The sequence below is a fragment of the Triticum urartu genome, chromosome 7 (assembly GCF_003073215.2).
Source record: "Triticum urartu cultivar G1812 chromosome 7, Tu2.1, whole genome shotgun sequence".
NCBI lineage: Eukaryota > Viridiplantae > Streptophyta > Magnoliopsida > Poales > Poaceae > Triticum > Triticum urartu.
The window spans coordinates 5,099,291-5,170,914 of NC_053028.1; the positions used below are offsets into that span (position 1 = coordinate 5,099,291).

The 71,624-nt window shown below is 44.6% G+C and overlaps 3 protein-coding genes and 2 long non-coding RNA genes across 6 annotated transcripts; 2 read left to right on the forward strand and 3 right to left on the reverse strand.

The window, feature by feature from the left end:
- Positions 1-8,202: 8,202 nt before the first annotated feature.
- Positions 8,203-18,925, reverse strand: LOC125519817. Its single transcript, XM_048684586.1, has 24 exons — positions 18,666-18,925; positions 17,714-17,823; positions 17,226-17,391; positions 17,038-17,138; positions 16,861-16,933; positions 16,640-16,781; positions 15,829-15,989; positions 15,427-15,551; positions 15,245-15,344; positions 14,934-15,030; positions 14,784-14,835; positions 14,320-14,421; positions 14,093-14,239; positions 13,838-14,009; positions 13,497-13,745; positions 13,208-13,362; positions 12,736-12,864; positions 12,489-12,606; positions 12,110-12,305; positions 11,795-11,906; positions 11,562-11,716; positions 9,355-10,768; positions 9,058-9,252; positions 8,203-8,973 (listed from the first exon to the last, which is right to left on the reverse strand). Exons 1-24 carry the CDS (start codon positions 18,814-18,816, stop codon positions 8,497-8,499), a joined length of 4,899 nt encoding a protein of 1,632 aa, XP_048540543.1. The 5' UTR covers positions 18,817-18,925; the 3' UTR covers positions 8,203-8,496.
- A 19,632-nt stretch (positions 18,926-38,557) lies between these two features.
- LOC125523724 lies at positions 38,558-39,859 on the reverse strand. The gene is made up of 3 exons (XR_007290355.1): positions 39,066-39,859; positions 38,836-38,965; positions 38,558-38,665 (listed from the first exon to the last, which is right to left on the reverse strand). It is a non-coding gene; the product is annotated as an uncharacterized LOC125523724 (long non-coding RNA).
- A 6,848-nt stretch (positions 39,860-46,707) lies between these two features.
- Positions 46,708-52,403, forward strand: LOC125523317 (premnaspirodiene oxygenase-like). The gene is made up of 2 exons (XM_048688365.1): positions 46,708-47,170; positions 51,149-52,403. The coding sequence occupies exons 1-2, from the start codon at positions 46,745-46,747 to the stop codon at positions 52,214-52,216; spliced, it is 1,494 nt and encodes a 497-aa protein (XP_048544322.1). The 5' UTR covers positions 46,708-46,744; the 3' UTR covers positions 52,217-52,403.
- A 575-nt stretch (positions 52,404-52,978) lies between these two features.
- LOC125523683 lies at positions 52,979-57,446 on the forward strand. The gene is made up of 3 exons (XR_007290342.1): positions 52,979-53,127; positions 56,043-56,106; positions 57,235-57,446. It is a non-coding gene; the product is annotated as an uncharacterized LOC125523683 (long non-coding RNA).
- A 6,434-nt stretch (positions 57,447-63,880) lies between these two features.
- LOC125523635 (moesin/ezrin/radixin homolog 1-like) lies at positions 63,881-66,731 on the reverse strand. 2 transcript variants are annotated; one of them, XM_048688680.1, is made up of 5 exons: positions 66,587-66,731; positions 65,580-65,794; positions 65,255-65,490; positions 64,930-65,074; positions 63,881-63,995 (listed from the first exon to the last, which is right to left on the reverse strand). In XM_048688680.1, exons 2-4 carry the CDS (start codon positions 65,785-65,787, stop codon positions 64,949-64,951), a joined length of 570 nt encoding a protein of 189 aa, XP_048544637.1. In that variant the 5' UTR covers positions 65,788-65,794; positions 66,587-66,731; the 3' UTR covers positions 63,881-63,995; positions 64,930-64,948. The 2 variants fall into 2 exon arrangements, with proteins under 2 accessions (XP_048544637.1, XP_048544638.1); XM_048688681.1 differs by having other exon boundaries at positions 65,580-65,809; positions 66,587-66,729.
- Between the last annotated feature and the right edge of the window lie 4,893 nt (positions 66,732-71,624).

Sequence of the window (71,624 nt, forward strand, 5' to 3'; positions counted from 1 at the left end):
GGTAGGAACACTGATCATATTAAAGGTTCATTCCATGAAACAGTAGCTGGAGAAAGTAGTTTGGACACTCTCCTGGGAGGTACCGCAACTAACGAAGCAATAGGCTTTGGTGCTGTTTCCTTGGGGATCCAATTGTCCTCCCAAATGTGAGTTGTTTGGCCATTCCCAATCCTTCAGATTATTCCTTGCTGCAGCACGTCCCGACCCTCTAGGATTGCATGCCATATTTGATATGGACGAGATCCCAGCTCTACCTCAAGAATTGTAGAGTTTGGGAAATAAGACGCCTTTAAAATTCTTGCACTTAGAGTTGCCAGTTCCTGTAGAGCCCTCCATGCTTGCCTGGCAAGCAGTGCCAGGTTGAACAATTCAAGATCTCTGAACCCTAGGCCTCTCAAGTATTTTGGCCTCGTCATGACATCCCATGAAACCCAAGCTGGTTTACGCTCACCTTGTTTGCAGCCCCACCAAAATTTTCTGATGATAGTTTTTATGTGATCACATAGACCTCTTGGCAACTTGAAATAAGACATAGAAAATAATGAGATAGCTTGGGCTATGGATTTTATGAGCACCTCCTTTCCTCCTGCCGACAAACACTTGCTCATCCATTCCTTCACATTATTCCATACTCGATCGCTCAAATATTTGAATGTCCCTTTCTTGGAGTGCCCTACATCAGATGGCATTCCTAGATATTTGTCATTAAGTGATTCATTGGGGACTTGCAAAAAACCCTTTGCAGCATTTCGTACTATCTCTGGGCATCCCCTGCTGAAAAAGATGGATGACTTATCCATGTTAATTCTCTGTCTCGATGCCATGCAATATGTATCCAATAGGTTTGAAACCGATTCTGCTTCGTTAATACTTGCCCTGAAAAACAGCAGGTTGTCATCCACGAATAAAAGATGGTTCATCGACGGAGCCGATGGTGCCACCTTGATGCCGCTAAGCTGGGATAACTCGTTCTGAGACTTTAGGAGGCACGAAAGGCCCTCTGCTGCCAACAAGAAAAGATACGGTGAGATCGGATCTCCCTGTCGAATACCACGTGTGGGTTTAAACACCTCTGATTTAACCCCATTGAACACCACCGAGAATGAAACTGAACTAATCATACCCATGATAACTGTGACCCATTGTGGAGCAAAACCAAGTTTCTCCATAATAGCTCGAAGGTAGGACCACTCCACTCTGTCATAAGCCTTCATCATGTCTAATTTTAGAGCACGGTAGCTTTTAGATTTGGATATATTCCTCTTCATAAAATGTAGACACTCATAAGCTGAAATTATATTGTCCGTAATTAGCCTACCCGGCACAAACGCAGACCGCTCTTCGGATATGATGTTAGGAAGCACAGTCTTTAGACGATTCGCAAGCACCTTGGAGGCGATCTTGTAAAATACATTGCACAAACTTATAGGGCGAAACTGTGAAAGTAAGATAGGGATTGTTACCTTCGGGATCAAAACCAATAAAGTATCATTGAGACACTCAAGGCTTTCCTCACCCCTAACAATTCCAAGCACAACCGGAGTGACAACCTCACCACACACGTCCCAGTGTCGTTGAAAAAAGTGTGCCAGAAACCCATCTGGACCCGGACCCTTAGTTGAAAACATTTGAAAGCTGCTTTGACCTCTTTTTCATCATATGGAGCCAACAAGCTTGCATTCATTGCTGCAGTCACTTTAACAGGAACGTGTTCGAGCACTTCCTACAACCCTTGGATGCCCTCTGATGTGTAGAGGTTCTTATAAAATTCAAGAGCAAACTGCTGCATCTCAGTGGGATCATCGGTCAACTGGCCATCGGGTTTCTGAAGTGCTTTTATCGAGTTCTTTCTCCTCCGCATCGAAGCCCTCATATGAAAAAGTGTGTGTTTCGATCCCCTTCTAACAGCCATTGCACGCAAGACCGCTGGCGCCACATTAACGCTTCCCGCATATATAATTCAATCAATCTGTCATTCATCTTAACTTCAACATGCGACGGACCAGTTCTTTGTGGTTGGCTCCGCAACCGCTCTAGCTATTTCTTCAGTTTTCTGATTTCGCCTCGAACACTACCAAAGGTCGTCCTCGACCACTCGCCTAGATTCTGCGCTAGATCATCAAGCTTCCTGCGCACCTTCTCCATCGTTAGATTGTGACCATTGGGCTCCCATGCAGATCACATGGTCGGCTTTAACTCTGCATGCGTATGCCACATAACTTCATAGCGAAACATCTTATCCCCCTGCCTACCCTGCGCTGGTGCTAGGTTCAGCAGTATGGGGCTGTGATCAGATGTGGCTGCTGTAAGATGTTTCACCCCCGCATGGGGGAATTTTTTCACACTAGTGCCATGTCCAGACGGACTCGCGTGTAAGTGCCACCGGTCAGTCTTTTCTCATAAGTCCATCGAGTGCCACTGAAACCCAAGTCTACGAGGCCGCATACATCTACGGCATCTCGAAAACCTTGTATTTGTGATTGGCTTCTAGTGCCCACTCCGTCATGCTCGTCGTGCCGAAGCACCTCATTAAAGTCACCGATGCAAACACAAGGCATATTCTGCAAATTTGCCAAGTTCTTCGTATCCCATGTATGATGACGAAGGTGGGTTTGAGCCTCCCCATAGAAGCAGGAAAGCCTCCATGGGTCTCCTCCTAGATTGCTAACTTTGGCATCAATATGATACCTCGAATAACCCAAAATTTCAATCTTTATTTCATTATTCCCAAACATCACCAAACCTCCACTTCTACCGGAGGAATCAACAGCAAAAGAGTTATGATAACCTAAAGTACTTGCTAATCCTTTAGCTCTAACTCCAGTAATTTGAGTTTCAACTATGCAGAGTACTCTAGGGGCAAACTTTTGCGCCAATTCGCGCAGCTCTTGAATTGTCGGGGCGTTGCCTATCCCACGACAATTCCAGTATAAGAGATTCATTGCGCCCGGCGGTCCTCCGCCGAGGAGGCCGCCGATCTTGCATCCATGCCTTTCCCCCCGTTGGGGGTCTTCTTTTGTCCTCCATTTTCGTTCTTTTCAACCATAGCGGTTGTCTTGGCCCACTTCGGATCCTGCTTAGGAGGGCGGGCTTAGAGGGATTACAGCTCCTCCCGCAGTATTCTTGCCCACCAAGACTAACTCTGATCCCGTGATAGCAGTGGGTTTTGCAAGCCCCACGACTTCATCTGACGTGCGCTTGCGGCTGGGTTCGCCTTCGTCCATGTGAGCATCCTCATGTACCACATCTTTTTTCCTTGCCTCCTGCTGGCTTTTGGGTTTCTGTCTCCTGTTACGACGACGCGTCCCCCAAGCAGTAGTTGCTGGTGCATGCAGAATTTTGAAGACTAGGGATGATGGAGGATGAACACCATCATCATGCTCCTTGAACTCATGGCCCATAAAACCACACACTTGGCACCAGTCCGGGAGGCGTTCATATTTCACACCAAAGATTTCCCTCTCGCCTCCCCGGACGATAGATGTGGCCTTGTTGAGTGGATTACGTACATCAAGCCGCACACGGACCCGAAAAAAGATTCCCTCGAAACCAAAGGATGAGGGTTCGGAGTCCACAAACTCGCCAATCTTTGACACCGGAGCTTTCACCTTTCCATGGAAGGCTATTGGAAGGTCGATAATGCGTGCCCAGATATCAAACTTGAGAAACTCAATGGTTGATGGCTTGGACTATCCATCATAAGGGGCAATGATGACCGGATTTCCTCTAAAGTGACATGGGCCACCCTATCACGTCACCTGTTGGCACGCCATGTCCAATAAGTGGGCCGTGCCCCGGGATGGGCCATATGTGTAGGCTTTCAGCTTTTTCGAAGTACAAGTTTTGGGCCTAAGCCCTGGGCTAAAGCCCTAGGTGCAGAGTGATATAGCTTAGACAAGCATCATGTAAATAAATACCTTAAAGATAGAGTACTGGAAAGCCATGGAGGCGGACTTCACCTACTAAATCCGAGCTTCAAACGCTTGTTGTCTTAGTTGTACATCCTTTTCTCTTCCTGTTGATCGTAATCAATGGCTGGTAGAGCCATCAGAAGGGCTTTTTATACGTACGAACATCTTAAGTTAACATACGAGCAACGTCCATAAATTTTTTGTAAAAGCCGGGGCATTCGACTGAAAATGGGGACTCCATAGGGCGCTTACAGTGTCTTATATCTGAACGCCGCTCGCCGGCACATAAATTGTGCTGGCCTATTATCCACTGAGCATGCCAAACGGCATACTGAGTGGGAGAAGCTCGCCCTCTGCGCTTATTTGTTTCCTTTTATTTTTCCTTTATATTTCTGTTATTTTAATTACACTCTCATTAATTATTATTAAATAATTAATAAATGTTTAATGAACTTTAAAAGTATTTCTACAAACGTTCATGATATTTTCATAAGTGTCTGCGCTTATTGTAAAATGTTCATCGTTATTTAAAAATAACGTACTATTAAAAATATTCGTGAAATTTTTAAAAAAGTGTCCGCACATTTTGATCAAATACATGAAATTTATGAGTGTTTCTTAATTTAAAAAGGGTTCACTTGTTTGACCAAATCCATGTATTTATTTTGTTGAGCTCTGTTGAATAATATAATAAAATAATTGTGTGCATCACCAGATGCAGAGGCGGGGTCATCCTCCATTTTTTTAAATGACAACTTTTTACAGGGTGCACCACATTTTTTTTACGAACATCGCATGTGCTTTTTTTGTTGTTGATATATTTGTGCTTTTAGAACCAGAACGGGAGACCCCCCAAAAAAAAGAACCAGAACGGGAGATCCTCTTTTTAAAAAAAGGACGACCACCACCAACCGAATCAAACCAGCAAAATTCAGTTTTCAGTGATCCAATTATTGCAGTATTACAATAATGCCGAGAGATCACAGATAAAATTAACAATGTTAGAGAGTCACATCCACAGAATCAACGGAGCCGCTGAGCTCAGCATCAGACTGGGCTTTCCACTTCACTCAGAAGGCAGTTCAGCCGGTGCGCCGCTCTCCTCTAGACTGCTGGCCCACCATACACACGTCCTTCTCACGGGTTTAAATTAATTTAGAACATTTGTGTGTACATTGCAGGAGGGGTCATGAGGGCAAAGATGAAAAACGAAACGGGGTTTTTAGAAACAAATCAGATACAATATTTGAAACCTCAGAAGGCTTGGATTTTTTTTATCAGATGTACATAAATATGTGTATTACGCATGTATAGACTTTTCACTAATATATCCTTGAAGTTGTGCTCTACTGGAAAATATTTTTCTTTTGAGAAAATATATTTGGTCAAAGAAATAGAGTTATGTGTGCCCACAACAAAATATGTAGTACTCCATGAGGCACTACTGGAGCCAATTTGACGCACTCAGGCACTGGGCCCCTGCTTAATGGAGTTGCGTGATTTAAGTAGTTAGCTTGTGATGGTGCTCCGGACTCACCCGGCGGAGAGAACGATCGCTATCAGAACGACTTGCCGTTGCTGTCTTGGCCTACTCATCATACTCCATCCTTACGCTGAGACCAAGAAAATGTATATGTCCAATAAACCGGGAAGTGGGAGATATTTTGGTAGGCGCGCTCGTTCGACGACCAATGACGCTCTCACAAGCGTACTAAAAATAGACTGTCGTTACAAAGATTCTACTACTTCATCTCAACATAGTTCAAACATGAAATTCAACATAGTTTCATACACAAATTCAACTACTACTTATTCGAACTATTAGATGAAACTACTCCTCGTCGTCCGAGCTGCGGAACTGCTCCCAGAACTCGTCCTTGGTCGGGTCATCGCACTCCTCGTCCTCCTCCTCGGAGTCATCCCAGTCCTCATCCGACAACTCGATAGGGATCACAGTCGAGGGGCCGGCCTCATCCTCCTTCTTCACCCCCTTCTTTTTCGCCTCGATGTCGCGCTTCCAGTAGTGCTCCAGCTCGGCCTGGACATACTGCGGATGCTCTCGCGCAAATCGAGCCATTGACGCCTCGTCGCTCTTGCCCGGAGCGACGACAACCGCCGGTCTCTTCTTCGCCTTCTTCGTCGACATCTCCTCCATCTGGATGCCCTGCGGCACGAGCCACTCCGCCACCGCCTAGGACTCGATCTCCAGGAAGTTGAGGTCCGTCTTCAGCCGTCCGGCAAGCCACACCGCCACGTCGTAGGCACGCACGGAACCATCGCGGTGGGATACGTGCCGAGCCACCAACGCCGCCCGACGTCGGAGAACTCCACTCCGAACTTCCCAGAGGGCTTCGCCCTCACGAAGAAGAAACCGGACTTGCCCTTCGACGTCTTCTTCCGCGCCATCAGGGAGCGCGTGGCGTACAAACCAGAGGCGAAGGTGGACGGAGAGGAGGCGGGCGGAGCGGGGCCGGGCGAAGGACGGACCGGAGGCGGGGGTGGTCGGAAAGGAGGCGGACGGGGTGCGAAGGCGGCCGAAGAGGAGGCGGACGGGGTCGGGGCGGAGGCGGCCGGAGAGGAGGCGGACGGGGTCGGGGCGGGGCGGAGGCGGCCGGAGAGGAGGCGGACGGGGTGCGGAGGTGGCCGGAGAGGAGGCGGACGGGGTCAGGGCGGGCGAGGGCAGGCGGGGAGCGGACGGGGCGGTGCGGCGGCAGGCGGCGGCCCAGGCGGGGTGTAATCTGCGGCGGGGGTCTGGATCTACGGCAGGGCGGCGTCAGAGAGCTGCGGCGGGGCGGCGGCAGGCGGTTGTGAGGCGGAAGGGGAATGAACTGGCGGTTGTGCGTTTGGGGGGCGGCCGCGGTTTTGGACCCGTTGCATCTTGTAATGTAAATTTGCATTACAAAATTTTTAATTTTACATCACTGAAAGGCCGCGGTTCAATTTTTTTTACATATAGATCATTTGTTGGAGCAGTGTTTTTTGCCCAAACGATTTAAAAGTTAGATATTTTTACATTTAAACCATCTATTGAAGATGCTCTTACGCAGGGGCGGAGACAGGGGGTGCTGAGACGCAAGCAGGTGTGGCAGTAGAAGCTCACGGCCATGGCGGAAGCGGACATGGCGTGGGCTTCCAGTGCTCCCTGGCTCCATATCCCAATATCATCGGCCGAGAGGGGTTTTGTTATGCTCGGTTTAGTCACCGTTGTTTTCTAGTGTCTTTCCTTTTGATGTCTTTCCTTTCTTTTCCCTCTTTTTTAAAACATTATTATTTTAAAAAATGGTGAATATTTGGGATCGTGAATAATTCTTACAATTGAAGAAAATAATAGTTCATAAATATATTACGAATTCATGGACATTTTTCGAATTATTGAATATGAATTGGAAGATTTGTGAGCTGTTCAATGAGTGTGAGTAGTTTTGCACGTTTCACGGTTGACCAACGCATTCAGGGCGTTGCAGATATTTCACAATACTTCTGATATTCTAAAAGGGTAAACAATAGTAAACTTCTGCTTCTGGAAATCTATAGCCACAGCTGGTTCTCAGGAATCCAAGCCACAACTGATTCTTAGGAATCTGTAGCTCAAACAAATGGGATCTAAAGGGGCTACCAGATCCAAAAGACTCATCGTTAGAAACTCCTCAGGCTGCAGACATGACGGATACTTACCCGTTGCCATCATTCCGAATTTCAACTTTTGTACTCCAAGAAAAGAATTACTAACATACTCGTTTTGAATAAAGTAGCCCTAAAATCAGACTTACCATTGCCATCATTCCACATTTAAGCCCAAGAAAAGAAGAAACACAAATTTTGAAGAAATGATCAACAGCCAAATAGCAGATTTCCTTCACAAAGAAATCAAATCATTTCCGAGGTGAGAAACAATAACTTACGTCAAATGCAGGTGTCAACTTGCCCAACACGGGCCTGAATCGACAAAGAACTCCTCACTGGGCAAATCCTGAGCACGAACCGCAGGGCACAAGCCTTTGTACAATTAACCAACACATGCAAGACATCATCACCTTCATTACCAAAAATAATGCAAATTAATTAAACTTTCAACCACAAGAGATCAACAAAATATTGGAAATGCGGTACGTAGAGCTTCTCGGTACATGGATCACTGGCTGCTATGATTGAGCTCTGCAAAATCACATGGAGAAGTTAATCACAGCAAAATTAATCTTTGCCTTCATGACCACAAAACATTGCAAATAAATTGAACTTTCAAAAAACAAAAGAAGAGCAAAAATATTGCAAATGCCGTGAGTAGAGCTTCTACCACAAAACATTGCAAATAACTTGAACTTTCAAAAAACAAAAGAACAGCAAAAATATTGCAAATGCCATGGGTAGAGCTTCTAGGTACATGGATCGCTATCTGCTAGGACAAGCCCTATGTATGTTCTGTAGAATCATATAGAGAAATTAATCACAACAAAATGGTATCTCCAAGGCTATTACCACAACTGCAACAGCAACCCAGCACAAAACAAAGAATGTTGACTGCACACTAATACATACAAGAAACAGAGGCTCGGGCAAACAGAACAGAACCCGTCACGCGCAAAACTTAGCCAAAGGGCGAGGCGACAGGGCCAGCGCCGGCGAGGGCGTCGGACCGCTTGATGCTGCCCATGCCGCAGATGACGCAGCCTGGGGCTGAGAGGGCCGAGAACTTGGCGCCGCAGAGGTCGCAAACATCATGGCCGATGGTGGAGAGGCGGCTGAGGGTGACGGCACAGAACTGCGAGGGGTCCTCGAACGGGTCGATGGACTTGTTGGTCAGCCCCCGCTGGACGCACATGTCGATGAGGCTCTTGAGCTCATCCTGTTTGGTCGGCGGCGCCTTGGAGTAGAGCAGGTCCAGCATCTGCTTGGCATAGGCGAAATTCTGGACCTCCATGTTGCGCTTGATGGCGGTCCGGATGCAGTTGATCCGGTGCTTGGCCTGGATGGGCAGGGACGCCAGATGCCGAGACAGCCTGCCCATCTCCTCCTTGGCGCTCAGCGTGCCAGCTCCCTGGACTCTTTGCAGCCGAGCGATTTCCTGCACGCACAGAAGTCATTTCACGCAAAAAATAAGCAGCAGAGAGCAACCTGAACTTTGATGACAGATAAAAATGATTATTACCTGTAGCAATGAAACGGCGATCTTGTACTGCGCACAAATGGTAGCCTGCGCTTTGATGTCGGCTTCACGTGATTGGTCCTTGGCGAGGGCCAAGAATGCTTCATCCAAACAATTTAGTGCATCCGTGAGCTGATTCTGCTCAAGATGTGCAAGACCCATCCTGTAGCATTCTGCAGCAGGAGCGCCACGGGGTACCTGTAATCACGGATACGGGTGTCAGCTGAAGCTATGCCAAGTCCATCAGATAAAGTGTCTAACAAAAGGTAGAGTAGAGTAGAGTAGAGTAGAGTAGAGTACCTGGCCAGGACGCACGGCTTTAGGCGCTGGGGGCTGAGCAGCTTGCTTTGCCGCTCCTGGACCCTCGAGAGCACTGAGATCAATTGGTTGCGAAGGAGTAGGAGCAGCAGGTTGAAAGCCCTGTGGCTGTGAAGGAAGAGCCTGGCTCTGTGGAGGTACACCACCATCAGGTAGGCCAATTGGGTTCATAGGAATGCCTTGCTGCTGAGGGAACTGGCCTTGTTGCTGAGGGAACTGGCCTTGCTGTGGCCCCTGTGGCGGCACCCCACCATCTGGAAGACCAACATTGCCCATCATGTTTTGAGTAGGTACCGGTCTGCCGACGTTCATCCCAGACTCAGGATTGGCCATTCTTTGCAGGATTGCTCCTGGAGGAGGCAGTCGATTCGCAAGTTGCTGTGATGGAACGGTGTTCTGGAAGAAGTCCTCAGGAATAGGTCCAGCTGTCACTCCCAGGCCTCCGATTACAGGACCCGTGCCGCCAGTCGGCGCTTGTGGTGGTGCCACCAAAGCATTTGTTCCAAAGAAATCGACTGCGCCACTCGGCATTGCTGGAGCAGCAGATGGTGCTGGGCCTGCTGGCTGACTGAATTCTTGTGGTGTTCCAGACGACCTTGTCCTACTGATCGGAGGAGCCATCAAACCTAGCTGTTTCGTGGCCTCTTTCAGTTTGTTAACATCAACAGCAGGTGCAGCGGGCTTATCACGTATCCTGATTTGTATCCTTTTAGTCTTTGACGTTGACTCGTCCTCATCACTGCTTCCAGCATCAACAACACCATACAGAGTCTTTTTAAACTCCTCTGCTGCTTTGGCCTGTTCATCTGCAGAAGCAATTTGAACCCCTAGCTGCCTGGCCAGACTATCACCAACTGAATCACCAGCAGCATTTGCTTTGTTTTTCAGTGCCAATTCAGAAGATGCCGGTTGCCCATTCTCACTACTGGCCGCCGCCATAGCTTTAACCAAGCTCTTTTCGCTTACTTCCACTACGTTACCCCGGCCCTTCATCACACCCAAGTAAACACCGATATGATCTGCAATAACAGATGGGATGGCAGCATCAGTTGTTCTCATGTAGGGCATCACCTCTCCTGCAAGCTCCCACTGAGGAATACTCTTCATGCTGGTAGGTGTTTTGATCTCCCAGTTCCCTCCTGCCCATTCCGGGCCTTTAGGCACCATACTTTCAGCAGCAAAATTGGCAAAGACACCTTGCGTCCATCCAGTTGAACGAACTCTCAGTATTCTTTCTAGATAACGTCTCAGCTCAGGATCTGTACCAGATTCCTCCAACTTTTGTGCAAGGCGTCGCAGGGCACTAGGGTTCAGGTGACATATAAACAGATCCAGCATGCTTTCATGATCTGCAATAGCCTCAAATGTTTCTTTCGCACTGTCAAACTGACCATACCTGCAAAGGAATGCATCAACTATTTACGCTCTGAATCATGTAGACTGTTACACTGAGGAAATTGGGAATAAGGAAAATAAGAACAGTCCTTACAAAACATAAATTTATCTAATGGTATTTAAGGAGCAAGAAGGCAATCGTTAAGATTATGTTAATTAGCACAGGGCATACACAACAAGTGATTGTTATGTACTCCCTCTGTCCCATAATATAAGCAAGTTTTTGACACTAGTGTAGTGTCAAAAACGCTCTTATATTATGGGACGGAGGGAGTAAAATATTATCTCCGCTAAAAAAATATAAACATTATCCAAACACAACAGATCACCCATTATCCAAATATAAAACAGGTTATGGCTAGCTAGTTTTGCGATTGGGCCAGCATGCACACTAGTCAGAACTTTTCAAGCAAAATTAACTAGTATGGATTCTGTCTGGACTCTGGAGTAGCAATGTGGAAGCCAAGCCAAGGATATCTATGAAGTTCCATATTCAAGATGATGTCTAGTGTCTCTAAGCGATTTCAGTATTTGTTTAGGTTAAACTGTTACTCTGGGTAATAGAACATCACAGGATCAATTCAGCCATGTTTTCAGGGAGGTTGCACCTATTCTGAAAGTTCAATGTCTCTAGAGTGTGTCTGGAGCCCAAAAAAGATTTGCATTTGGTTGGTGTAGAAGTAATGACATCTTGTGATACAGGGAAAAAATAAAACAGTATTTGCAATTTAGTCATATGAGTGGAGAGGATATCTTTTTTGAAGATCAAAGTTAGAGATGATAGCTGACCGTACTTAATGCATGCGTAGCCCAACTCTCGGAAACGCTGGAACAGATGAGAAGTGGGAGGGCACTGAGGATAATCTCTGGAACGCAGAAACTCGTCTTTCAAAATCGATAAAGCAGCAGAGAACCGGAGAGCTTTGATGGCGTAATTGCAGCGCATGATCTACCACAAGTTGCAATGAAGTATTAGATCAACGAGAGAACAATGAAGGAAACAAAAGATGGTGAAGGTTAAGCTCACTTGTGTAAACTGAGGTCCTGCTTGAGATAATGATACAGCAAGGTCTCCACAGACAGGGGGTCCCTTAGATAATATGTCCAGGGACTTCGGAGTAACACGCAGACTATCAAACCTGCAGTGAATGAGAGAACATAAATGGGTAAATCATGGACATCCAGTTAAATACAAAAAATATGCAAAAATTACTCTGATCAGAAGTTTAAAACATAAACAAACAACCAAATGACAGTGCATGATTACTAAATGCTACAACACAAGTAACTCACTTGTGTACTGAAAAATGAGTACAGCAGCCAAGCAAAAAAAAAAAAATACCTCGATGTTATTTGGTATAGCACTTCTGAAAGATCGATTTTTTGTGTAAAGTGTTGCTGCATGGTAGCAAAACCAATAAGAAGAGGTTCAAGAAGACCAACTAGACAGCTTCTTATTTCCACACCCTTTTTCTGTCTTGGATTTATATCTGTTGGATTCACAAGCAGCAGACGGTCGTTCAAGGCACCAAGCAACACTGCATGCATAAAGATGCATATGGTTAAGTCCAGCACAAACTCATAGGACTAACAAGAAAACAATAGCACGGAGCATGGTAACAAACTGAGAACATAACACAAATGCTAGGTTGATTATTTAAATGAAAAAAAAAGTAACTTATGTCATCATAACAAAAAAGAAGTCTGGGAGTAACTGTTACCAGAACGAGGGAAGCTAGTGGAAAGGATTGATCGAACTTTGTTGTCCCATCCAAGCATACTTATTGCAGTTGCACTTGAGAAGATGAGCGCTGGTCCAACCCACAACATTGACCGATAGTATGCAGTAGTTAAGTGCTCAACAAAACATGATTAACAGTTTAGGGCAAGACAAGACATAAGCTATCCAAATTTGAGTAACAACATAAAGAGCGAGAGTATCGGAAAACTAGAATGATTAAAGGATATTGATGGGAGACCACGATCATATTTGGTTGAGCTGCTTGAAAGTATATCAAGATCAGCAGAGGCGATTAGTACCCTTTGGTTTGTCAATATTCCGGCAACAGGACCTCTCAAAGTTGTCTGCCAGTGGACCTGCATATTAGATAAATTTCATTAAGAGTACGCACGTCAAACGCAGTCAAGTAACTGCATGCCCATAATGCTGGTGGTGACACTGAATGCTTGTTTTAGACAAGTTTCAAAAGGGTACTAATCAAAGGATGTCCATAATGCCCATAGTAGATTAATATTTTAGACATGAATCAATGCATCATTTGAATATCAGTTAAGCCAAACTACTCGAGGGAACCCATCCAAGAACATCTTTAGAAAATGTATCATAATTTTGTGAACCCCATCACCAAGAACGGTCACTAACTTCATTTTGGAAGACTGTTTACGGAACCCTAGGAGTGAATCAATACAAATAAAGCACCTGAAGAACAGTTTCGTTTGGCTTTAACTTGATAAACTTCTTCCCATCAGTTTTTGTGGTAATAGATAGCCCATTGTCTGTAGATAACCTATAACCAGTCAGGAGCTTCGCCAGTCCAATATGTTTTCCCGAGATCACATACAACAAGGATGATTCTGCAAGGAGCAATGCGTTAGTCAGCAATAGTTCACCTGAGTCCACTAACATTAATATCTCAAATAGGTCACCCCTAATAACATATCGTTCTTTTTTGTTGAAAGGAGAGAGGCAAGACGGCAGGACAACGTACCTTGTGGAGATGAAAATATGCGATCGACCTCGGATTCAAAAGTAAACTGCATAGGACCTTGCTTTTGTGTTGGATTAGCAGTAGGATTCTCAGCAAATGTGTTTTCTTCTTCTTCGAGCACGGCAGCATTATTTTCAAGAGCTTCCTTCGTGGCTATTGGTTTGAGATTATAAAGATTCAGGCTAGTTCTGTCTTCCTCCAGAATAGCATATTGATTATCATCCGGCCCCAAAAAAGTAGCATCTCGACCTAAGAAAGGGCAACACATACCAGGGGTCAGCTAATCATGTAGAAATGTCCTACGGTGGCAATTAGATACAATATGTCACAAAATGGAAAACCTTTTATTGAACTTCCTTTGCTGTTTACTGTCTGCAAATCAGTCTGCTCCCAGTAAAGAACAACTTCATGCACCACTCCACTTGGACCACTTAATTCAAACACAACTAGAAACATATGCTGCTTTGGGCTATATGAAATATACTTGGGGTGGCATTCCATATTTGAGGGAATCTGGGAATAGGGTGCATGGGAATTATAAAAAAGAGAACGAACAAAATAAACAAGAAAAAGTTGCACCATTGTGCAATAAATACCGTTGAGTAAAGCTTCTTATAGAGATTATCGGCTCCAGATGATAGGTTATGGGCCATCAGGTTAAATCCATCCAAGTAGAAAGCTCTAACTGGATACTGAACCACACGGTTCTCCTGGTTGAAGAAGTTCAACTCCAGATGGAATGGCTGCAGTTACAAAACTAGCAAACTGGTTAGAGAGTAAAATAGTTTAAGTAAGCAAAAACGTTGAATGTTATAGCAGTCACCTGACAAACAGGAATATCTCGCAAAAGGTTGCTAGGATCTGAAATAGTAACAAGGGGTAAACGAGAGATTGGACCACTTTTAGCATGTCCCTCCATGAAATGCTGCAAAAAATTGTTTGCAAGAGAATTAAGAAGTTTGTAACAACATACAAGCACAAGTATTGGTTGACCAGCAGAATTAACCAACAGTAAGGGCTAAAATTGATAAGATATAGAGTATATTAACAAAAGGCTGAGATCGGAAGCTTTGCTGATGGAAGCATGCAAACTTTTTTGAGGTTGCAGCATGACAGAACCAACATAGGTTAAGAACAACAATCTTTTGGGAATGAAGCTTTCAAAGAGGTTGTTGGTTTTTCTTGTGAAAAGAGTGTATTTTTTTTTCAGGTTCGATGGAACCTACATAGCTTCAGTACATGTAAGGACATAGCACAAGTTGAAAGCTACCAAAAGGAGGCACATACACTGTGAAGGAAAGCCTTCCTTGCAACATCTGAGATAGTTAGCTTGCTCTGGCTGACAAAAAGAAAGAAAAAGTAAACTCCAACCATTATAAATACTGTGTGCAACAAAGAAAGTATGGTGACATAGTAAATGGAAATACGAAATTCTACCCCTTCAAGTGCTGCTCTTGAAGCTGCGCCTGGAGTTGGTGCTCTGCTAAAATTCCGGATGAACCCAGGGCTAAAAGTTTCTCCTTTAAAACAGCAGCTGCAATACCACAACAAATTTTAGTGCATGAAGTGCTCAAAATTCTAACAGTATAGCAAATACAGCCTGACTTCATACAGTATTTTAACCCGTAGGATCCAACTAAAATGAAATAACGAGTTTTCAGCAATTTTAACCAAGGGGGTGATCTGAGAATATTAAATAAGGATAAATATAGCAAAATGAGAAGAAGAAAACATATCCATATGCTTACCAGTTGACCCCCTAGCCCCCTGTAGTACAGCAAAAAGCTGCCTCCTTCCTTCCCTTGTGTATGCAGCCTTGTTCTTTGCAGCTTCTGTCGCAGACATATCCTGCAAATCAATGACATTTTTTTTATGAAACTCATGGCAATGAATACTGCATTTATGGGGTTCAGAGTTAGTGTGGCCTAACTTGAAAAATCACTGCAGCCAAATTGAACTTTGGATGCACTGCCAAATTCTTTATTCGAGGCAAAGGGTACACTGCTTCACCACCTTGAAGAGTGAGTATCTTTGTGATGTCCATTGTTTCAATGGCTGCATAGTTAACGAAGAAAATGGTTACACAGCTCATTGTAGGAAGAAAAAAGAAAGATTAGCAATCAGTAAGTAGCACAGTTCATGAACAACTGAGACTATTTTAACAACATATGAGAACAATAAAATGGCTTAAGTGCTATAACAGAGATGTACAGTCACCATCTCACCGAGATACAGCACTAACCATCCAACATGACAGTTAAAACCCAAAGCATAAGAAAATAACAGAAAAGTTCGAGCAAAAGCATAAACGGTAAGGAGGACAAAAACTAACCAGCACGCTCAAAGAAATGAGTTTCCATTGGTTGTCTATTGTTATTAATAATAACTCGTGTCTTCCATACTTGAAGACCCCCATCCTTCGAAATTGTCACGAGCAGCTTTAGTGTAGGAAGCCAGGAAACAGATGTGATTGGCTGGGAACCAGCCTGTGTACTGATAGAAAAAAGGCAACAATCAGATTATCACATTGCAGATAGATCAAAGAATAACTGAGAATGAACAGTACGTCTGGAAGCACTTTAACCAAGCAGAATAACATGCCATCCAAATAACAGAGAAGTGCATGGAGAGGGTTGACTTGGCTACAACATGTCACTATGCCTTTCCTAATGAAATCCAGGTCAAGGAACGCGAAGCATAATATTATAACTTATAATTGAACTTGCACAGGTAAGACTAGGTTCCTATAATCCCTCCCCAGACCCCACCTTGTGTGGGAGCTTCTATGCACTGGGTCTGTCCTTTTATAATTGAACTTGCACAGAAAGATACACTAATTAGATGTAAAATCAATTGTCCTCCAATGGGGTGACAGGATCCACTATAACTTCTGCGAAAAGACGCTAGCAGCATATAAATCCAAAGGAACCACTCTAATATGCATAAAAGCAGCCCTGTAAAAACTGTTCTAACTAAACTGGTGTTTTATGCAACTCAATGTTTGATCCCCAACCAACGATCAATATAACATTAATGCTGTCCATGCGATAAAAATTCAGTAGTACTGCATATTGCAAAAAAAAAAATCACACAACAAAAGATTTCTCCCAATCTCAACAGTGTACAAGGTACAACACACTTACATCCCAATCATGTTTGGCCTCTCAGTTGATACATCCCATGCCAGGAGAGTGCCCCCTCTATCACCAATAAATACCCACTCTAAGGTCGGATGAAACCCAAAAGCACCAGCTCCCATGAGCTTAATTGTACTGTCAACCGGAACTGCCAGAAAATGGAAAAATTATGAAGCCTGCTGGTGGCTAAATGATAAAACATATGAAAACAAAGCAATGTATATTACGTTGTAACGTGTAGTGAACAGCATATGTCTGGACGTTGTAGGCGCGTACCAAGCCTTCAGCATAAGCTACATACTGAAATTAAAAGTCTGTATGTCAAGATAGGAAAACAGAAAAGACACCAAAAAGATATGTAAAGGAATCACCAAAAAGAAGAAGTGAAGGAATGATTGACTTACGAACACAGGAAGGCGAGGATGGCAAGCCAGGTTGACAATGGGTTTTTTAAGATCAGTCTTTATTTTTGTTGGTGGCCTCCCACCTTCAACAGTCCCAACAACTATAATAAAAGAGAAAAGGGCGTTAAAGAACACATATAGGTGTTTATTTTAATGAAATGCAGAGCCCTTCAAGTGAAGAGAAAAACCTGTCACACTCATTCTTTTGTGAAAACCGAAGAAAACGATAGGTTCAAGAGGTGTCAACGCAAGATGAACTTCTGTGTCTATTGAAACGTGGTCTGTTTTTTTCTCAGGTGAGTGCAGCACAAGCGTCTGCTCGGTAGCGAAATCACATGATCTGATTGTAGCATCCTACAGAAGGAGATATGCATAGACAAGAAACAGTTGCATGAGATGTCAATATCATGTGAGATGAGAACTTACTAGAGAGCAATATTAATATCATGTGAGTTGAGAACTTACTAAAGCAATATTTTATCATTATGATGGCAGATGGATGATGAAAGATAAAAGACGTCTAGTGATAAACTTGAAGAATAGCAACTTTTCTGCCCACAGTATTGAAAACATAGGCAATTTCTGCTAGGTCTAGATTAGATGGTACAATATTATTCGTTGTTCTAAGTGGATGAAAAAACTTGTACCAAATAAATACTGGAGCATTGAAACAAACCTCAAGGATAGCAATGATAACATGGCTAGAGGTAGGGCTATATGCCATACGAACAACACGAGCTCCAAGGTCAACCAAAGCTATCTTGCTTCCAGTCAAAGCATCAAATTCTGCAAAGAGAAGAGAAAAACGAGACAGCTAATAAGAGCTCGATGCGCCACTTCCTTACAAGCCCTTAACGTCTTACACAAACTTCAACATAGTTATTGAGTAAACTGTACGTACGCAATGGACTCGTACTAGTCAAGTATAACCGACTGGATTGCCTCAAATATGATACCGGCATTAACTACCTGTACTCTAGCTATAGTACCTTCCAGAAATCCTATCCTAGTGAAAACACAGCAGCTATTACTCAGCAGAGAAGCATGGAAACATAGTACCTACAGCAGCTCCGCAGCATTTGAGGCCCAAGACAAGAGGTGTCCTGGGTGCTGAAAACGAGCTATGCGAGTGATCTGTGTGGACTAAGACTAACTAACTAGTCAGTTAGTAGAGGTCCATGGTACTCCCGGCGAGGCGAGAGCTGATCAATCTCACTTGCGGGTTAGCTGAGCTACTCAGATGACTGACAGTAACTACGCACGGTAAACTCAGGAGCCCAGAATTGGAGGTCCACACCCATTTGCACCGCCCCAGCTAGTCAAATTCGACTACTCCTGGCGAGAGCTGGCTGAACCGAATTTTCCACAGCGGTCAAGTGGTGGAACTAGCTAAGCTGCTCAGATCACCGAAGCTACACGGGGCGAAGGCATGATGAGGCTAGAATTCGAGCTCCCCGCCCATTCCCGCGACTGAGATCAGCAGCAGCGGAGCGGAGACCAGATCAGCAGGCAGGACCCGCCCGCCCAGCTAGCTCCGCCACGGCGGCAGAGGGAGGGGCGCGAGGAGAGGGGGGGGGGGGGGGGGGGGGGGGGGGGGGGGGGGGGGGGGGGGGGGGGGGCGTACGTACCGACGACGTGGGTGCCGACGGCGACGGCGACGATGGCCTGGGAGGCGCGGAAGGCGGCGGCGTGCGGCTGCAGCGGGCGCGCGGGGGCGCCGGCCCCGCGGCGGCCGCCGGCGTGGCGGAGGTCCAAGTGCTGCACCGTCTCCCACTGCATCGCGCCGCGGATCTGATCTGGCCCGGCCGGGATGGGATGGAGGCTCAGATCTCCCGGCGGTCGGTCGGTCGGTGGTGGGATTTGACCAAGCGATGCGACCTCCTCAACGAACCAACCAAGTGGTTCTCTTCTGTGTATGCCCGGTGGGCCCACAGGTCAGACACACACACTCCGAAGCCCCTCGTAATTTGGTGTATTTGCAGATTGCAGATGCAAATTATTTGGTGTATTTGCAGATTGCAAATGCAAATTATCTATCCCTACTAGTACTTGATGATTCCGGAAAAGAGGCACTAAACCGTATAAAAATGGGTCTTTTTTTTCAATAACAGGGCCCATACTTCATTCATTAGATAATTATAAGCATCAATGCATAAGTTACACAAGGACCCACAAAGAAAAGAAAAATACAAGTCAGTCCTTACATCTTGCTAAGAGGACCCAGAACACACAACAAAAACGCAATCCAATCCTTTCTTTTACACGGTACCAGCCGGAGACCAAAGCCGCCATCGCCGGGGTGAACCACTTGGGGCGCGTTGCGCCATCTCCACCAAAACGGAAGAAACTACAACAAAAGTTCGACTGCCCTTTTAACGACAACGCGTTGGGAGGAATGAACGGAGCCATTGGGTCTTCATTCGACCAAAAGAAGCAGAGTGGAGGCTCAAGTCGGCAAGCTACTGAATAAGTGTGTCAAAGCTCTGCGCCTGATGATGAGCTCGAGGAGGGAGAAGATTGCAACTACAGCAAGACTAGAAGTAGATCTTAATTATCTCCTCTGCACCCCGTCTACCTTCACCATTAAGGCATGAAGAGAGCAGATGTGGCAGGAACTACACCTCCAGATCTGGGGATCCAACAGCCTTTATTCCCGCCAGAGGAGCACCACGGAGATGGAAACAAGCACCAGTAGTTGTCGGACGCGGCCCGTGAATGGCGACACTCCCCTAGCAACCGATATAGCGACATACGCCAACAAGGCAAGTCCTACCAAGCTAGTACTACTATGTACAGGAAGATCTCGAGCGCCTTTCCCTAGCCATTGTCGGCCGGCAGCGCCGTCGGATGAGGCATGGGATCGAAGCCCTTTTTTCTCTAGGGATGAATCTTCCACATGCAAAGATATGTCAATGAAACATGGCGAGCTCCGAAGAAAACAATGGTTGGTGACACCATAAGTCCATGCAAAAAAGCATGTTCTTGGATTAGTCATGATGAAATGCACTTAACACAATTTGTGCTCTCAATGTCACGCCATTGTCAATTGAAGGAACAACGCTGTGAAACATGACATGCAGGATATGAATCAAGTGCCAGTGGAACAACACTGCTTCTACAACACTCACAAAGAAAGAGAGAAAAGAAAACTTAATAGAACTTTGAGCTGTGCTTGGATTGGCGGATCTTCACACTATCTTTTCATGGAGTTATGAATCAAGTGGCATCAAATCTGTTGCACTTCAAACTAAACCTGGGCATTCCTTGGCTCAGGCCTGTCAAAGCCCGACTTGCAAAGTCTAGGCCCGAGCCCGGCCCAAAAAAAGTATATGTAGGCCTGAGCCCGGCCCAAAAAACGTATATGTAGGCCCGAGCCTGGCCCGAAGGGACTAAAAAGATTAGTGTCGGGTCAGGGCGGGTCGGCCTCCGTGTAAAACAAGAAAGATTTCAGAGGACTTGGCGTACAAGACAAGAAGCACAAATTTGATCATGAACTTAAAAAATGTTAATCAAGATTTTTTTTAAAGTTAAATAATGTTAATGAAGCATTTGAAAGATGTTAAATGTGTATAGAAAAAATATTGACAATGTATTAAAGAAAAGTTAATCAAGCATTTGAACAATATTAAATTTGTACAGTAGAAAAATGTTTACCCTGTATTAAAAAATGTTAATCTTGTATTTGAATTTTTTTTAATCGAGCATTGAAAATGCTAAAATGTGTTTAGAAAAAATGTTGACAATGTATTAAAAAATGTTAATCTTGTATTTGAAAAATGTCTATCTAGAACTTATAAAAATACGTAAAATGTGCACATATTAAACCTTTATTTGGAAAATATTAAACGTGTATTAGAAACATGTTCTTGACGTAGATAAGAGTAATGTAGGATCAAAACCTAGCGATATCTGTCCCGCCGGCCGGCCCAACGCTTTGGCCTAACATCACGTGCGCGGGCCGAATAGTCTAACCTAGCCGCCCTAAATCACATCCACGCTACAAACACCGCTGACGCGGCCGCCTCTCCTCTCATCTTCTTCCGCTGCTCCCGAGCTCGGCCGACCACGAGCCAAACTCCATCGCCCGGCAAGCACCTCTATCCTCTGTCTTTCCTCTGTTTTTGATACAACGAGCAATGTTTTGATAAATGATGAGCTGATGACCCCTGTTTATTCAGATGTGCGGTAACATCTGAATCGACCCCTGTTTATTTCCTTGGTTCACTTGCCTTCTTTCTCTGAATCTGTAAACGCAACGGCCTGGCTAGGTGGTAAATCACGAAATTAAGTTCAGCGCTGTCTGCCTACATTGATCAAGCAATCATGCTTATGTGCTCATATGCTCTCTGCATGTTGTCAAGATTTCACAATACTTAGCACTAGTTGGCACAGGGGAATTGTATTATCGCAGGGACGAAGCTAGAAAAAATGTTTGATGGGGTCATCTCTATGACAGTGGGGTCATCTTGTCTAAATGGACAGTAATTAATACTAAACTAGTAAAGGACTAATGAAGGATTACCTAATTTCATTGGGGTCAATTGACCCCAATGCTTACATGGGAGCTCCGTCCCTGTATTATCGGAAATGATATCCGGCGAACGTTCGTTGGGGACGTTTTCCCAGCGAACGCGCTGGTTACCGTCCCTTCTCCTAACGCAAATCATGGCGCAAGGCTTGTGCCATGTCAGCGATTCAGACTCTGTTCGCTATACACAGCGAAGTGGTGAACGTCATATCTTTTGTTCTCTTAAAAAAGACGAGCAATTTAAGTTCACTCTCAACTGATTGTATAGTTTCCCCTCTTCTATAGTACTCTCTATGTAAACTAATATAAGAGTGTTTAGATAACTAAAGTAGTGATTTAAACGCTCTTATATTAGTTTATGAAGGGAGTGGTAAAAAGCAGAGCTCCCGCTGATTACGGAAAACACAATCCAACACAAGAACAACATTACCACTACTTGCAAATAATAAATCAACAATGCACTAGCATATGCAGACCCAGGCCAAGCTACTATTCTTCACTCTTCAGGCATCGCATTACATGGAGAGGTATGCGATTCAAAGAAGGTGAACACTGGATTATCGAATAAGGATCGTCAAATGAAGGTTTCATCAAATTAAGTCTTAAAATATTTATGCATCAGAGTTCTTAGTAGAAGCGCGAATCAACGTGCAGATTTTTTTACACACCAAGGTTCTGAAATGAGGAGCGAAATAGATGCTAAAATATGCATGAAATTGGGGATTGTGCCATAGGTAGCTAACATAGTAACTTTCTTCCATGCTTGCGAGTTGCCAGTGTTAAGTCATGGCCTACTAAGATGATGGCTTCCTTCCTCGCTTGCAACTGCTAGCACACGACCTGCGCGACCATAGAAGGTAAGTATGAGCTCGACGCGGAAACTTATGCAGCATAGGAACTCGATTCACAAGGCCAAATTAGCTCTCTTCTTTAGATAATGGAAGAGAAAACCTTCCTGGCCTGATATATGGCGTCATAAAGGTATTTATTAATATCAAAAGGTAATTGCGGCATACACGGAGCAAAAGGCACCAGAACCTGAAACTAGGATAGCTAAACACGCAACGCCTGCTTGCGTGTCATGTAATCCTTGCCCATAAAAGTAACATTCCTTTGATCCTTTTTAAGATAGGATGAAACCAAAAAGTATCCACAAATTCTACATGAGCCTACACATGAGCCTACATAAACCAGTTATCAAATCTAACCGGTTCTGTTCTCATGTTGTTGCTTCAGACACCTACACATATTTTGTATCTCTACGGTCTATATTTTTGTACTTAATTAATACTCGCTCCATTCCATACTAGTTGTGGTTGATTTGGTACAAAGTTATACTAAATCAGCGACACACAAATATTCTAACTAGTATGAAACAGAGGGAATATCATTTTAGTTGTATATATATTTAAAATAATAAATGAATAGTTTTAAAAATTGAGTGATCATCTTTAAAGTAATGTATTTAATTAGTATGTATATAAGTATAACACACAAATATTCTAACTAACTTTTATTATTGTTATAATAATTTATATATTTTCACAAATTTCTGTAAACAAAGAATAAAAAAATCTAACATATCGATAATAGGCCGCACTGTGCACTGACATGTGGGATCCCAGCATTCTGAGCCCTTTTTTTTACCAAATTTAGTACTAATTCAGTGGGGGTTTCACAAAAATGCGATGCTCAGTCACCAACCATGGGCCAGCTGCCACGCTGGCACGCCAAGTAGGCACCGTCTATGGCTATAACCAAGAGTAGCAATGTATTTGCACCAAAAGACAAGTTTGAGCACCAGTTTTAATGTATTATTTAACTTTAAACACCAAAGTGTTCATCCTATGCAACTTGATGTACCACCAGTGTATTTGCCTCAAAAGAAAAGGAAGAAGAACTTACCTGTCGGCCCGGCACTGTAGTACGGCCCAGTCCAACTCCTCCTCGTCGTCTTCCTCAAGCACCTGCTTGGCGGGCGCACAGCTAGCCCAGCCGCGGCCACCTCCTGCTTCATTGCCACCGAAGCACCCCCGACCCTATCCTCCTCGCTAGGAGACATGCAGAAGCTCCCTCTCTCCTTCCCCTCCGCCTCGGGTTCCTCTCCTCCACCGTAGCCCCGATTTCGAGCTCATCCGAGAGCAGGCGGAGCATGACGTCGTCGTCCTTGTGGCCACCATCACCGCCTCGCCGTCTGAGAATGTCCAGTAGCTCCTAAGACGTCTGCAGCCTCTCCATGCCTATGAATGCAAGCCGACGAGCACCACGTCGCCCGCCATTAAGCTTGTCTTCCTCCTGTACGGCCGCCGCTCGTCGTCCTGGATTCGCAGGCTCCAGCGCATCCCCGACCTCTCCTTTGCCTCGTTTAGACTCGCGGTGAGCCTCTTCTCGTTTCCCCTCGCCGCTAGAGCTCATTCCCGTGATGTAGCCATGATCCCCGCCATGTCCATGAGCTCGCTGCCGCTGCCACTGCCGCGTAGCCGCCGTCGCTGTAGCCGTGATCCCCGCCATGTCCCCGCCGTGATCCCTTCCAACTGAGCATGCTACCATGCTCCTGGAGCTCCTAGGAGGCCAAATAGCCCCTTAGCCAGCCTTTTTTTTTTTTTAAAAAAAAGTTAGCCAGCCTTTTCGTGCACCGCAGCCCCGCGCTCGGACAAGCCCGCACTGCAGCCGCCGCCAAACGTCGTCGCCGGCCGTATGTACGTACACAGACATATTTTGTTTCCGATGTTGCTTGTATGTTTGAGTGTAGGGTCACGTGACCTGAGAAATACACTTGTGTTCCTGGTTGTATATGCATCTTATATGGAATTTTTTTTAATATTTAATAAAAAGTCAAAATAGATAAGAACTATTTTGACAAAAAACTTGACTTACTTTTGCACTATTATATAAATTTTCACGGAAAAAAATAAAAGTTGACTTCACAGCAAAAATGATAAAATTTATTTGCTATTATAAGTCACTATTCACACTATTTTAGTCAAAAATTTGTCTTTTTTGAAAGGAAGTCAAAGGGATATTTTCTTTTTGTGGATTTTTTTCTCATAAATGCAATAAAAGGTCAAGTTTATTTCAAAAATATTTTCAGAAATTTTGATTTTTTGTTGATCATTACTATTTTTTTCATATAGGGTGTAAACGTCCCCATAGACCACAAATCCGCCTTCCACGTGACCTTTGCTTTGAATGACTATGTTATGTTGGCTCTTCCAAGCCTTAAATAAATACTTTAAATCGTAAAGTTATATTGTGATGTCATTTTTTTAGAAAAGAAGGATGACCATCAGCCTCTGCATCTGGGCGATGCATACGACTACTTTATTAATTATTCCCACAAGAGATTACAAAGCCAAATAACAGCAAGACTAAAGCCACCGTCTAATGAACAACTGTTGCTACACCTATCCAGTTGATAAAGGGGCGCAGATAGTCTGGGCCTAATACCAAACAGACATCGCAGTCAAACCTAAACATCTAAGACCCGAGGTCCCAACCAGGACGCCTGCCTGGTATGGGGCACCTACCAGTCCGGTGCACTCCTCAACCAGGACGCCTGCCAGGTATGAGGCTGCTGCAGCCACCTGCCACCAATCCATCTTCAGAGATGTATTGTTGCATGTACCGTGCCAGGTCTCTCTGCCATCGACGCCACCACGACGTCCGACAACGTCGTCCTCCTGCGCGAGTCCATCCTCCCACAGCGAACTCCGAATCTGCACTGCGCCACGCCGTCAAGATCCGTCGCCATCAGTGTGTAGGATGAATCACCGCTCCACCAAAGAATCCATCCTCTGGTCCCTCGATCACGTGTGTACCTCTAAGAATGACGCCCCCAAAGGAGGAACGACACCAGAGCGCCGCCGTCATCCGATCATCCGATCTAGGGTTTTCCCCGGAGGTAGCAGAGAGTGACCTTGAACTTCTCCACGGCGATGCCTTCAAGAAGGGAACGACGCAGATAGCGCCGCCACCGCCGGCCTTAGCAGACGCCGAAGGCGATATTGTGACGTCATGACGTACCAACATATATCATATGTATATATGCTTTAATGCATGGTATGCATGGGTCTGACACCTAGTTGTACACTGCTGACGACTTCTCTTACATGGAAATACTTTGTTGTCCTTTCATTGAGCCCTAGTGGTTTGCTACTGTTCTGAAACACAGTGATTGACCGACATGCTTCTTGAGAGGTTCCTGTGTCTGTCTCTGTATGATAAGCCACCTTGGTTTACAACTAATCATGTCGAGCCAGGATCTTTCTTCATGTATTTGCTAGCGACATATTCATATAAGTTCCGGCCAAAAGACACAAATGGTCCTGACTCCTGACCAAGGTAAAGGAGCATCCGTTGTGTACCGTGCATGTGGAGTTGTGATGCTTATATGATATGTTGCAGACTATATGAGTTGAGCCAAAAGACACAAACGGTCTGGCTAAGATAAAGGTTGCAACCGTTGTATGCATGAGGACTCATAGACTCATATGGTCTGTGTGGCTAGATCTACGTGCGTACACCCTGGATCTCGATAGAAGGATCCAACTTACAGACACACAGATGTAGAGGAACGAAGACCGGATCCAAACGGATCTACCAAAGACAAACATCAACCGGATCTATGAGATTCGCCTGAGACACATCTACTCACGCCCTTCAATGATGCTAGAAGAACTGTCGGAATGGGGGCTAAGCAGGGAGAGCCTTATTTTATCTTCACGGAGCCATCCCTGCCTCGTCTTTCTAGGCATGGCACAAACCATAACAAAACTAAAATAACATCTATAATGAAGTCCTTCCAAGGACCATAGAAGATGGGGCGGACCAGCGGTGGCGCCAGTCAGAGGCTGGAAAACACTAGCTGAGTGCCTTACCGCTACGATCACTCACGCATAGCTTGGGCGTGGTTCGACCCATCAAGTTACCGAGGGTTCGCCATTATGGGAACTTTTCGAGAGTTTCTTAGTCAGTTCTGCGAAGCTTCCAGGCTGTTTATTTATTTACTTTTTCATCCTGATTTTTAATTTAAATTTTTATTACTTTGCCTGTGTTTTATTAGTTTCCATTTTTTTTCCACATTTGCAAACATATATTGATTTTACAAACTTTTTTGAATCTAAGAACTTCGTTTAAATTATGCAAGCAATTTTCTAATTCATGAACGTTTTCAAAATCATATATTTTCAATTGGTGAACATTTTGATTATCGTGATTTTTTTAATTCATGAACTTTATTAAAATTCACAAACATTTTGAAATTCATAATTTTTTTCAGCTCCCAATTTTTTGTATTTCTGTTTTTTTTACAAATTTACAAACATTTTTTAAATCTGTGCAATGTTTTTAAATTCATGTTTTTGGAATTATGAACACTTTTTTATGCACGAATTCTTTTAATTCGTATTTTCTGAATTATCTGAAAAAAATCCTAATTCACATTTTTTTAATTGGTGACTTTTTTTAATATCACAAACTTTTTTGGAATTCACGAACTTTTTCATTTCCTACATTCAGAAACAATTTTGTATTTGTGAAAGAAAAAATGTATTTGGGAAATTTGTTACGTTATTTTTTTGTTGGATTTAGGAATATTCTTTCTAAAAAAAGATGTTTAAAAAGGTAAAAAAATCTGGAGAACCACTCTTTGAAAACCTGTTTGAGGGATCCAAGCGCTGCCCGCCATTGGGCTATCGTCCGTGCCGCTAACACAAATAGTGTTGGAAATTCGCCCACAGAATCGATCACATCAAATCACACTAACACACGTATACAAAAAACTAATATCCAAAAAGTACATGTCGCATCCCTCTTCTCTTTTTCTTTATTTTTTTCTCCTTTTCTCTTCATCTATCGGTTACAAAACTCACGGCTGCTGTTGCTTGTATAAATGCAGCCACGACCCCAACACAGGACCTAGTCGTAACGTTTACTACTAAACGTCTATAAACCAACACGGACACGGCTGCTACCTATTCCTAATTCAACTAGATGATATCCCCGCGCGTTGCCGCGGGAATTGTTAGTCTTATTCACATGATAATATATATATTGAATAACTTTACTTGCATATTAGATATCTCTTCTCTACTACTATAGTACACGATTTTTTGAATATTTGAATCTGCCCTCTTCTCTCATATTTTACCCGCCACTTCCAGAATCGAATCATCTGTGACCGTCAACTTATTAAATCCAACGGCCTGTGTCACTCGGATTCGCCACTCACGCACTCCCGCCAAACCTGAAAATGAGTCGCCCCTTCTGGAGAACTCCACAGCCCACGGTACCTCCACCCTCCAGGCTCTAGCAAATCGATTCCCTGCCAACCTCCCATTTTTCATCTCACGCTGGTCTTTCCCCTGGAATCTGGATGCTCCGTCTCCAATTTCTCTAGCCCGTGAGTCACACTCACACACCAGCAGCTCCATTGGTCCATCCCCGGTCCACACACCCTGCACGCCAGCACCTCCGAATCACCTGGCTTGCTTCGAAATTTGTTTCCGCCTGGTGATTAAAGGCTCATACGAGCTGGACATCCATCTACGGCCAGCTGACCATAGTGCCGTTGACCACAGGTGAGGTTGCTGATTCTTCTGTTCCTTTGAGATTTTGTTGCATGAGAATGTTGTGCAAGTGATTCTTCTTGCTGAGGATGATATGAAATACAGATCCACTGGTCTGACTGTAGCTTGCTGATTTTTCTACTTTTCTTGCACGCAGGTATTTGTGTTTATGTCCAAACAGTACACTATGAAAGGCAATGCAGCATATGTTCATTCTGTTCATCAGGGAATAGCTCCTGCAACACTAGAGTACTTGCAAAGCCAAATAAGGATATTGACCCATCAGGGAAAAGCACACAAAATATTGTCTACAAGGATGTTTTGCTATAATTCATGTGCGTGCTGTGTACTGCAGTGTGATGTTTCTAATATGGTTGTATTGATGTAAATAGTACCCAGGAAAATAATGTTATATAGGGCTTCAGTCATTAGCTTGTGCCTGTGAAAGTTGTAGACCAAAAGTTATATTTGCAGCGGTACTATTCTAGCATATACAATACTTTAACCATGTACTATTCCTTTTTCAGTTATTGCATATAGCAGAAATCCAGCAACAGAAGTGAGCAAATATCATTCTTTATGATACAGAGCCATTGGGCTTCAAATGTATATACAATATACTGACATTTTTCAGTTTTAACCTACAACAGAGACATCCTGTCAACCAAAGGGAGCACATACCATTTTGCTTTACTCATACGGAAACAGTTACAGAGTCATTGCAAGTGAACTCAACAATGGAGGGACATGCCCCATCCATAGATAGATTACTAATTCCAATCTGATGTGCCTTGGCAGCAAGACCATAAACAGAACCAGCGGATTGCCTACCAATTTTGAGAAATTACACAGGCGATAAACCCCGGCATATGTTGGGGACGAGGACGCAGGCAGCTGTTGTTGAAGAAGAGGTGGTCGCAGCAGACCGTGGTGCAGCAGCTTGAAGGCACGCCGGCAGGCGCTGTCTTCAAGGAGATTTATGCCCTCGCCGTGGTGCACGAGTTGTACAGGCTCTCCTCCAAGCTACAATGATCTCCTGTCTCCTATTGTGCACTCAAGAAGAGACGAACCAGCATGTTCTCACGAACATAGCTCTTTCTATGCCAAAGTTCAGATGTCTGTGGAGAAACTCAAGATTGATCCACCCAAAACATCTGTCGTACGTGGCCTTATATATTCTCCTTCTCAACTAGAAAATTTTATCCCTTGGCCAGCAAGTTTTCTTAGATAACAAGCTTAATTCGTTGGCCAAAATATCTTCTGAATTGCCGGATGGCCGGTCGTGCGCTGCGCCTGCGGCGTGGCAGTCCTCGGGTCAGCGGCACGAAGAAGGGGTGGCGGCACTCTGCTCAACAGTCTTTTTTTTATAAACTCCACTCGACAGCCAGAGGCAGGGAGCTCACCTTTTTTTTTTGAGAATCGGCAGGGAGCTCACCTGGTTCGCATTTCTGAGTGGGTCTCCATACACGACAGTAAGGCATGACGCAGAAGGTCGAGTGGTCTCCCCTAAAATCAAAAAACAAAAATGTTTTTTTTAATAGAAGTTGAGCGGAACAGGCTATTCTCATGTTTTTGCATGAATTTTACGACATGCATTGTATATGGACTGATACATATCCATTTTCTTGCTCACAAAAAATATTGGATATGCATGGTAGAATGCATATTACATCCACCTACGTCCAAGTAATGTACGTAGAATGCGTGGAGATGATTATTTTCAGGACAAAATTTAATCCCATGACTTAACTTCTGTTTTGAGAATATTAACTGCAAGTTTGTCTTTTCTTTTTTTTTGCTGGAAACTGCAAGTTTGTGAAATGTTAACCAAAATTACTCTTGATGTGTTTTGGAAATATAAAAAATCAAATTTTTCATGAACACTGTAAATCGGCAAGAGGTTGCGAAGCTAAAGCTCCATATAAAAAGTGTTTCATTTATACTTAAGAATTTTTTTTCTTGTATGGTCTTTTTATTAAGAATGCACACGTGCAAAGCACGTGCCTTCGACTAGTATGATATTAAGATGAAAATTTTGAAATGGACACATTATTACTGAGTATATTTTATAAAATTTGCAAAATGTCAATGATGCATTCTATTTTTTTTACTAATATCATTTACATATATTTTAATGTTATAAACACATAAAGTGTAGGGATTCTGAAATGAAAATACTATGTGGGACTCTTATTATAAATCAACTTCATATCTGCATACTCTTCATACTGAGATCTACACAAAGAATGATAATTGCACTCAAATATTAGCTACATTTGAGTGATGGGGCTACAATATCAAAATAAGAACAAAACCAATTATGATCATTGGAGCAAAAGAATACCCATCCTTTTCTCACCTTTGAGCGAGTCCCAAACATTTATCTCAAAGCGATAGGCTGAAAACAGCATGATGACCTATACATAGATAAGCACCAAGGTCCAAATTATCATGTTACAGACGGAATTCATTTGCAACAAAAATAAATTACACATGACAATTTATAAGATACATTAAGCAAATTAAAATAGATATTGGACTATAGGCATATCCTGAACACAAATAGCATGAAGTTGGGCAATTAGATATTTACATGAAAATTACATGATTTGATCCGTCACATTAACTTCCCATCTATCTCTACTCCTAATGGAGCAGTTGGTAGTCTCGCTTCCAGGTTTTTTTTCGTCCCACCACTTTCGTCCGGGTTTTTTTTCGTAGGTTAACCGTCGTAGATTTTTTTCGTAGCCTCCCCCACTTCATCGGTTTATTTTCACTTCACCCTCTCACACAACGAAAAAAACTGAACGGATCAGAACTTTCCATACTGACGCAAATTATTTAGTAATGTCTTTATGTAAAAGAATCAATCACAATCAATCTCTAAAGATCAAATCTAAATTAATTAATCTTCATAACGTTTGTTTCCTTCCGAATCACGTCCATAACTTTCCTTCCTTGTTTGGGCAGAAACTGTTTGGTAGCAGAGATTAGGAAGCTTCCTATGAGTGTAGTAATAGGAAGTATTCTTTTTCTTGATGATTCGTTTCCATGCATGATGATAGTAAATTAGGCCAACATTCACCACTATTTATCAACGTCATCAATCGTATCCATTCCTACCAGTTTTAAGGGAATCTGCTCGCTATGTCTTTTTTAAGGGGATCCGCTCGCTAAGTCGTCGTCGCACGTTATTTTCACAAGCAATTCCCCTAAAAAAAGGCGTGGGTATTGGTAGTTGAACGCCCGCTAGGTTTTCCGCCTGTCCCATCCTCGCGCTGTGCCGCCGCCACCCGCCGAATTTCCAGCCGCCCGAGCCCGTTAACTTCGCCAGCCATTGGGTCGACTGCCCCCGCCCCAAACCCCCATCCCCGAGCACTAGCTATCGCCGCGTTGCCGCCCCAAGCTCCACGCCACCGGGAACGAATCAAGCGCCGTCCCGACACCGCCGTCGCCGGCCCAGCACCTCCAGCCTTGCATGGACAGCTTCAATGTGCAGTCTCCCTTGCTGCCTCACCTTCTGCCAGCGCATGCAGCGGCGGGGTTGGACGCGTGCGTGCTTGCTAGCTTGCTCTCCGTGCGTACGTACTTGCTCTGCGTGCGTCGCACCGGCCAATGCGCATGATGCGTGTGTGCCTGCTTTTCTGTATATGTATGCCAGCGTGATGCGTGTGTGCGTTGCTGTGTGTGTATGATATAGATGGCCCGAGTGTGTGCATGCTGTGCTCTGCTCTCTGCTGATCTATGTGTTGGTGCTCCTGCTATATGTTCATGCCATACAAATGAAATTTCTGTTAATCTTCTGACATGTTGAGTTGGTTCTCTCTGTCTTCTGAGGGGGTGAATGCAAATCAGTCTATTAAGCCAGGCACTATTGCTGAGCTAAATTGACAAAAAAATATTGGTAGCCATAGTTGTAGTTTAAGTAGTACCAAGTTGTCTGATATGTATAAAAAGTCCGTTGCAACTGAGCCCGTTGCTAAATTGACAAAAAAGGTCGCAGTGTCACTTGATATGTATGAGAATATTAAATGTATTATTAACATGATTAATATTGAACTCTTAAAGTTAATGTGGCCCCGTTGCAACGCACGGGCGTTCTTCTAGTCTTGATCAATGTCCTTATGATCCTTCAATTGGTATATATACCATGGAAGTTTATCCCTACAATATACACTTGGAAAACAAAGTACCACCTGATTAGCAAATGAGTCGTCTCTATTATTGTGTCGGAGCAAACCTGTTTTCCTAAAATAACATCATGTCTTTGGAAAGCTCATCAAGTGCGGCTAGAGATAGTACCAACATGGCAACATTGAAGCAATGTGTCAATGTCATGTCCTAGTGGTGAACCTCCCAATATTCTTGTCTACTGCTGCATGTTTTCTTCATATAAAACATACTTTCTCCACGGCAAAGGTCGAATACTATGGAGACTATAATGGAAGCTTTCCCGTCCACAGATACACTATGAAGAATGAGATGAATATATTTTCTACTCTCCTGAATAAACTTCATGATATTATCCCTACAACACAAAAGGCAATAGAAAAGTTGTGTAAACATTTACTTATGACCACGAGCAAGGCGGAGAACTGCATATCCATCTTATTACTAGTAGAATGCCCGTGCGTTGCTACGGGCTATAATACATATAAATAAAGAAAACAATGATAAAGTGTCTCTAAGACCGAAACTCATTTGTCTGTTGCTACGGGCTATAATATATATAAATGAAGGAAAGAAATGATAAACGTTGTCTCCAAGGCCGAAACTCATTTATCCCTCATATGTCCGGATGTGTTCGGACGCCGAAACTCATTTATCCCTCATACATTCGGACGTGTTCGGACATCAAATGAGCACCCAACAGATTCTTCAAAATCCAACGGTCTGGACAGTCCAGACTACCCCAAATCCAGACCATACGTGAAGAAATACGTGGTTGTTCGGACGGGAAACATTTTCTATGCTTTCTTTGACTCTTTTGTTTCTTTATATGGGAAATTATCCCGAACACGAATGAATGGAGCAACACAAAACCCCCACCCTACGACACATCTTCTCTTTTTGCTACCTGACCCATCCCTTCCCGCTCCGTTTCCCATTGTAGCAGGACATTTCTCGCTGAAGCCCGCTCCTTTTAAAACCGGATGACCTCCACCTCACCTTCACCATGGCGTCCTCTCTCCTTTTCACGGTACTTCCCCATGGACCGCCGAGGAGTCCCCCACCAACCGCCCACTCTCCACCATGATCCCTTCTCCACGTGTTTGTGTCGATCCTCCGGCCTTTATCAAGCGGGGGAGGGGGGGGGGGGGGGGGGGGGGCCGGGGGGGGGGGGGGGGGGGGGGGGAGGCGTGCGCCAACCATGATGCCCCCAAGCCAAGAAGACAGATTCGATGTCTCCAGAGCCATTGCCACGGTCCGCTGTGTCCGTTATTAACCCTTGAAGCAACCAACCAATGCATTTACCTTTCTATCCTAACCAAACAAATTATACGACTTGATGACAAAAATATGAATCGCTCGATCATGCAATTTGCTATAAAGCCATCTCTAATGAAACATAAGTTGCCACGTTTTCTTGAGTAGGAAAATAATTCCGCTCAGACATAACTAAACAGACTAACCCCTACCCCCATCCACAACTGTCGCATAATATAAGTGGGAGGCATGCATGTGCCCTTGCCGCCTCAGCCCGCACCGCGTGCTGGCTGCCGGCCAGAGCACCCGCCCGATCCAGATCTGGCCAGGACGCCCACAGCTGCCACCCGCGTAGGCACGCCCCCGATGAGCAGCCGCCCGCGCCGCCAACCCAGGACGCCCATCGTGCCGCCCCGGCCGCAGCAACGCCACACCGTCCTGTAGAACTGCGCGCCTCCGCTTCGAGTCGTCGTCCCGCGCCGGCCCACCATGAGGAAGGGGAAGATGCCCCGCCGCCACCGACGCCGGCAAGAGAGAGAGGGGGGGGGGGGGGGGGGGGGGGGGGGGGGCTGGAGGAGGCGCGCTAGGGTTCGCCTCGCCGCTCGCGGGAGCAGACGAGAAGGTGCACCAAAAATCACTTCCTTAGCTCGCAACCATCCTATATGAGGCATTATAAGTCGTCATCTTGGAGTATTAAAAAAATATAAAATTACGAAACAATGAATACTCACCCTGCAAATTGGTTGATTTAGTTCTTTCCCATGTCATGAGTGCATAAATTAAAAGAAAAATATCCCACTTTATGCATCGCTTTGGATTCCCTGCAAACTTGCACACAATCGTCAGAGGAAAAAAATATTTGCAAACATGGTGAAAACAATGATACATGATTGTAACAATAATAACTTACGGAAAAAATTAGGTCCAAGTAGTGATCAATGGTCTCTTTCAACATATGTTGCTTGTCGCATGCCACTACGCGCCCTGCCATGTTGAAAGACCCGTGGTCCATGTGCATCTTACGTATGTCTTGAATTTTCTCGAGACTTCTGCTAATTGGATAAGCTTAAACTTGAGAGAATATTATAATAATACCTAGTTATCTGCACTGAACACACATATAGAACTTCTACGGTTGATCTAACAAACTCCATCAAGTTGTATGTTGTACCGGCTACAGATATCTCACAAATTCAGTGGAGTTACTTGTTGTAGGTTCTTCTCATTTATGTCAATACATGATTTCTCACAAGCCACAGAGACCTCACCGATAAATATAAATCACAAGGGAAATTATGTAGGCTTACTTGCACAATCAAATCATCCTCGGGCAAATAAAGCTGTAGCTGTTCATCTAAGGCTGCAGACCTTGTAGTTTGGAAGGTGGAAGCACCTAGAAAATAAGCATAACATATTAGAAACACCATTTTCTTTTCTAGCAGGTAACCGCACATCTCCACTACAGCAAAAGAAGATGGCATGCTAAAAAATCATTATTGATCACAAAAGGATGTATTTAACTAAAATGCCTAAGACCAAACAATACACCAAAATGTTAAATAGTAGGCATAATTGTTATTAGAGTAGTGCTAATCAGAAGGTAAAAATATTATGTTGATCATGCATACGTTAGGATATAATATAGTTTGGTCGAACCAAGATATAAAATGAAGAACATTTTCACTTATGCTATCATACTACCTTAAGTTTCCGTATTCACGCAAACTCGTGAATTACAGAATTGCTAGTTTCATTATCTGCACAGGAAAATAAAGAACCATTGACATATAATGTTTCCTTGTCTCTTCTCTTTGTAAGACTAATTCCCAAATTCTGGCTGGTAGTAATTAAAACATTTTCCAAACCTTCAGAATACTCGCATATTTCCATCATGAACTCAGTATATGTGTCTAGAATTCCAGTTGCAAACTGACCAAAGGCCCTAGTAGCGCAAGTATGCAAATTGGTATCAAGGCGAACTTATACAGAAATGGTGCAGGCTAATTCTGTATAAAGAAACAGTTAGCTTCCACTGTTCAGTACAATAAATAAAGTATCACGTTCAAGACAAATCTGATAGAGTGTGAATAAATCGATAAGTAAATCAATAAGCTGCATACTCTAAAAGCTCGGAGATCTTTGATGTCGTAGAAGTTATTAATCTTCTACTCGTTTCAGAAATCCCTCTAAGCTAGTGTTACAAAAAGGGAAAATCAGAGCTAACGAAGGGCATTGTCATATTGCAGTGCTCCTCTCTAGATCCCCTTGCTCATAGTCAGTAAAAGGCTTACAACAATCGATCTTGGCTCCGCATTTACTTTACCTTGTCAATGTTGAGAAAAACAAGGATTGAGCTGCAGGTGGTTCTCACCTACTTTAGCAGCTTTGTACAGCTAAAGGCCTAAAGCTTATCATGGCGCAGTCAACAAACAGAACTTGCAAGTATTATTTTACACTTAATCAGCAGATGTTTCTCAAACACAAAATGCAGGCAACTGTACAAGTAGGAACTAAAATTCGTGCAAGTAGTCAGAAGATTTCCAAAGCAAAATAAATATCAATGGAGTTCCTTCATTCGGAGGAACGAAACGAACGAAATCAAGCCATACCATCACCGCCGCAAACTCCCCTTTAGGAGTACAGATAATAGTTAATATTCCATAACAAACTAAAAACCGGACATGGGAGGATGGGCATCTGTTCCTAGAAAAATCGGTGGGAGTCAGGAATCGCTGCAAGGTTAAAAATAAAAAAAGAGGAGGTTAGGATCGATTGAGGTGGTGGAAACGACCTAGTAACTCCCCTTTAGTAACAGGCCATAAATTGGAAGGCAACCTTTTACAGGAAATATCACGTATATTTGTTTAAATGAATGATCATTAAATTCCATAAAATTTCTATCCTAAGAATATCTAACACATTAATCTTAAGAGCAACAGTAACTAAAGAACAACAAGCAGCTAGATGTCCTCAATGGTGACACAACAGTTGAGGTTGGGGATATGCAGCTTCATTTCTTTGAGAAGTCAAACAATCTGTACAACGACATGCATAAGCAAATAGGAATAATCTGAAAGGGGAAGGATTATACTATTTTGTCTTGTTGAGTTCGCTTCCCAGTTAAATATGTTCCATTTCTTTTTATTACAAAATCAGAGCCCCTCCATTTAGTAAGAGGCTCAAATTAACGCTGATAGTCTAGACATGCTACACAGAAATCATGGAAGGGCCTAACACTGATAACATTACCATTGTATATCTAGTCATAGTGTTCCAACTATCCCACCAAAAATAAAGGGAAGAAAATTAGAATACACATAGGCTAGAAAAAAATGATTACCATGATCTTAAATAAGCAACCAATATAGCAGTGTCGTTCCCACAAAGGCAAATGAGAGAGTACAACAAAACTGGAAGTACCAATAATCATATCGTGAAATGTGTTGTTTTCTTCATCAACGGATCTAACAAAAATGAATTGAGTTAGAAACCTGATCAGGTGCAAGCATGCAGTATAGAACAGTGGGTAAAAGAAAGGAATAAAATACAATATTGAATAATCTCCTCACTCATAAGGTGCTTTTGCAAGAAAGGAATTAAATTCAATATCGAAAAATCGATCTCTTGTTTTCAGCTTGACTTGATTCTATTGCTAACTGCATTCCCAAAAAATAATGTCCGCGTTCTAAAATTTGAGTCATCTAGCAAAACGTAGTTCAGTTTATAAAGTTGTTGGTGCAGGCATCCCATGATGGTCATATTTTTGCAGAATTTAGTTAGAACCATCAAGTGAGCTTTAGTTAACTCACAAGCTTATATGCATCTAGAACTTTAAGTTATACTCAAATCTACAAAGGTGCAAAAACATGCAGGAACTAAGAATAGATCATGTACTTCTAACAAAATCTCAAAACTGGCACATGAGGGGACATATCCCAATATTTAACGTAAGTCGGCATGAAGATGTCCCCAAGATACAAACTTCGTATAATTTATCATGAAAATTGTCCCTGGTAGAGTAAGTCCAAATTTTCATCAATCTTTATTATATCAAAAACTTTTGTTTTCTTCAATTAAATATGCATACCAGACCTCTCCAACAAGATGCACCTCTCCAAAATGCTTTATGAACCTGATAGATATAGAAAGCATGTAGCCATACCTATTCTTGCATGTGCATGTCGAGTTTGAAAAAAAAAACAAGGTAGCAACATCTTTCCAATAGTTTGCTGAGTGCTAATCACCTTGCAGGCTGAAGAAACACGATGGTATGGGGTGCTAATTAATTCAAACACAAACAACATAAAAACCAAATTGAGATAGAAGCTACTGCACACATACTATTCTGAATTTGATGATCAATTAATTGGCGCCTTTCTATTTGTGCAATAAGAGGGTGCTTGGATCCAAAGGACTATTTTTAGTCTAACTAAAAATAGTCTTTTTTAGAGGCTAAAGTTCCAAGCACCCATCACTAAAGAGAGGCTAGGACTAGTCTTGAGGCTAAAAATTTTTAGTCATAGGAAACCTACTAAAATATGTATTAGCCCTCTCTCTCCTCATTTAATTCCTCTCCTTTAACACATGCGAGTTCTGGATTGGAGGGTTTGGAGGATAATAAATGCTCAATAACTTGATTTTAGTCTTTTTAGTATTTGGATCCAAGCATGGATGAGGCTAGCAAGTTTTAGTCCCACTACTTTTAATCATGGGACTAAAACGTATCCAAGCACCCTCTTATAGACATCTCAAACATCAAAAATCACAGTTCAGATTTTGTTCACATATAACCTAGTATGATCTTCAAAAAACAAGAAATAGAACCTGGTGTGTTGTCTCTTACTACAATGGGAAGCCATCTGCCTCCTTCCTGCTAGCTCTTGATGTGGCCACTGCATCATCCATCCTCTCTGATCCATGGACACATAAAAAAGTCGCCATAAACACAAGTCAGTTTGTTGAGACAACATGAACAAATAAAAGTAGAAGACAACTCCATCACTCCTTATGCTGGCCTCGGCAAGTTTGCAGCCACATATTATAGCCACTTCGAACAATAACCCCTACATATTATAGCCACTTCGAACAATAACCCTGAATCACTCGCCTGCATTTCTTTTGGTTACAAAATTCAAATGAAGTAGCACTACAAATATAGTAGTAAATTGTAGGTACAACATGGACAAAGGGGAATTCTACAGATGCTGCTGTTTTAACCACCATGAATTATACAGACAGACTCTTATTCTGAAAATCAGATGGTAAGGTTCAGAATACCTGTGTACGGTCGGCAATGATGAGTGAACTCTTAATAAATTGAATACTTGAAAACACTTAATAAATCGAATATGCTTTATATGCATCATCTCAAATTGCTTTGCATGGTTCTTCAAATAAAATCTCATAGCTGCACATAACAGAACATTGGGGCATGAAATAAATCTGAACAAAATGAAGAAAAAGTACAGCAAAAGCTGGCCTAGTGACTTGGTGAGCAATATGATAACGTGATAATATCATGTAGCATAGCTTTGCCATCACGCACAGGAGGACCGGAGGAGTGTTGCCTTTGGAGTCAGCCATGACCTATGGATGAATATATAAGCTAGCTCTGATTTGCAAGAGGGGAGCAGCCTGGTGTGTTACAAATTCGGCCACCATAGGGGAATCTCATGAACTGAGACAGCCAGGGCGCCATATTCGTCATCGTCTACTACCACCTTGGCCCTGTCAAACTGTGGCGTCGAGCTTGCAGGCAGAGTGGCGAATGGCCACAGACAGTGGAGCCCTCCTCTAGTAACAGGAACGACACAAGCAACAACTATCTGAACACATTTGTGAATGATGAGAATAGGATGGTAAGGTTCAGAATACCTGTGTACGGCCGGCAAGTACTCCTTGCGACGATCGTCGCACCCTGCCCTGGGGTTCAGCGCAGGTGGCGGCGGCGTCTCCCCTCAAAGGTCGGCGGCGGCGGCGACGGCGTCTCCCGTCGGAGACCGGCGGCGGCGGCGGCTCCTCTAGGAGATTGGAGGCGGCGTCTCCTCTGGCAGGTCGGCGGCGGTGATCCCGGACGTAGGCAGCGGTGATCCCGGACGTCCGCGGCGGCGCCTCCTCTGGGAGAGACGGCAGATCGTACCACGGCGGCAGCGAGAGACGGCAGATCGTGCGTTGGCGGCGATCCCGTATCTCGGTGTCGGCGATCTCGTACATCGGCAGCGGGTAGATCGAACGGGATCGCGGCAGATCGTACGTCGGCGGCGGCAAGGAAGCTCTCCCGTACGTCGGCAGGGGCAACGAAGCTCTTCTTTCGATGAGATCGAGATGGGATCGAGAGAAGCGTTTTTTGTGTGGGGTGTGGGTTTTTTTTGGCTGCGTGGAATGGGGTGAGGGTGGGGGGAGGATGACGAAAAAAAACCAACGAAAATAAACCGCGCAGACTATTCACCAACTGCTTCATTATCGACTTAGAATCAATATAAATGCAGATAGCTTACACCTAGATGATAATCACTTAGAAGTTCAATGTACACACATTACAGAACACTTGAGCACAAACACAATCAGCATGGATTAATTTATTTGGATTCATAACCAACATACATAAGCAAAAGAACACATGTAGATATACGACCCAGCACGGCTTAGTGAAAGGAGATGAGTGGCAACTATAAAAAAATAATAATAAAATGCTTGGAACTTAAAGTGAGTACATACCATAGATAACACGTGTTGCTGATGATATGTTCTATATCTACTTTTCTCTAGGAAGGAGCAAAATGATCGCACCCTCAGTTCCTCATGCATTTTTTTTGTAATTTATTTGAAGACATAAAGAACCACTTCCAATATGTGTGCATAATGTAGCAGCAACATAATAAAGGTCATATGCTAAGCAACATTAAGTACGTGAAGTCCATCGTAAGGATTTATATTCAACCTTCTTTGGACCTCTATAGAAATAATCTTGTCATGATTGTAGTCCCGGTATTAGAATCCTTCCATACAAATTATCAACTTCCAATTCTAAGGCGAGATTTCATAATCGTAAGGATGGACAAAAAATGACACTACATGGTCAACAATGATGCATTTTCATATTTCACAAAGCAAAGATACATTATGGGATAAAATAAACATAGCAGATCCACAACTCTCAAGAAAATCAGGGAAAATGACCATCTCATATCAATATCGTCAACCCTTGTCAAAAACAGATGTGTAGTCGTGTAGATAAAAGACCCCTCTGATTGCGGATGACCGGATCTTTGATCTATGTCCGGCGATGTATACCTTGAATCTGTTACCGGCAACGTCGTAAATCTTGGGCGGAACATCCATCCATCCAGATAAAATAGTCAATGGCGATCATCATCCTGATGACCAAAGCCCAATGATGAGTCGGGGTGTGGCGACCAATTTGATGTTGGTTGATTACTACCAAACATAGAATAGACACCAATCGCCAGGGTCACCGATCGGGATGGGATGCAAGGGTTCACTTCCATAATTTTGAAACCACGCAGGCAAAGAAAAAACTCCAAATCTGGATTCCCAACTTATAAATAGAGTGTCCTCCCACCTTCCACATGAGCGATGACGGGCTGATGGCACCGCCGGCGACTTTTCTGCAAAACAAAAGAGAGGCTAATCCCAGATCCTGTTACTTCTCGTGTGGTGCTGTAGTGCCTACTAATTAATCAATCAAGCAGCTACATGTAGTGGAGCCGTGGAGCTGCCTGGATTATTGGCTTAGCTATATGTACGTACCTAGCTGGATTGAAGCTGCTGACCTTCTCGAGCATGACGTAGAACTTGTCCTTGAGCCTCTTGACTTTCGGCGTGTCCATAGCCTGGATCTGCGGCGACGAGACCTTGCCGTCGGCCTCGTCGTGCTGCTGTGTATGCAGCTGATTGGTGCGCTGTCGACGCGCGCGGACACTGCTGGAGTAGCGTGAGACGGGATCCCAGCCGCCGCGCCGGCCTATACAGAGGGGAAACGGGAATTGATGGGTACGACTATATCGAGGAGGTGGGGAGACGGGACGTTCTGTAATCTTGGTCAGGCTCTGGTCGGTCTCTCTTCCCCTGCTGGTAACGGGTCAATGACGTGGTTGTCAAGCTGATCAACCTGTTGTGGGTCCCACCTATAAGTGATTAATGGAACAATGATGTGGGAGTGTTGCTGATGTGGATAAGCTGCATGTTAAAGAGAAATACTATACTTTCTTTGTCACGGTTTAGAAGGCGCAGTTAAATTTGCGTGCATTTTCACAATAAACAAGGTTTATGGCGCATTGCATTTATTTCTAGTAGCTAATTAGTACTTCGATATACTATTTCTATATGCATGCGTAGTGTGAATGCTATTTTTTAGCCCATCCCACAACCAATAGATAACCACTTAGGTCCCAGAGAATTTTCAAGTGCGCCTTCTAAACCGTGATGGAGGGTTGAACTATTTAGATATTATAGATTATAGATTATAGATTAGAAGACTATAAACCGACTCAAGATAGCTTTCCTATTCTACGACTAACACACGTACACTTTTCAAACTAATTAACCCGCAACGTTGATCACTCTTAAACAAATCAGGCATTGTTTGGATTATTCTAACAATCATCAGTAATTCAAACATGCGACTCTTCATTTGACAAGACATGCAGACGACCTTCTATTTATCTTGTCATGTTGGTTGTTTTTGGTGACAATACTTACGAGATCACAACTTTTTTTTTTGCAACGATGACCATCATATTATCATCATCTTTTTTTCATGCCGGCTGTCGCACTAGAACCAGCGGTTACCCGGACTACCGGCCACGTAGCCACATCTTAGCGTGCTACATGCCGACTAAACACATAGCTTCATGTAGAAACTCAACTTAACTAGTGCATGTCCTCGTCACATTGATCTTCATCTTCTCGTCAATTGCTTGTGCATGGGGAGAAACATCTTTTTACCTGCCATATCTTCAATTTCTCATTGTCGTTGGTGGCATAAATTACCAAACGTCGCTCCCAGTTTGACCACATGCGAAAACGTAAGGCACAATTTCCTTTTTTCATCCGCTCTCACTCTTAATTCTCCTCTACCAGTGATGCATCTCAACTGCAGCAGACGAACCACACACCTAAGCTCTTGGACAAACCTTACAAGATCTCACATCCACAACTTGACGACGACTCAATTCTGTCGTCCCTTCCATGCTTCCCTGGACGACGATCTTGACGAGATCTTCTAGCGCCGCACCTCAGAAACTCCACCCCCATCAACGATCTCTTTCCACCGACTTGCCGACGATAGCCTGTCGTCTCCCCAGTTCATTCTGCGGGACGACAATCACCTATCGCCTCGCTTGCGACAGAATGTCACCGCCTTCTTGTCGTCGCTCCGACGAACGACTACCACCCGATCCTCCACGTAACCGCTCGGACGAATCTTCCTCGTCGTTGCACCACCCAGCGACTATATCGCCCGCTCCTCCTCATTGCTATACCAGCGACTATATTGCCCGCCCCGAGGCGCTAGTCGGGTCGACACCCCAGGGCAAGCACAATTTCACCGTGACCTTGCTCTAAATATCAATTGTTGAAAATTCGCCCACAAGATCAATCACATCAAATCACACGAACACAAGTGCATGAAAAACTGATAGCCAAGGGCACGTGTGGCGCCCCTCCTTTCTTCCTTTTTATTTCTTTTTTCTTTTTCTCTTCTTCTCTCGGTTACAATACTCATGGCTGCTGTTGCTTATATAAATGCAGCCACAACCCCAACACAGGACTTAGTCGTACGTTTACTACTAAACCAACACGACACGGCTGCACTCTCTAAAAAAAAACACGACACGGCTGCTACTGATTTCTAATTCAATTAGAAACCTGGCACACGTCCACGTACTAGGAAACTACAGACCGACTCAAGATAGCTTTTCTATTCTACTACTAACGAGTAAATTGCAAAAAATCACCACAATTATGCAAAAGTCATCAAACGCCCATCAATATGCATGTTTTCTAGTGGGTTTTTTCTAAAGCATTGAAAACTTCGACCCAATTATAATGGTTTTTTGCAATTTACTCACTACTAACACACGTACACATTTCAAACTAATTAATCCGCAACGTTGATCACTCTTGAACAAACTCAGACATTGTTTGGATTTATTCTAACAATCACCCCCTAATTCAAACATCCGACTCTTTATTTTACAAGGCACGCAGACGACCCCTGTTTATCTTATCACGCCGTTTGTATCCGGTGACGCGACTAGATTGCAAATTCTCTTTTTTCTTTTTGCAACAATGACCATCACTTTTCCATCATCTTTTTGTCATGCCGACTGTTAGACTGAAACCAACAATTATCCGGACTACCAGCCACGTTGCCATATCTTAGCGTGCTACATGTCGACTAAACGCATAGCCTCATGCAGAAACTCAACTTAACTGGGTGTGCGTCCTCGTCACATTGATGTCATCTTCTCATCGGTTGCTTGTGCATAGGGAGACACATCCTTTTACCCGCCACATCTTCACTTTCTCGTTGTCGTTGGTGATGCAACTTACCAAACGACGCTCCTTGTCCGACGGCATGAGAACTCGCCATTTACACACAACTTAACTTCTCCGTATATGAACTCGACGGAACTTCTTGATCAGGACGAAAATGTAAGGCACAATTTCCTTTTTCCATCCGCTCTCACTCTCAATTCTCCTCTGCCAGTGACGCATCTCAACTGCAGCAGACGACTCATACACCTGAGCTATTGGATGCACATTACAAGATCTCATGTGCACACCTTCACGACGACTCAACTTTGTCTTCTCTTTCATGCTCCCCCGGACGGCGATTTCGACGAGATCTTCTAGCACCGCACCTCGGAACCACGGCTCCAATCAACGATCTCTTTCCACCAACATGCCGACGACAACCTGCAGTCTCCCCAGGTCGTTCCGCCGAACGACAATCACCTGTTGCCTCGCTTGCGACAGAAACTCACCACCTTCTCATCGTCGCTCCGACGAACTACTACCGCCCGTCCTCCCCGTCACCGCTCGGACGAATCTTCCTCGTCGTTGCACCATCCAACGACTATATCTCCCGCTCCTCCTCGTCGCTATATTAGCGACTAATATCACCCGCCCCGAGGCGGTAGTCAGGTCGCCACCCCAGGGTAAGCAAAATTTCACCGCGACCTTGCTCTAGATACCAGTTGTTGGAAATTCGCCAACAAAATCGATCACATGAAATCACACGAACACACGTGCATAAAAAACTGATAGCCAAGAGCACGTGTCGCGCCCTTCTTTTCTTTCTCTTTATTTCTTTTTCTCTTTTTCTCTTGGTTACAAAACCCATGGCTGCTATTGCTTATATAAATTCAACCATGACCCCAACATAAACACACGTGCACGAAAAACTCATGGCTGCTATTGCTCGGACCTAGTCGTATGTTTACTACTAAACCAACACGGACACGGCTGCTACAGATTCCTAATTTAATTAGAAACCTGGCACACGTACATGTACTAGGAAAGTACAAACCGACTCAAGATAACTTTCCTATTCTACTACTAACACACGTCACTTTTCAAACTAATTAACCCGCAACGTTGACCATTCTTAAACAAACTCAGGCATTGTTTGGATTATCCTAACAATCACCTCTCAATCCAAACATCAGACTCTTCATTTGACAAGACACATAGACGACCTCTTGTTCATCTTGTTGTGCCGGTTGTCTCTGGTGGCGCGACTTATCGGACCGCAACTTCTCTTATTTTTTACAATGATGAATATTCGTTCATGCATACATACGAATGTACGCATCCCTGTAAACACACGCAAGCACATCCTTCCCTTACGAGAGCATCTACACACACGTACAACAGATCTGGTCCCTCAAACATCCGTAGACTCATCTGGGCGCGTTCATGAGCAGCGACCGGGCAGCCCTCAAATTTCCTTCTTAGCATCCTTCTCAGCGCAGGTTGCCTCATGTTCGTCCAAGATTTGGGTTGGATATGAGGGGTACCGGCCAGCCCAGGCGTTTGAGATCCGTTTGAGGCGCCCGGATGGATCGTTTTTTTTGCCGGTCAGTGCCCAGGCAGCCCGCCCGGGTGTTTGAGACTGGTTTGAGATGTCTGGTTGTAGATGCTCTAAGCACATTCAAGACTTAAAATCTTGAGATTGACGAATTCACCACAAACATTTTCGTAGTCTACGGAAACGTCTACTCCCACTGAATACACATCATCATCGTCAGAAGGCCTAAAATAAATTTAGAAAAATGCAAACAACCAGTGTCAGATCTAAAACTTGAAACTTGATAGACTAGGGATAGCACTATCCTCCCAACAATCCAACAGCCACAGACAACAATCCAACAGCCACAGATTAGTTCGCGTCTCGAGCGTGTGTCTAATCTAAGACATTCAGTTTCCTCGTCTTCGTTGTCCACGTCATGGCCAGCAGTGGCAACAAAAAAAAGACTGAACTAAAGAAAATAAAATCGGTCGGCAGTATTAATAGCAAACGTGATTCGCAAAAAAAATATTAATAGCAAACATGAAAGAGAAATCACACCCCCAAACGCTGACACACAAAAAGGTAGAACGTACGTGCACCTCTTCGGATGGGGCTTGCCTGCTCCCGCCTGCGTGCTCCCATCGGTGCTCCGCATCGTTCCTTTGCATCCTACCGTTCCATCATTTTCTCTCTCCCATCATCGTTTTTTTACTGCCAAAAAGATAAATCAAGAATACCCATTTATTACTTCATGCCATCCGTAATACACGCACATCGTTGAAACCTCCTTTCACAGCAGCCATGGACTGGACTCCGTTGGGAGCAGCCATGCCGATGTCGACGTTGTCGGCTAAACTCCGGCCAAAGCTCCAAGCGGCAAAGACCATCTGCACCTATCCCACATCTTCCCCTTGCCCGTGTAGAACCACACGGTGGGGCCCGGGCTTAACAGTTAGCCAACAGCCCAACAGCTGACAAAGAACTGACGATGGCCCCGCATCACCATCCGAAACCGATTGCTTGCAAGCCATCCTCCATCGGCCATCGCCCTCCTTCCCTATATATTACTCCTACGACTACGAGCAGCAGAGCAACCAGCTCCATCTCTTGGCCTCAACAACAATTCTGGCCCTTATAGGTAACGCAGCCATGGACCCGGTTGCGCTGCTGCAGGTGCTGAAGGTGGCCCTGATGAACCCGGCGAGGGAGAGGGCGCCGCCAGGGCCGTGGAAGCTGCCGGTGGTCGGCAGCATGCACCACCTGGTGAACGTGTTGCCGCACCGCGCGCTGAGGGATCTGGCTGGCGCGCATGGCCCGCTCATGATGCTACAGCTTGGGCAGACGCCGCTGCTGGTGGCGTCCTCCAGGGAGACGGCGCGGCTGGTGCTCAAGACCCACGACGCTAACTTCGCCACGCGGCCAAAGATCCTCGCGGCCCAGATCGTCACCTACGACTCGGCCGACATCCTCTTCTCCCCCTCGGGCGAATACTGGCGCAAACTCCGCCAGCTCTGCGCAGCCGAGATCCTAGGCCCCAAGCGCGTGCTCTCCTTCCGCCACATTAGGGAGGACGAGGTATGTATGTACTCCCTCATTCTAAATAAAATTAGTACAAAGTTGAGTCATCTATTTTGAAATGAAGGGAGTAACTCTTACGGTATTACGCGCGTCCGTGCATGCCGATACATAGTTTATCTTCGTTTTCTTAGCAAATAATCTCACATACAAGGATGGATTAAAACGGGTTCTCTACGCGTGTGTATGGGGTTTTGGGTCATAAAATATCCTGCATGTGATTGCTTTTTGAAAATTTGTACTCCCTCTTTCTATCTATATAGGGCCTAATGCGTTTTTTAAGACCGCCTTTGATTATTGACAAAATTAATAGTACTTCCTCCGTCCAGGTGCATAGGGCGTCTAAGAAAAAGCTCTGCGATTTAGGTGGGTTGAGATTGGACGAGAGCGCGCGCAGGTTTCCCTCAAAATCGAAACTGAATTTGGAAATTAATCCTGTCATTAGTGTTGGAAAGGAGCGCCATGGGAACATGCAGCATGCATGATTGCTTTCACACAGGAAAAGAGGCGGTACAGAGGAGAGAGAAGAAGCAACATACATGTTGTTTGCTTTCACACCGGAGATTACTAGGAGGTGGACCGGTGGGAGATTAGGAGAAGGAGCGCGTCCTGGTAGAGCGAACAGAAAAAAAACGAGATGGTTTAGATAAACGAGGAGCATTTAATTGAATTACGTCTAACACTTTTGGAATTTTAGGATTCTCTTAGGTGCCTTATGCACCTGGACAGAGGGAGTACATGACATGCACAATGTGAAAATTATATCATTGAAAGCTCCTTTCACACACGAATTTAACGGTGTGCTTTGTGTAAGTTGCATGTCATATATTATTGCTATAATATTTGGTCAAAGTTAGTCTCGAAAAACGCATTAGGCCCTATATAGATGAAAGGAGAGAGTAGTCTAAATACTCTCTATATATGATGCAGTAGTAATATACTAGTATGATACTTTTTGCAAGGGGTGCTCTTGAATATTGAACTTACTAGTTACTACTCCCTCAGTCCCACAAGTATTTTAGTTTGCAAAATCATCTTACATTGAGTCACGATCGCAACAAAATTAAAGACACCAGAGTAAGCTCTAAGTAACACGAGACAATAGAGTCACGTGCCCAACGGCTATATGTAAGTTGTCTGAATTTGTAATTTGAGTAAGTTGATTTCGTGGGAGGAGGAAGAAGAGGCGAGGTGAGGCGGAGCTCCGAGGTTGAGCCCGGAACGAGTCAAAACAGGAGACGATGTGGCATCTCAGGTGGAGGTGACTCCGAGGGTTGACATGTGCGGGTAGGGGCAAGGTTTAGAGTTTCGAAATGACAAATCAATGAATTTTTTGTTTGAATTTGAACGATTTTAAATTTGAACAGCTAGAAAGAACAAAATGTAGCGCAGAATGGACGTAACGACATTTTGGTCATGATGGTTAGTTTGTTAATCAGCTAGCAACCGACTCGAACTTTAGACGCTGAGTTATGAAGAAAATTGACCTATCGTTGTGCAGTACTGAAATATATGTGAATATTCAATGATCCAAGTTCTTTTTTACACATATATTTAAACCAACTGAATTATTTTGAGCATCATGTTCTTCCACCCTTGAAATCATCAAAATTTTGTTGAAATCTTTAACCTTGGTGTGTGTGCTTTTGGGGGGGGGGTGTTGGAAATATGCCCTAGAGGCAATAATAAAAGCATTATTATTATATTTCCTTGTTCATGATAATTGTCTTTATTCATGCTATAATTGTGTTATCCGGAAATCGTAATACATGTGTGAATAACAGACACCAACATGTCCCTAGCAAGCCTCTAGTTGACTAGCTCGTTGATCAACAGATAGTCATGGTTTCCTGACTATGGACATTGGATGTCATTGATAACGAGATCACATCATTAGGAGAATGATGTGATGGACAAGACCCAATCCTAAACATAGCACAAGATCGTATAGTTCATTTGCTAGAGTTTTCCAATGTCAAGTATCCTTTCCTTAGACCATGAGATCGTGTAACTCCCGGATATCGTAGGAGTGCTTTGGGTGTACCAAACGTCACAACGTAACTGAGTGACAATAAAGGTATACTACAGGTATCTCCGAAAGTGTCTGTTGGGTTGACACGGATCAAGACTGGGATTTGTCACTCCGTATGACGGAGAGGTATCACTGGGCCCACTCGGTAATGCATCATCATTATGAGCTCAAAGTGACCAAGTGTCTGGTCACGGGATCATGCATTACGGCACGACTAAAGTGACTTGCCTGTAACGAGATTGAACAAGGTATTGGGATACCGACGATCGAATCTCGGGCAAGTAACATACCGATTGACAAAGGGAATTGCATACGGGGTTGCTTGAATCCTCGACATCGTGGTTCATCCGATGAGATCATCGTGGAGCATGTGGGAGCCAACATGGGTATCCAGATCCCGCTGTTGGTTATTGACCGGAGAGTCGTCTCGGTCATGTCTGCTTGTCTCCCGAACCCGTAGGGTCTACACACTTAAGGTTCGGTGACGCTAGGGTTGTGAAGACATGTATATGCAGTAACCCGAATGTTGTTCGGAGTCCCGGATGAGATCCCGGACGTCACGAGGAGTTTCGAAATAGTCCGGAGGTGAAGAATTATATATAGGAAGTGCTGTTTCGGCCATCGGGACAAATTTCGGGGTCACCGGTATTGTACCGGGACCACCGGAAGGGTCCCGGGGGTCCACCGGGTGGGGCCACCCATACCGGAGGGCCCCATGGGCCAAAGTGGGGAGGGGAATCAGCCCATAGTGGGCTGGAGCGCCCCCCTAGGCCCACCCCATGCGCCTGGGGTTGAAACCCTAGGGGTGGGGGGGCGCCCCACCTTGGCTTGGGGGCCACTCCAGCCCTTGGCCGCCGCCCCCCCCTTGGGAGATCCAATCCCCAAGGGGCCAGCGCCCCCCTAGGGGCCTATATAAAGGAGGGGGGAGGGGGGGCAGCCATACCCGGCATCCTTGGCGCCTCCCTCTCCCCTGCTACACCTCTCCCTCTTGCGCAGACGCTCGGCGAAGCCCTGCTGCACGTGACGACTGCATCCAACACCACACCGTCGTGCTGCTGGATCTTCATCAACCTCTCCTTCCCCCTTGCTGGATCAAGAAGGAAGAGACGTCATCCGCTCCGTACGTGTGTTGAACGCGGAGGTGCCGTCCGTTCGGCGCTTGGTCATTGGTGATTTGAATCACGGCGAGTACGACTCCATCATCCACGTTCTAGTGAACGCTTCCGCTCACGATCTACAAAGGTATATAGATGCAATCTGAATACTCGTTGCTAGATGAACTCATAGATGGATCTTGGTGAAACCGTAGGAAATTTTTTGTTTTCTGCAACGTTCCCCAACAGGGGGGGGGCTTATATTATATTCCCGGCCGGATTAGACAGCACACTCATCGAAGGCGGAGGCACGCCAAAGACAAGAAGGGGATGTGGAATGGTACGGGAACAAAGGAAGCTGGGGGAAAAGAAAGAAAAGACTGCCTGTTAGATCTTAATCCAACGGTCTAGAAAATCAACTTACTCCAAGAAAAATTCCAGGCTCGATTAGCGTAAAAGAAACTTATAAGTACCATAAGTACGGCATTTATGTTTATCTTTCAAAATGTTTTAGATCCAACTTTCTAGAAAATCAACTTATTGAACAGGCAACTCAAGTACGACTTTAATTATGTTTGTGTTGCGAAATGCTTTCGGTCACAACATGATTTATGACTGAACAATCTAGACGAACCCAATGTAGACGAACGCCTCCAGAACCAGTAGATTTGCATCCAACTGTGGCATTTAAAAAAAATCCCACAATTTAAACAAACTGCCATGGCAATTTGCAAAATGCCACCCAGCCTCTCCCAATATACGTGAAACTGTTGTGTTCGCAACAGCGGAACGTTTGCTGGGGATTGGCATCCCTGAACAATACGTTTAATTCAACGGGTCATTTACCTTCAGATGAGGATGCGGGTGGAGCAGATCCGCCAGGCAGGGTCGTCGACACCCGTGAACATGAGCGTCATGTTCCATGGCCTGACCAACAGCATCGTTGCGCGGGCAGCATTCGGGAAGACGCCGAAGAAGTCACCAGAGTTCCTAGCCGCCATCAAGTCCGGGGTGCGCCTGGCGAGCGGCTTCGACATCCCCGACCTCTTCCCGGAGTGGACGACAGTGCTCGCCGCACTCACCGGCATGGAGCGCAGCCTCCAGGGCGTCCACAAGACGGTGGATGCATTCCTGGAGGAGATGATCAATGAGAGGAACGCCGCCCGCGCCGACAAGATCAAGGTCGGCGGCCCCGAGAACGTGGACGAGAACCTCATCGACGTGCTCATTGGCCTACAGGAGAGAGGCGGCCTTGGGTTTGAGCTCGACAACAGTAGGATCAAGGCCATCATCCTGGACATGTTCGTGGGAGGCACGGGGACAGCAGCATCGTCGATGGAGTGGGGGATGTCGGAGCTGATGCGGAACCCGCTGGTGATGAAGAAGTTGCAGGGCCAGATCCGAGAGGCGTTCAAGGGTAAGGCCGTGGTGACGGAGGCCGACCTGCAGGCGAGCAACCTTCGGTACCTGAAACTGGTGATCAAGGAGGCACTCCGGCTGCATCCGCCGGCGCCGCTGCTGGTGCCCCGGGAGAGCATTGGCAGTTGCGAGCTGCAAGGGTACACGGTCCCTGCCAAGTCGCGCGTCGTCATCAACGCATGGGCCATTGGGCGGGACCCGGTGTACTGGAAGGATGCCGAGGAGTTCCAGCCTGAGCGCTTCGAGGACGGGGCTGTAGACTTCACCGGCAAGAGCTACGAGTTCGTCCCGTTCGGTGCTGGCCGCAGGATGTGCCCCGGCATCAACTACGCGCTTGCCATCATGGAACTTGCCCTCGTCGGTCTGCTCTACCACTTTGACTGGTCGCTGCCGGTAGGCGTTTGCGAGGTCGACATGGAGGAGGCCCCCGGCCTCGGCGTGCGGCGCCGCACGCCGCTGATGCTCCTCGCCACGCCCTTCGTCCCGGCCGCCCACGAGTAACTATGTTTGCTTGCAATGCAACTACACATATAATAAGCGTGCCCGTATCATCCAGTCGAAAAATAACTGTGCCTGTATAATAAGTGTGTGTCGTGTGTTTATAGAAATGTGTGTATGTGCATATCTATGAGTGTTTATGTTTGTATTGTGTTTGAAAATAAGTGTGTTACAGTGATGTCACCATGTTATCGACAAGCTAGCCTGTTCCGTTTTCCTCCTCCGTGTGAACTACTAGCGACTATGTCGCCAGCCTCAAGGCGTTAGTCGGGTCGCCTTCCCGAGGCAAGCACAACTTTACAGCGACCTTACTCTAGATACCAATTGTTGAAAATTCGCCCACAGAATTGATCACATCAAATCACACGAACACGCGTGCACGAAAAACGGATAGCCAAGGGCACGTGTCTCGCCCCTCTTTTCTTCCTCTTTATATTTTTTCTCTTTTTCTCTTCTTCTCTCGGTTACAAAACTCACGGCTGCTGTTGCTTTTATAAATGCAGCCACGACCCTAGGACCTAGTCATACATTTACAGATTTGCTATTTTACAGTCGAGTGTTTTGCAATTGGCCGTCATTCAAATCTATGTCTGTCCATTCTCGCGCGGAGATTCGCATTGGGTCCTGTTGTCTTCGGGTTGGTTTTTATATTATCGGGCGCGGTTTTCTTCTCAACCCGTATCCGCCGTTCCGCCCCGCCCCGACAGTGTTGGTTTTTGTCCTTTTGAATTTAGGAGCGGGGGTGTCGTTTCCCTTTCATTTTGGGAGGCTCTGTTTGTGTTTGGATAAGGCCGAGGGAAGAGAGCTCGAGCGGCGGAGCGGAGTAGGTGATTCCATATGTTCATGGCGAGTCCATTCCTCCACCGCAGGATTTTGATTTCTCATCCCTTTCTCTTCGATCTCCGGCTTCCGCGGTAGGTTGTTCTTGTCTCTCGCCCTGTCCCGTGGTCTGTGTGTTGTGGTCGTGTAGTTTCCAAATCTAGGTGATCTTTTTGTTTTGATCCGTGGTGGTGTATGTTGCTGCCTTGTTGTTGTAGGCTAGTTTTGAGAGGAGTAAATTGCAAAAAAACACCATATTTGTGGACCCTAAATAAAAAAACCGCCACGTTTCATTTTTTTTGCAAAAACCCACCACCATTGTACAGACAAATTGCAAAAAAGACTGATCAGTCAATAAGCAGCGATTGACGCCAAAACTGACCGATCGGTCCCACTTGGCAGGCTGACATGGCACCAAGTTTTCACACCGTTTGACTAGCCCATTAAAAGGTTCCCAGGGCCCACCCGTCAGCTTCTTGGCTTCTTTCTCTTCTCCGAGCCTCTTATCCACGGATGCTGGCCTCGCCGGCGCCGCTCCCCCACGCCTCCCTTGCTGGCCAAGCCTCCCCTCCCTCCCCTTCCATTGCCGGCAGCCACGGCAGTTCCCGTTGTCCCCGGCGGAGGCAGGGCCGGACGGAGGCTCGGTGGTCACGGGCTCACGGCGGCTGGAGGTAGCGGCGGTGCTGTCGCTGGTCGGGTCGAGCTCCCCCACGCCGAGCTCGCCGATGACCTGAGACCAGCACGAAGAGCTCCCCGACCTCCAGTGCTCCTTATTTCCCAACCCCGCGACCCGCCCCATACTCGATTATCCCCGTCGCTGTTGCAAACCTCGGCCCGCCATCGACGCCGTTCATGGTTGTCGCGGCCAATGACCACCGCAAATCACTGAAACTAGCCGAATAGACTTGTCGTCGTCTGAATACTCTCTTCCCCAGAGGAATCGGCGTGAGGAGCCAGGAACGGAGGAACCGTCGGCGTCGCTTTCATCTTCTCTGCCTCCGGTGGAGCTCCACGACGCGCTGATCTCCTCTACAACTAACCCATGTGATCTGCCTCAACTACATCTGCTTCGCAAGGACGTGCATAAGGCACTAATGCCTCTTCCTCGAGCTCTCTGCAAGGCCGCCCCCGCCCTTCACCTCTGCTATGTCATCCACCGCCGACGTCGCGGCTAACTGCCGTGCTCCGCTGCTGTCCCCGTGTCCTGGACCCACCTAGGCGTGCTAATCCATTGATTTCCGCCTGCACATCGGCAGCTCACAGCCCCGACAGCAAACACACCGCGCGGCGAAGCTTCAGATTTGCTCTAGATCCAGCTCGTCGCCGCCCTCGCAGTTCATGTCGATGGCCACCTCCGGCGCCCGTTGCTCCTTCCCATCGCGTGCATGGCCACCGCCACGGCATCGGGCGGCTCGACTAGGAGCAGGTCGTGGCGGCGCGTCCAAAAGAAGAAGGCTGCGGCAGCCCAGCAGCGCGGGGCGGCGGCGCCGACAAGCGTGCGGGCGCGGGCGCGCTGTGGCCTGCGGGGCAGCGACTGGTTCGATTTTGACTGGTCAAACCTGACTAAGTTAGCGCCGTTAGTCCCTTCGTGACGGGCGCCGTCTCCCCCTCCGCCAGGTGGCATCTGACAGTGGGACCCAACGGTCAGTTTTGCATCAAACGGCTCTAATCAACCAATCAGCGTTTTTTGCAAACTGTCAGTACAATGATGGTGCGTTTTTGCAAAAAAAAAACGAAACGTGGTGGTTTTTTGATTTAGGGTCCCCAAATGTGGTGGGTTTTTGCAATTTACTCGTTCTGAGAGTGTTCTATGTCATCTGGTGCTTGTGGTCGTCTGATTTTGTTTCCTCTGCTGTAGATGCAGGTGTAGCGGTCGCCTGATTTTCTGCGTGCATTTTATATCTGTTGTAGATGGCTTGGCCTGAGTTTCTGCTAGCTTGCGATGTAGATGTAGTGCTTATTTTTGTGTATCCTTCCTCTGAATTTGTTGGCTCCTGATGTGTTCAGTTGCCTGCTCATATTTGCTCTTGTAGGTCTTGAATCCCTCTTATATTGTTGTAGGTGTTTAGTTCCCCTGGTTTTGTCAGTCTTATATCATCTCTCTGAATTTATATGTGCTAGCCCTGTAGTGCTGATGTAGTTTAGTGTTAGTCCACGTTGTAGTCCCCACGCTTTTTTTATTTGTAATTACAGTGTAATATACTCTAGAATTATAGTGTAATTTAGCCCAGATTTTCAGTGTAGTCCCCATGATTCTTTCTTTGTAATTCCAGTGTAATATGCCCTAGAATTATAGTGTAATTTAGGTCCGTTTTTTCAGTGTAGTCCCCATGGTTCTTTCTTTGTAATTCCAGTGTATTATTTCCTGTAATTACAGTGCAGTATACCCTATTTACTGTGTAATCCCCATGCCAGTGTAATTCCTGTGCCTTTTTAGTGTAATTTGCCCTACTGAATTGCCCACTGTAATTCATGTGCTATTCCACTGTAATTACCCTATATGTATACTGTCATTTTACTGTAATTTGCCCAAATGGCCCGCTGTAATTCCTGTGCTTTTCCTCTGTATCCCATATTTATTCTGTAATTTATATTCAGTTTTTAGCCAGTGTAATTCTTGTGCCTTTTTACCCTAATTTGCCTAATTTACTGTGTAATTTGGCTCAAAGTTTCACTGTATTTATAATGGTTTTTACACTATTTTTAGTGGTACTTTCAGTATATTATACCTGACATACTTACACTGTATTTCATCAGTTTTACGCTGTAATATGCCCAATTTGGCCTTGTAATTGCACAGATTTTTTGCACTATAATTTGTGTGGCATGCTCTGTAATTTTCCGCTCCCTTACAGTGTTTTTTGTTCTGAGATTTAGATTGTACTTCAGCCACATTGCTCTATAAAATTTTATTTATTTGTTTTGCTGTAAGATCAGTGTTTGTTGTTTCTGTTGCTGCTCTAGGATCAACATCTTCAGTCTCCTACTCTAAATTCATGTTCTCAAACAGGGCTTCTGCTGCTGCTTCTGCGGCTGTTGTATCTTGTTGATGCATTTCTTGCCATGTCTGCAGAGTAAGTTAATTTATTCTCTGTTATTTCTTTTCTTTTGTCCTTTGTATCTTTAGTGGAGGGTCTTTCCGGTGTATTTCTGCTTCTTGTTGATGCATTTCTTGCCACTGCAGATTAACTTACAATTCTCTGCGGATATTGGTCTTTTCGATGTATTTTAAATGGTCCTGGGTATTTCTAGCGTAGATTCTTTGGTGATTCCCACTGTATTTATTATGTTAGTATCGTTGTAGTTACTCTGTATTTTTAGTCTGTATTTACACTGTAAGTTCAGATGCTTTTACATTGTAATTCCATGGTTTTTCTAGTGTAAGTCCATGTGTTTTTACATTTCCCAGGAAGTTACAGTGTAAATATAGGGGCACTTTACACTATAATTCCTGGGTTATTTCACTGTAAACCCTGGATCATCAACATTCTTGCACTGTAGATGTTCATTTTTAGAGTGTAATTTACACTGTATATTCTAGGCGATTTCCACTGTATTTTTTGTGCTGTTACACTGTAATTCGTAGGTATTTTACAGTGTAAGCTGACAAGTTTTGGCAAGTTTAAATCTCTGGTACTTTTCAGTGTCAATTCTTGTGTTAATGTGGACTATAATTTCTAGGGGATTTACACTGTAAGTCTTGGACTATTGCAATGTTATTGTTAGGCAGTTGCAGTGTAAGTTGGCAAGTTCTGTTAGTGTAAATCTTGGACTGTAATTTGTAGGTGTTCTTGGACTCTTTTGCACTGTAATTCTTGATAATTTTCAGTGTCATTTACTTTGTCAACACAGTGTGTAGGCTCTGATTTTCTTTTTTCTACTCTTTGCAGCCTTGTTTTTGTATTATACTTTAGAAATGAGTTCCTGTCATTTTTTTTGAATGTTTCTAGGCTATTAGGTGCACACATTCTTTTGTATTTTTCTGCATGCTTTCACTAATATTGAGTCTGCAGTGTAATTTTCAACTACCTCAGGATTATAGTGTAGGTTCTATGATTTTTTGCCACTGTATTTCTTCATTCTAGACTTCAAAGTTTCTGTAATTTCGCAAGTTTCAACACTGCTAGCGATCACTCATTTCTAGAGTATCGTGTTTGTTTCTAATTTTTGTATCTAGTTTCTCTGATGCTTTTCTTTTTCAGATTTTCAATGTAAGAAGGTGAGGCGGGTGAAGGGGTTGAAGAATATGGGTACAAGTAGAAGTGTTTCTGACCTGGTGATCTTCCTGGGTTTTCCCCCAATGTTTTGGCTGTTTGGTGGGTCGCAAGCTGATGGGCAGTTGTTCGCTATGGTCCAAGGTATTGTGGTTCAGGTTTAGTTGAAACCGGGTAACAGTTTAGCCCGACCCGTTTTTTAGAAATAGAAAACATACAGTCGCCGGGATGGGGTTTTTTGGACATACAAGTGTCCTCTGTTTATCTGTCAGGAAATGTGAATGTTACCGAATTGAAAAACAGTCAAGTGCTAAATAGACACTCCCTACATTTACTACTAAACCAACACGGACACGGCTGCTACAGATTCCTAATTCAATTAGAAACCTGACACACATACATGTACTAGGAAACTACAAACCGACTCAAGATAGCTTTCCTATTCTAGTACTAACACACATACACTTTTCAAACTAATTATCCCGCAACGTTGATGACTCTTAAACAAACTGAGGTATTGTTTGGATTATCCTAACAAACAGCACGAGGCAGCCAGCAGGCTAATCCATGGGGCCCAGCCCGGCTGCGGCAGCATAGCCACTCGTAATTCAGATCAAAATATGACTTGATATAAAATATGGCCTGATCTAGAAAAAGTGTTTCATTCATGTGACCTGAAGCATTATCCCTAGCAGCTGACTTAAACCTACGCCAGATCATTATTGCATTAGATGCATAATCGGTTGTCAAGCACATCAATGAAGCAAGCAGATGTATCTACAACCCAATTCTTCAAGAGATTAAACTGAGACGGCAGGAATTTGAAGATGTCCTGATCACCTTTGAAGGTCAAGCGTATAATATGAAGGCTCACAATTTTGTAAAAAGCGACCTTTCATTGTCTAATGGTTGAGATAAATGGCTGATGCAGCCTCATGATATACATTGTTTGTACCTTATATTTTATAGCGACCTGATCCTGATATTTTGGGTTCGCATATTGTTTGAGATATTAACATTCTGAACAATGCAAGTCTATGATCCAGAATACTACTACTTGGACAATACCAGTTGTTGTACATTTATTCATTTGGAAACCATTGATTTAGGTTACTAGGTCATGAATTAAATATTAAAGAACTGAATTCAAAAAGTTAAACTATAAATAAGAATAGTACTATAGTGAAAGTAGACCATGAAATTGACTTGAAGCAGGAAGGTTTTCAAACAACAATTATTTTGTTTAGAATAATGTAGAGCAATAATTATCTAAAAAAATCCGTGGTGTAATGTACAAGAATAAATAAGAACCCTAAAATTCAACGTGAATTCAGAAACAAAACAATAAACATGAAACAACGCCTCCGTTTACACTATAATCCGAACAGTCTAACCACTAAGGACTAAAGAATATTGCTGGTATTGAACATCTCACTGGTGTAAACCCTAAACCTTAACCCCAAACCCTAACCCTCAAAGGCCAAATTAGATTAACTGACAATATAGCGAATAAGTAGAAAGTTCTAAGGAATAAACCTTGAACCCTAAACCTAAACCCTAAGCTATAAGCCCTAATCCCTAAGCTTTAAACCGTAAGTCATAAATCCTAAACTCCGAGCCATAAAGCGTAAGCCGTAAACCTTAAACCCTAAGCCCTAAAGCTTGAACCCTAAACGCCTGTACTGTAAATAGCAAACAATAGGCGCCTGATAACAAAATTATAAACAAATGAAAACAGTAAAAGGAATTATGATTTAAGGAGTATATATTTGAACATATAATAAATATGTGTTGGTCGAAGTAGAGCATATGTATAATCAAATTTCATGTAATTGTGTATCAAAATGATTTGACTACAAATAGATAGATCGAAAGATGTGCATATATGGACAGAAAAGAAAATTGATTGGATATTTATTTCAAGAGTGCATGTTACAAGATGATAGAAATTAATTTCTTTATAAAATATATTTTGAAGCCTAAATTAAGATAATATGTGACATGAGAAGAACGATTGATTTGAATGAAATATAACTTCACTTGTGGAGGACACTGATAAGATAACAATATACAGTTACTTCACTAGTGCAGAACCGGGCAATAGCACCGATTCGTAAGGCCCTTTAGTGCCGGTTCGGTAACCGGCACTAAAGTGTGGGCACTAAAGGTCCCCCCCCCTTTAGTACCGGTTCAGCACGAACCGGTGCTAAAGGGCAACCACGTGGCACGAGCCAGCTCCTCCCGCCTAGCCGTTGGAACCGGCACTAATGGACACATTAGTGCCGGTTCTGTTACAAACCGGGACTAATGTGTCGCACATTTGACCCTTTTTCTACTAGTGCTTAAAGAAAACAATACAAATTAACTTTAGCGCAATAAATAGAAAACATATTCAAAATAAATGCTGATTATAAGGATGAGAGGCAATTTGTTTGTAACTTTAGAGTTGCTCAAAGTGCATATGACTAGGACATATTAAACAATAGGTATCGTAATATGAATGGTGGATTTACACGTATGAAGAGATAGGGAGCCATTAAGTTTTGACTGTAAGTTTTTAAGAGGAAGTTTGGTGGAAACGAACCGAATAGGTATCGTAGTATGAATGCTGCATTTACACATGCGCACAATCCAAGGTAGTGTGGGAAGACATGATGTTTGGCCGGTCCACCTGCCTCTTGTAGTTAATGACCTATCACATATAATTAGAGTACTTTGTGGGGTAGTTCCTCACTTCATCACCGGGCCCTCCCTAATGCACTCTCCACTTGTACATCAATGGAGGACAGTGGCGAACATGGGGTTTCGCGAGATGAGCCTCTTTCAGAATTTTGGTGGAGTTGCATCTGCTATTGTAGGAGATTTGTCGGCTGCACGCCGAGGAGGAGAAGGCTCAGTCAATGGCTGAGTTTCGGGAAGACCTAGGCGTCGCAGGAAGAGAACATCAATGACATCTTTGGAATTGGTTTACGGTACTAGTCGGATTGAACACCGGGGTCCTGGGTGTGAGTGCGGAGTTGGTGTCGCTGGGGTCACACATGCTAGCATTGTTGCTGAGGATGAGGGGGCTTAGCTGGTGCCACCGCTGCCAGTCGTGGCGGTGGGGTCGACGGTGGCAGTGGCCGAGGTAGAGAGGTGATCTTGGTAGTGGCCGTGGCTGTGGAAGGCATTAGTGGTACTGTATGTACCTATCTATCATCATTTTATCTTTTCTATCAATGTAATTTGCTTCGTGAGAAGAAAATGAATGATTTGAATGTGTTCATGTACTCAACTATTATATCTTTGATTATTCTTGGTTTTTAAATACATTCGCATGGGATGAGGACTGATAGTAGGTTGAAATTTGTACACTAATCTAAGTTCCGCGAGATGAAACTAAGAGATTTATTTACATTATACAAGACGAAACTTACGGTAGACATATAGATTGTAACATAGTTTTATGTCAATGCAACATAAAGAATGTATTCAAATAGATTGTATTCCAGTTTTGAAAGTAAACAAATCACAACATTGGATTCCAATAGATTGAAGAAGAGAACACATCTTAGTAAAACAATGGTCGATAACAATTCACTGTTATGCAAATAGCACATCGCAGAACAGACATAACTAATATGAAGGGTATATCCATGCAAACAAAGAGAGAAATGATTCAAGAATGGCAGCGTTTTTGGCTGTTGTCGCACTTTAAAACTAAAAGTACTATAGTACTCCCCCCGTCTCAAAATGTAAGACGTTTTTCCATACTACCAAAGTGTGAAAAAACGTCTTACATTTTGGGACGGAGGGAGTAGAATCATATATAGCATAGTTTAAAAACATTGTTTAGTTTATGAAATCTTTAATGTTTAACACTTACAGATAATACCATAATAACCCCATACAATATATTTGTCAAATACACTACTAGTACATTACAAGTATGCGCACAACATAACAAATTTTTGATCATTTTCTAAAATCTAAAACATTTTTAAAATTCATGAACATTTTATACTATTTGCAAATATTTGTTTTAAAACCGTGAACATTTTTTAACAATTTTATTGAATAGGCGAACATTTCTAGAATTGTTGAACATTGTTTTTGAAATTGGTGGGACAATTTTTGAAATTCAAGAACATTTTCTTGATTTGACAAACATTTTTTTGACATAACGAACCTTTTCTGAATCAGCAAACAATTTATGAATGAATAAACTATTTTGTAAGTCACAAACAATTTTTAAATTTTCAGATATTTTTCCATTCATGAACATTTTGTCAATTCATGAAATGTTTTTCAACTTCATTAATATTTTCAATAAACGAGGTTTAAAACAATCATGAACATTTTTCATTTCCCGAAAATTTGATTTTAAAATTTCGAACATTTGTTGAATAGGTAATTTGTTTTTACATAAAATCACAAACATTATCTGCAACAACATACATTTTATGATTTATTTTAAAATTTTATTTCATTTTTTAAATTTTCTGAATTTTATATCTCTAAATTATTTAAAGTATAACAAAAGGAAAATAAAAATAAAACTAAAACTAAAAAATGAAATATAAAAACAGGATGCCCGGACAAGGGCCGGCCCATATGGGCATGCTGAGTCTTCTCCCAGCATGCAGTGCGTAGTATAGAAGGTACCTACTGCATGTGCCGGCCATGGCAGAGAATTCCACTGTGTGAAACATTTTTTTAATCACTTATATATGGCATTGATGTGTAATATTTTGTAAATTTAGGGGTAATTTCGAAGATCTACCGCAAGAAGGAATAGCCCCATTAGTATTAGGTATAGCCCCTCTATTCGTTGATAATTAAAAAGTTTCGTGGACTTGAAGAAAACATTATGGATCAAAAAAATATTCATGAATTTGAAAAATAAAAAATAAAATAAAATGAGAAATAAAAACATGAAAATAAAATGAATAAATAAAAACCAGATAAAATAAAATGAATTAATAAAAACCAGATAAAATAAAAAAATAAGGAATTTGTTTTTGAGACAACAATAGAAAAAATGAGGGAGCCTCCTTGGAAGGTTCCCAAAACCAGTAATGGAGACAGATACATATGGGTTGGCCCAGTCAAGGAAGGGACGTTGGAGTCAGGTGACTTTTCCGCCTAAGGGGCCTCTCACCCCTGTCGACTCTCCCGGCGGCCTAGTGGGCCAGGCTGAGGATTCCATGTCGATTCCATCATGGGCCGCATCAGGCGGCCCACGGCATATACAAGAAAGATTCTAGAGAACTTGGCGTACAAGACAAGAGGCAGGAAGAAATTCGATCATGAATTTAAAAAATGTTAATCAAGCATTTAAACAAAGGTTAAAAAATTATTTGAAAAATGTTAATCAAGCATTTGAATTTTTTTTAAATGTGTTATCCATGTATTAAAAAAAATAATCAAGCATTTGAAAAATATTAAATGTGTATAGTGGGAAAAATGTTGACCATGTATTAAAAACATGTTAATCTTGTATTTGAAAAATGTAATCAAGTATTTGAAAATGTTAAAATGTATTTAGAAAAATGTTGACTATGTAGTATAAAAAATGTTAATCTTGTATCTGAAAAATGTTAATCAAGCATTTAAAATATGTTTAAATTATGTATAGAAAATTGTTGACCATGTATTAAAAAAATGTTAAACCTGTATTTGAAAAAATTTAAACGCTGTTCCTGGCGATGTGGGCGCCTCTCCTCTCAGCTTCTTCTGTTTTTTATACAACGAGCAATGTTTGGATTGGCATGGATAAATGATGAGCTGATGACAGATGAGTCGATGATGTATGAAAGTAGCTCCATCTGACTGATTCAGATGTGCAGTAACATCGGAATCGACCCCTGTTTATTTCCTTGGTTCATTTGGGTTCTTCCTCTGAATTTGTCAACTCAACGGCCTGGCTAGATGGCAGATGCAAACATGGTAAATCTAGTAATTAAGTTCAGTACCTACCATCTGACTACATTGATCAAGCAATCATGTTTATGTGCTGATATGTTCTCTGCATGTTGTCAAGGTTTCACGATACTTAGCAGTGGTTGGCAGAGGGGAATTGTATTATCGGAAATGATATCCAGCGAACGTTCGTTGGGGACGTTTTCCCAGTGAACGCGCTGGTTACAGTCCGTTTTTCCTAACGCAAATCATGGCGCAAGCGTTCGCTATAGACAGCGAAGTGGTGAACGTCATATCTTTTTTTCTCTTAAAAAAAGGCGAGCAATTTAAGCTCACTCTCAACTGATTGTGTGGTTTCCCCTCTTCTATAGTAAAAAAGCAGAGCTCCCGCTGGTTATGGAGAAAACAATCTAACACAAGAACAACATTACCACTACTTGCAAATAAAGCAACAATGCACTAGCATGTGCAGACCCTACTGTTCTTCACTCTTCAAGCATGGCATTACATGGAGAGGTATGCGATTCCAAGAAGGCGAACACTGGATTATCGAATAAGAACCGTCAAATGAAGGTTTCATCAAATTAAGTCTTAAAATATTTATGCATCCGAATTCTTAGTAGAAGCGTGAATCAAAGTGCGGATTTTTTTACACACCAAGGTTCTGAAATGAGGAGTGAAATAGATGCTAAAATATGCATGAAATGGGGATTGTAACACTATCCAACATCAGTGTCATATAGGTAGCTAACATAGTAATTTTCTTCCATGGTTGCTAGTTGCTAGTGTTTGTCATGGCCTGCTAAGTTGATGGCTTCCTTCCTCGCTTCCAACTGCTAGCACATGACCTGCGCGACAACAGAAGGTAAGTATGAGCTCGACGCGGAAACTTATGCGGCATAGGAACTCGATTCACAAGGCCAAGTTTGCCCTCTTCTTTAGATAATGGAAGAGAAAACCCTCCTGGCCTGATATATGGCGACATAAAGGTATTTAATATGAAAAGGAAATTGTGGCATACACAGAGCAAAAGGTTCAAGAGGTCAGGTCGAGGTTTAGAAGCTAACTGCTGTTCAGCTATGTAACTTCACCAGAACTGAAACTAGGATTCCTAAACCTGTACCGCCTGCTTGCATCCAAAGGTTTCTGTAATTCTTAACCATAAGTCACATTAAGATAGGCGTCATACCTGAAACCTATCAATTCTACTTCTGCTACTAATTCTTTTGATCCTTTCTCAGATAGGATCACACCAAAATGTATCTACAAATTTCACATGAGCAATTCAAGTCTAACAGGGTTCTCGTGTTGTTGCTTCAACCACCTACAAATATGTTTTCTATCTACGGTCTATATTTTTACTGTGGGAAAACAAAAATATTGACCTATTTTTGCTGAGCATATATACAGGTTGTATAGACAGAGACTATGCAGTATGTACAAAGAGAATAACAAATGGTAATTAGTAACAGCTTGGTGTTTTAAATAATTAAGGATAAGCTAATGCTCAAGCCAAAAGCGGCGATAAAACTAGTCCGATGCTCCAATCAGGAGCAAGGACTAACTTAATTAAATGTTGGCGTGCTCATATCATCTTATACTCCAGTATAATAGAATCAGCGAGATGGTTGTACTAAATTCAGAATCGCTGAAGCCATACCTGTATGTCTGTACAATGTATAAGCCACATCTATCTATATGCTCACAGCGAACTCATGGACATATAGTGTATGTAATCTGTAGGTAGATGATCAGTACAAATTCAGGGATTTATGATTAAACCTGGATCAGCTTTGCCTGATCACCTCCAAGTCACATCTTGGGTTGCATGCTGATAGGCCCTATGTTTCTTTTGGCGATGTCCAGCCGCATCGTTGCTCAACGACCCATGGAGCACCATTTGCCGCTTATGTGCAGATCTTGTTACCTGCTTACACAGAGATAACGGTAATCAAAATACGACCCAACAAGAAAACAGAATACTAAACATAAAGTTATGCCTTGATTCTGCAGAAAAAATAAGCTTAAGCGTGCAGTATAAAAAGGTTGACAAGGCTAAAATATGAATGTGGCTTCCATGGAGAAGGATATATGCATTAGGTTTTACCCTTGTGGAAGGTACAGGTTCACTCTCTTGAAGCTTCTTCCTTAAATCCTCCAGCTCTTCGCTCCTTTGAGCAAGTTGTTGTTCTGTCGCCGCAAGGTCCTTCTTTGTTGCCACATGGCCATGTTTTTCTTCCTCAAGCTCCTTATTTGCTGCCACATGTTCATGTTTTGCTTCTTCAAGTTCCTTTTTTACAGTTTCAAGTTGCTCCTCCCTTTTTGTCATCTGCTCCTTGATTACTGCGCTACCAAATGAGTTAGCATAATAGACCAGGATCCTAGTAAATTAATTTTGGAGCAGAACTTGGACTATATGAAAGATCACAAACCTTGATAGTCATGCTGTAAATTTTCCTTTTCTTCCATGACCATATTAATTACATCCTGGAAGTCCACTTTCTCATCCTTGAGCTTTTTGTTCGCTTCTACGAGTTTATCAACCATTGTCTTGATTTCCAGGTAGTCGACATTGGCATCCCTATGATAGCATATCTTTGACTGGAGCTTAAGAACCAATGCATCAACAATATCATCCATATATAACCTGGAAGTTCAGTTGCTAACAGAATATCACAAAGATAGAATAGGTCATTTCGAAAGGATAGTTCGCATAACCAGTAGCAGAGCTTGTGCCAACATTTGTGACCCTAGCTCAGTAGTTGAAACAGAGCAACTACACTCTGCTTTTGTACTAATAGACAACAGTGTCACTGATGGATCAAATTCGGACTGTCAAAGATGGTAGCAGAATGGGCATGAAGCATAACAACAGAGTTTTCATTTGGACCATCCAGAATATTTCGTGTGCATGTTCATTATTGACCATTCCATGAATTTTAATTGACAAAAATGGCAAACATATGTCCTAATAACAGATTTGGGGGATTCGGACTAAATGTGTCCTTATCTAATTTACACAATATTAATGGAAATAGAGGAATCAATGTCATCTTGTGTTCACGAAATTATTATCTAAAAAAAATTGATATTCAGAAAAGTAGCCAAGGCATTAGCACTGATCCGAACAATTGCAGGGCTACAAGCTAGCATGTTGTGCCCTAGAAACAGAGCCTGCCCAAGCAAGTAATGCGACCCAACAACAATCCACATGAACAAAAACAGTCGCACAAGTATACAGCCGAAATCTAGCTGAAATAACAAGAAATGGCAGAAAGCTAAGGGCGGAAGCCCGAGCAAAGGCTCGGTCTGTTAAAAAAACAGGGGCCAATCTTTACCCTCTACCTCTAGGAACAGCTAAGGAGTGAAAGAACTAATTATCTAGAAAACAAACTGAATCAGAGGCTGGGATGGTGCAATCAGAGCAGAGGAAGCTAACCTTTCACGATGCACAAATTGACGAGACCTAGACGTGTTACTAGAGAGCTTGGAAGTCTCTTGAACGCAGGAGCAAGACGAAGAGATGCAGTCAGTCACTCACCAACCAAGGGACAGTGTTGTGAAGGCTACCATATATTTTTCAGTACTAGCTCACCTCAAGGTGTGATGGCTTCTTTTATTGAGTGAATAATAATGGTGTGAAGTACGGAGAGAGATGACAGAATGGCATGTTGGTTGGTTCTTCAAAGGAAATACTCATTCATTAAAAAAGATCTGCGTCTTTTTAACCACATTTTTATACAGTATTTGCGCTTGCAAAAATCATGTGCCATATGCAAAAATGGAGGACAGGATGAGGATTTGCAATTAATTGTGCACCAGATTATTTTTCTCATGGCATTCACACAAAAGAGAACATTTTTAAGCGAAAATTAGCAATGAACATCGTTTTACAAACCAGGATGTCTTCGTTTATTCATACCGATTTTAAATGGCAAATAAAAATTTCAACTAAGTGGAAGCCAACTAATTTGGTTTTTTTTTTCGAGAAAACTTCCGATTTATTTATCAACTGTCAAGGTAGTACAAAGAACACTAGAAGTAAAATTTATATCCAGGTCCGTAGACCACCTAGCGACGACTACAAGCACTGGAGCAAGCCGAAGGCGCGCCCCCGTCATCGCCCCTCCCTCGTCGGAGCCGGGCAAACATTGTTGTAGTAGACAGTCGGCAGGTCGTCGTGCTAAGAGCATCTCCAGCCGCTGGCCCCCCAGGAGGCGCTAAAAATCGCCCCCCGGGGACGCACCGGCGCAAAACGCACGCTGGAGGCGTGATGCCACCCAGTCGCGGCGCCCACGGGATTTTTTTGAACGGCGCAAACACGACGAGTTAATGCATATTTCGGCCACTTCAAACCAAATTCAACCAAACACGGCGCAAACACGCCCGCTCATACATATTTAAAGTATTTTACAAAAAGAAAAAACACACTACTAGGCCCGCCCGCCGTCTCGCTCGCCTCGCCGCTCCTCGCCGGCTGCCGCCCTTGCAGTTCTACATGTCGAGGAGGCTGTAGAACCGCGTGTAGTTGCCGCCGCCGTCGTCGTCATCGCCGTCCCTGCTGCAACCCTCCCCGGTTGGCGCGGCGGGTTGGACGGTCCGGCGGCGTCCTCGTCGTCGTCGCTGTCGAGGATCATGATGCCGTGCTCGTCCTCGCGCCCACGCTTGCAGGCGGCGATCTCCTCCAGGGCCCGGGTCTGCCGGGTCATCTCCGTCCGGAGGTAGTCATCGCGCGCCCACCGCAGGGCGTCCGCGTCGGAGAAGCCGCGCTGGGCTATCTCCTCGTACTCCGGGGGGAGACTGGGCTCCGGCTTGGGCGCGACGAGGACGAGGCGCCCGGAAGCGGGGGTAGAGTCGGCGATGCGGATACCGGAGCTGCGGGTGCGCCGATTGACAGGCGTGTCTTGGGGCTCCACCTTGACGGGCTTGTCCTGGGGCTCCGGCTTGACGGGGCGGAGGCAGGGAGAGCCGGTCGACCGACCGGACGAGGAGGAGGACGCCCCGGGGTCCATGCGCCTCGGCGTCCACGAGCTCCCACGGCGGCGAGAGAAGGACGTGGGGGAGGGGTACTCCAGGCTCGGCGTGTTGCCGCCCTCGATGTACTCGAGGACGGCCTCTAGCCTGCAGCCGGGCACGCCCCACCATCGGCGCCGCCCCTCGGAGTTGAGCCTGCTGGAGGGCACGGCGCCGTTGGTGGCCTCGAGTTGCTCGGCGTGACGGCGGCGGAAGTATGGCTCCCAGAGCGGGCTGTCGGGGACGTAGCGCGGTCCCTCCCTCGCCGCCCGCGGCAGAGAGGCGCGGATACGAGCGATCTCCGCACGACACACCGCCCCGGTGGGCGGTGGTGGCACTGGGACCCCGCCGGCGCTGATTCTCCACGCCCCGGGCACCCGCATGTCCGGCGGGACCGGGTACTCGGCCTCGAAGATGAGCCGAGCTTCGTCCTCGTGAAGGTGGCGGCGGCCGAAGCCGTTCGCCGCCGCGCCGTCGCCTGGGAGTCGTTCGGCCATTTCCTTGAACTGGGGCGGCGAGGGGAGAGGGAGGAAGGGGAGAGAGGGCGCGTTGGCGGTGGGAGACTCTGTGCGTGCCACCCGCGTGCTGGGGTCGGCTTATATAGGCGGAGGCGGCGCGAGCACGCGTGGCCGCCTCGTCTACGCGTGGCATGCGCGGGGACGCACGTCGTCACGCCTTCACTGCCCCGCCCGTGAGGCATCAATGGCGGAGGCTGACCGGCGCGGCAGCGCGCGGCAGTTTTGGCATTGATTCGCCATGGGAAACGAGGCGATGAGGACGACGAAGCGACGAGAAGCGAGCCGAGTCGCTGGCAAGGAGGGCCCGCGGCTCTTTCGCGCCAAAAACGATTCGCCCGGCGCCCCCGAGCGCCCCCCAGTGCACCGGGTTCGGGTTGGGTCCGCCGATACCAATTTCGGCCTGAGCTGGTTAAAATTGGGCCCTTGGGAGCGCGTCTGAACCGATTTTTTGGCGCCGGCGGCCCAAAAGTAGCCGGGGGGGCTTTGTTGGGGGCGCGGCTGGAGATGCTCTAAGGCCCCATAAGACCAGCGCATCAGAACAACAACCGCCGCCGATAAAGAGAAGCGTAGACCAGAAAGATCCAACCTCCAGACACACAAACGTAGACGAACGAAGACCGCATCCTGTCGGATCCACCAAAGACAAACGCCAACCGGATCGCACGAGATCTGTCGGAGATAAACCTCCATACGCCTTCCGACGATGCTTGAAACATCACCGGGACGATGGCTTGATGAGAAGGACCTTATTCCATTTTCAAGAAGCCGCTGCCGCCTCGTCTTCTTGAGCATGACACAAACCCTAACAAAATTCAGAAAAGCATATAAAAACGGAGCCCTCCCGCCGGCGAGGGCTAAGATCTACCATGCCTTCATGGTCCAAAGATCATAGAAGATGAGGTGGACCAGCCGCGCCGGCGAGAGGCAAGGAAACCTAGACGAGAGTTTCGCACGTCTCTCTAGCTTTCTGTGCTTTGCTCGTGTTGGGTGGCACTCATGTGTCGCTCACGAGCAAACAACACGAGAGTAACCCGTAGGTTGTCGTCATCGCTTGCATGCACCATGGTAGCAGCAGGGATGAGTGGTTCCCGGCCTGCATGACGAAGTCCCAGGGCGGCTTCTCAAGGCATGGCAGATATCAGTGACAATGAGACAAGGGATCCAGAGAGCATTGTTCTGGCGGCTCGGGTGACGGTGCATGGGATATTCCAAAAATATTCAACGTCTATCTAAAAATATGTATAAGGTGCATTAAAAAATATTCACCGTGTACATGATTTTTGTTTTCAATGTGTGTTTGGAAAATGTTTAACATGTATTCAGAAAAAGTTCAAAGTGTAAAAAAATGTCCGTACACTAAAGTGGACGGATTAAAGTAATTCATGGATTTTAAAAAATGGAAAAACAAACCAAAAATAAAAAGAAAATACAGAAACCGGGAAAATTGGAAAGACCAAACAAAATTAGAAAACAGAAAGTAGCTAGGCCCATTTTTAGAATTGAGTGGTCAAATTGAGTGTTAAAGTTAAACCTCAAAAGGGGGGTGTGCCCTCGTTTTAGAATCAGAGGGAGTACATGATAATAGTGCAACTAAGCACATAGCTCATAGTATATCTTTGAAATACCTTCATATTTATATGTAGAATTCGATTTTTTGGGAAAAGAAATTCCCCCCCCCCCCCACACACACACACACACCTCGCAACCGCCGCGCCCGGCTCCTCCACCCCAAGCTCTCCCTCTTCCTCCCCTCTCTGCCACCGGGCTTGGCCCGGGCGACCCTTGCGGCGACGGCCCTTGGCCATTCCCCTGTCGGTGGCGTTCTGGCGAGGGGTGGTACGGCTCCGGGGGGTGTCCATTGGCGGAGGCGGTCCAACGCGGCGACGAGGTGTCCTGGCGGCGCGCAGGGGACTTGCTGGGTGTCGCGGTGGCGCCCGCTCGGCCTAGATCTGGGCCCTTTGGGCCCATCTGGGTCTGGGCGGGCCGACAGCAGGGCGTGGTGTCTGCGTGGCTCCCAGGAGGCAGAGGAGGTGCGTCGGGCTGGTGGAGGGTAGCGGCGCTGGTGCTGTTGGTGCCACAACGCAGTGGCCGGAAAATTTGCTGGCCTGGCCGGGCCCGGGTGGCCTGGTATGCCCCGACTACCGCGTACGGCTGGCGACCACGACAGTGCTGGAGGCACATGCCTCTTGCGCGACGGCGGTGGAGGTGGTTCCATCCCGCGCGACTCCGGTGCTGCCGCCCTTGCTCCCTGACGCTGCATGTCTCTGTCCTCTTGGCCTCGTGTTGGCGTTCTCAGCGAGGCGGCGTAGATGATTTCAAGACCGTGGTGGCGCGCCCTGGCGGGTGGCAAACTGGTTGGGTGGCTCCGGATCGGGCGGGTAGTGGTGTTTGGGGTGCGTGAGAAATCACTGCCGGTTCTTCCGTCTTCGATGCGGTGACGCCTGCGGCTGCCGCCATTCCTTCCAGAAGGGTGTTTTTGTTATCTTCAACGCAACAAATTTGTGATACACACGGATCAGAAGAGCCTAGTTCATGTTGAGGAGCAGCGATTGTCGACACCGTGGCAACAAAAGGCATTCAATAAGCTCATGGGCCTCCCTTACACCACCAAATTTAAGAAAGGAGTTGAGAACAACGCACCTGATGCTTTGTCTCAAGCTACTCACACAGACCTACTACACTCCGCTTCCTCTTGTCGCCCAACATGGATGGAGGATATCATTACCAGTTATATCACTAACCCCCAAGCACAGAAACTTTTTAGCTCGCGGTGCGCCCAGACTCCAAAGGCTGTGTTGCTCTGGAATAGGGTATCCTACACTTAAGAGGGTGTTTTTGGCTTGGTGGCAGCATCGCCATGTAACATCAAATCATTGCTGCCTTTCACCACACGCCCATTGGGGGCGGCTTTTTTTATTATGGGAAACTGTCGGTCTATTCATCTTT

Coding starts and splice junctions, on each gene's coding strand:
- LOC125523317 (XM_048688365.1), top strand. CDS start 46,745: ATGGACCCGGTTGCGCTGCTGCAGGTGCTGAAGGTGGCCCTGATGAAC. Junction 47,171..51,148: donor GCCACATTAGGGAGGACGAG/GTATGTATGTAC, acceptor ATTTACCTTCAG/ATGAGGATGCGGGTGGAGCA.
- LOC125519817 (XM_048684586.1), bottom strand. CDS start 18,816: ATGCAGTGGGAGACGGTGCAGCACTTGGACCTCCGCCACGCCGGCGGC. Junction 16,782..16,860: donor TGTTCACTACACGTTACAAC/GTAATATACATT, acceptor ATTTTCTGGCAG/TTCCGGTTGACAGTACAATT. Junction 14,836..14,933: donor CAAGAGCAGCACTTGAAGGG/GTAGAATTTCGT, acceptor TCTTTTTGTCAG/CCAGAGCAAGCTAACTATCT.
- LOC125523635 (XM_048688680.1), bottom strand. CDS start 65,787: ATGGATGATATTGTTGATGCATTGGTTCTTAAGCTCCAGTCAAAGATA. Junction 65,491..65,579: donor TTTACAGCATGACTATCAAG/GTTTGTGATCTT, acceptor TTGGTAGCGCAG/TAATCAAGGAGCAGATGACA. Junction 65,075..65,254: donor AACCTGTACCTTCCACAAGG/GTAAAACCTAAT, acceptor CTGTGTAAGCAG/GTAACAAGATCTGCACATAA.